Source organism: Leptinotarsa decemlineata, unplaced genomic scaffold (assembly GCF_025532065.1).
Source record: "Leptinotarsa decemlineata unplaced genomic scaffold, Ldec_3_MD MMD2_tig00000010_RagTag_RagTag, whole genome shotgun sequence".
Lineage (NCBI taxonomy): Eukaryota > Metazoa > Arthropoda > Insecta > Coleoptera > Chrysomelidae > Leptinotarsa > Leptinotarsa decemlineata.
The window spans coordinates 7,276,635-7,347,511 of NW_027412538.1; the positions used below are offsets into that span (position 1 = coordinate 7,276,635).

Here is a 70,877-nt window from a genome sequence, read left to right on the forward strand (position 1 = left end):
GCACTGGAGTACTGTAGACCCTTTCTTTTAAAACACCCCATAAATAAAAAGTCAAGTGACGTGAGATCGGGTGATCTCGGTGGCCAATCCCACGGCCCTAAACGCCTAAACCAACGATCGTCGAAGAGTTCGTCAAGTTTCCTGGAAACTTCCTGGGTGGAATGAGCTGGCGCTCCGTCCAGTTGAAACCACGAATTCCTATATTCTTCTAAAGGCAAATTTTCAAGAAAATCGGTTACAGTCGTCCTTAATATTTGGAGATACCTCTCTGTATTCAGTGTGTCTTCATAAATAAAAAAAGCTAATTTTATTGTTATTTAGAATACAGAAAACATTCAGGTCAAATTTTTTCTTGAAAACCCATTTCTTTTGTAACATGAGGATTATGATCAGCCCAAAAATGTTTATTCCTACTATTGAAAATACCGTCCATCGTAAATTTTGATTCGTCGCTCCAAATTATTTTTGACAAAAATTCCCGATCTTCCTGTGTATGAATCAAAAGGGATTCAGAAAATGCATTCTACGTTCGAAGTCTTCTGCTTTTAGAGCTTGAACTTTGATAAATTTATACGGATGCATTCCGTGATTTTTCAAAATTCGTTGTACTGAAGCATGTGATACACCTACATCTTTTTCTGCACTGCACTGGTAAAAATTTTTCCACCGGTACCGGTGGCAATTTAATTACCGCCCATATTAGCGAGAAATTACTTTCGTGTGTGATCTCACATTCCATGCGGAATATTATTTTGTAATTCTACCCCGAAGAAAAGTGTGGAATTTTTCAGTGTAATTTTCCATTTTGAGTGTACTTTTGTGTTGAAATAAAACTTTATAGGGTAAATTTGCGATATAAATTTATATCGAGATATTACACTCTTCACAGAATTTTACAGTACAATTTTACACTTTTATATAATTTCACAGTGGAATTCTATAGTCTGATAAAATTTTACATTGTAATTTTTCATTTACGGGTTATATTACCTTGGGATATTCCGTTGTAAGAAGGTCCGTATTCAGAGTAGTTTTGAATACACTATATATACCTATATATACCTCAATCGGATGTTGACTCTTGACTCTTAAGTGACCATTTTTCCTCATGATTTAGATAATTGAATGCACAAGACATATTACACATTGATATATTAAAAAAAATATGCATATACAAAATAAGCTCATATACATTCTTGAAATGAAATTCTACAAAACATTTTTTTTCATTTTCAAAAAAGTCAAATAACAGTACAAAATTAAAACCCTTCTTCAAATTAACACATTTTCTTTCTTGCTCATGGTGGTATTATCCTAAAAGAGAAATAAAATATCATCAAATGAATAGGTTTAGAAATCTAAAAACACAGTAAGTTGACGAATACACATTCCTAGAGAAAAACTACTACTAGTTTGAATTCAATATTAATATTTCTCAAAAATTTTTGATACATATTCAACCGTTTAAATAAAAAATTTGATTTTTCCAAATGTTTTCCAACATTTTCTGAAATATAGCAAATATAGCAAATATAGCTATAATGATATGGTATGAAGTGGTGATGAAGTGTTTTGTTCACCTCTTCAACAGAAACAAAAAGGTCCTAAAGTGTTTCTCGATTCCTTCAATTTCAACTTGCCTTCCATCGCAAAAATGTTTTCAAGTTCAATAATAAGAATCACAAATCCTCAAATTTTTCCAAAATTATGAGAGATGCGAATAAAACGTTCAGATATTTTTTAGGTGAATGAAATTACGATTCAACATTGTTCGATATTTGCAACCACCAATACGAAACTTTATTTCTCATCGAAATTCATTTTTAAAATCTATAGTGCATACGGCGTCACTGATAATTCACGCCACTGCTATCGAGTATTTCTCTTTTTCTCAATACCATTCAGTAATTATCACAAACATTTTCAAATATATGTTCTGTAATTATTTGAAAATCAGTTAAAATATGTTGTACTATTCCATACAGTATGAAATAATTCGCGATGTGAGGTTAGGATATACTTGTAATAAAAAAACACTCTATAATGCATAACGAGAAAACTCAATGAATTCATCTGTTTATTGGACTAGTTATTGAAATTTTACAAGAAATGTACTCACCTTCTTTACTTATTTTCACCAACAACAATAATATTCTAATGCACACGTCAGACAAACCGATGCGCTTCTGTAGACAAGAATGAACAATACAATAATCACTCACAAATACAAGCGTAATTTTACATTCGATAAAGAGATGGCGAAAATTTACATTTCACTAAGGGGGAATACCCATCGTCCAGTTAGTTCTTCTCTTCACATGAAATAATACGTTATGATTTCACACATATATTAGATGAATATTTAATTCTCAATGAAAAGTACATTGCCTACTGAAATTACGCTCGGGGATGTGAATTATTCAATAGAGAAAGTATATTTTCAATAAAACTGAAGTAATTTTCTTCGTTCGAAATGAAAATTCCGAGTTAAATTTCAATCATTTTTCCCGGTGTGCGAATGGAAGCTTCTGGATATTCATAAATATATGCCAAAACGTTAACAGTATTGTCCTCATTTGAAGTAACAGGTTTTGGTAATGTTGAAGGCGCTTTTAACATGGAGCCATAGTTAAGGAAATTATTTTGTAATCTTACAAACTTCCTCTCGTTCATTGGTGTTAATTCAGGATACATTTGGTTGAATTTTCTACAAGTTCTGACAATGATTTGATCACACTGTCCGTGTATAATAAATAATTTCATAAGAACTTCGTTTGAATAATCAATATTTGCATTCATTTTTGGCGATTTTTTGAAACACCGTCAATAACCATTTATCAATTACTTATAAAAGTCACCAAACTGTCATAAGCTTGATATTTCCACGGCTACCAAGAAATCAAATCATTTAAAAATTATTTTTTCTACACCCGTACTCTAACAATACACTTATATGACCATAATCCGTTTCATAATGATATCCATTATGATACAGATTTTTCATAACGATACAGATTATCAACCAATAGAAACCCATAATTTTTCAATCAAGAATCCTGTTCCTTTGTTTGTCCTAGATTCTAACCTAAGTAACTAATTGCTTTATTTGTCAAAATCAGTTTTCATATTACCTACCTATATTATCAAAATGTCTGAAAACAGCGATATAGAAGGAATACCATCGACTCCAATATTTTTAAAAGGTCAGATTAATTACAGTTGTTATATTCAATATAAATATAATTAGAATCTTTATAGTTTTCATATATCCATGATAATACCATTAAGTTTGTGTTTTTAAAAAAAATATGAGTTAATTACTGTAAATGTGTTCAATACAAATATAATATTTATAGTTTTTCATTATTCATCGGGTTTAGAAAAAATAGCGTATGCAACTCTCATGTAATGGTTATTAATACACTCGCATATACCATACAAAACTCGCCTTCGGCTCGTTTCGTATCCCGGTTAATGCTCGTGTCTTAATAACCATCATTACATGATCGTTGCATAATATACTATTTTGTACAACTGTTATTGAAAATCTCTTTGATAGAAACACTTCAATCAGAACACCTACCAAAAAATCAGTTGACGTATGTAGTTGTAAAATATGCCTTGTAATCCAAAGATCGTGTGTTCAAATCCCATAGACCCTATAATTTTTTTTATTATCAGTAATAACGTTATACAAAAAAATGTGTATGATATATTTGTTAAAAATGATTTTATTTTGCTCGTGAGTTTGCTCCACTTGCTGACGCTCGTTTTGCAATAATCCCCACTCACAAAATAAAATGCCACTTTCAACACTTGTAGGTAAAACGTGAATAACTATTTTTCCACAAAAACGGCTTTATTAGGAAAACTTGACGATTTAGGTATAGCGACATGTATATCATCTTGAAGCATTTTTCACCATCTTTCAATTTATCGACTAATAGAAAAAATGATCTTTAGACTACTTTTATGCACAATGGAAATAATAGTAATTTTAGCATGCCATGTATGATATGGAGTCGATTTCTTGGCGTTATTTGAATATTTCTAGTTTGTCCAAACTATTATCAAAATATCAACTTTTCATGAATTGAGAGTACTGATGTACTTAATTTCAATTAAGGCTATGTTGTGGACCATATATAGCACAATTTATTTTTTATCTCGAAAACAGATAGAGATTGGTATAGGACATTATTAACAAAAAAGTATTAAAATACTTGAGCGATTCCAACAATGTATTAATATACGAGGTGTTCCATTAAAAAAAATATAATTGCTAGGACTTTTTGATGAAAGTGGCAACGCCGCAATGCTGAAAATATTTTAGATCTATAGAACAGGTAAGGAAATGTGAGAAGTGAAATTTTCAGAAAAATCATGCTTTGCGTTCTCCAGAAACGTCTAACCTACCATCGACCGTGAGTCACGCCTTAGGGGAAGGCCGGGCAAAGTGGATACCTTAAGATATTTAAGGTTATAGCAGAAAAGGTATAAGGTATAAAAACAAAATAACTAGTTCCAATCGGTCTTTATTAATTGCTCTTACAAATACTGTCATCAGTTAACCTAAATAATTAAACATATATTAACTGGAAATAGAATTAAAAAAAGTACGAAAGTATTCGCTTTGCCCGGACTCCTGGGTAAAGCGGATACTCGGGCAAAGTGAATACTCATGTTAATAACTCTGAAAACGAGAGTAACAAACTAAATAAACTTTTTTTTATTAAACTGAAAAAAACATAACTTGAACTTAAATAATTAAAAAATTAAGATTGGCAGTTATCACAAATATATCCTTCCGTGTCATCGAATGCGGAACATTATTCGTGACACCATTGTTGACAAATGTCACATCGAATTCAATTTTCAATAGGATTATCATCTTCTTCAATGTAAATTTCTCCGCAAAAAAAAGCATAAAATATCCTTAAATTCTTTAATTTTCTTTGGCTGTTTAGCTTTTTTCTTATTATTGTCAGTCATAGTTTTCTTAGTAACAGTCTTAACAGTAACTTTTGTTGATTTATCATCCAGTCTTTTAGTAACCTCCTTAACTTAATTTTTCTCAAATTTCTGCTTTTGGTCTTCCTTGATCGGCGTACTCGTTAATATTTCAGATTTTTGTAGTTTCCGTTTACGAGTGGTGATTGTTTTGGCAGGATTTGGTATAGGTCTCAAAACCAAAGGGCTATAGTGGGAGGGCGAGCATCCAGGTTCCGGATCTGGTGATTTGTCACGGCTTATATTTCGTTGAGTATTTTCTTCGATCTCTGGCAGCATTGTGTCAATTGTCTGAGCATTTATTGCTACATGCGGCTCAACAGCGGAGACAATTTGGGAACATCCAGGTTCTGGCTGAGGTGTACATCCAACCTCGCTACTAATCTTTTCAGGTGTTTTAAAGAGTCTGTAATTGGCGCAACAAGGGCTTCAAGCTCAAAAGGGGTAGCTCTGTTTAGAGATGGAAGTATTTCTACTAGAGGATCCACTGGATTTGGTGGAATAAATTCTTGCAAATGCGAAGGCGAAGGGGTTGAAGAAGTTTCTGCAAAAGATCCTGGAATATAAATTCTTTCTGGCGAGTTTGTGCTTTCTGTACCAATATTCATGTTAGATGTTCCTGCAATTACAGCTGCTGGTTCGTAATCTTCGTCACCAAAAGCATATTTGTTCACTGGCCGAATACCAGGTCTTTCAAAACCATGAACGGCATTTACAGCTACTGCACATTTCAGGAAAGCCGGCCACATCATATTGATTTATAATGCGTCCAGGGTGAGATTTTTGGAAAGCATTTACCTCCCTTTCAAAATATGTTTTCAATGGGCCATAAACGGCTACATCCATGGGCTGCATCTCATGCCTTGTATGTGGAGCCAAGGATAAGATTACGATGTTGTTTTTGCTAGCGTAATCCAAAGCTGGGTAATACTTATGGCTCTCATGGTTGTCCAATAGTAGAAGTATCTTTTTCTCAGGTGTAGGTCGAACATGTTCCACGAAGAAACGCATCCAATCAAGAAATACCTCCCCTGAAGTCCAACCATTTGGAGTACAGGTTCCTTGAGTGCCGGGTGGCGCATCAAGTAGTCTGGGTTGCATCTTTTTCCTGGCAAAAATTAAGAATGGTGGGAGAAACGAACCAGCGGCATTACAGCAACCGATGACCGTCGTTAATTGACCACGTTCTGCACTGGCAATTATGCCAACCTGTTTCTTTCCTTTCGTTGATAGCACTTTAGGTGGCTTATTGGTGGTTGTCGATATACCTGTCTCATCCATATTGTACAATCTAGATGCATCAATGTCATGTGTTGCAGTCAAAGCTTCAAGGTTTTCATAAAAACGTCCAACTTCACGTCTGTTAAATCCTTTAGCCCTTGCAACCGATGTTGCTTCTGGAGTCCTCAGGGAAATTTGATTGTGGCGAGACAAAAATGACGATAACCAGTCATCTCCTGCTTTTTCGTACTTGTCCCAGTTTTTCGGATAGTTCAAATTATTTTTCTTAGCGTATATGAACGCCAAATTTTTGAACTCGTCTCGAGTTAGTCCAAAAAAAACAGAATCCATATCCTTCAGATATGTTAACAACTCTGTCTCCGACCCAATTTTGGAGCAGTGGTGCATAGGCCAACCCATACTTTTTAGCTGTGCTTTTTATGGATTCGCCAGCTTTGCACAAATTAATAGCTGTTTTCATGACATTCTCATCCCACGACCATCTGAAACAAATAAACAACATGATGAAATTACAAGTCAATAATAATGAATAGCGGGCAAAGTGGATACCATATTCACTTTGCCCGACTAGGTAACTTTTGAGGTTAACAACTTTTGTACAAAAACGAATTATTCTAAACTTCTGTGAAAGATACAATGAAAACCTACTTTGACATGGTACTGAATTAAAATATTTCTAAAGATCAAGAACTAATAACACTGGAAATAAAATCAATATACTTACCTCGTAAAATCAATATTTTTTTCACAAAAACACAAATCTCCACTCTGCGGCCGGCAAGCGACGCGGCCTCCTGCTTTAGTATTTGCCGCGCACTAAATCAAGATGGCGGAATGCCACTACGGTGGTGTGATGACAGTCGAATGAATAATTTAGAAGTAGTGGGGAGTATTCGCTTTCCTGGGGTGTTCACTTTACCCGGCCTTCCCCTATCCATGTTTTTCACAATAATGTTTATCTGTGTAGTTTGAAAAGACTAAAAAACACGCTATAGCATACGAAACTAAGAAATGGAAAATAAATATAGTTTGAAAAACTAACAAACACGCTTTCAAAAAACATTGAACTAAAAAGATAAAAATATATATTTTTTAATAAGCTTAAAACAATAACGAACGAAAAATATTATTATTGTCGAAATAGCGACGGGCGCTTGATTTACTAAAAAATGGCACGAAGCGCCCATGCTTTTTTCACAATAATACTAGTATTTTTCGTTCCTTATTGTTTTGAGCTTATTTGAAAAAAACATTTTAAACTTTTTAGTTCGATGTTCTTTAAAGGCGTGGTTTTTAGTTTCTTAAACTATATTTATTTCTGTCTATCTTTTTTCTGCAACTATTCCACGACTCCTGTTTTTGTCTGCCTCAATTTCAGTCGATTTATTATTATTTATTTAGTAACTGAGAATACATATGAATTCTACAACTTGATTATTCAATCGTCAACTACTTTTAGGCGAGTCTCCCTATATGAGCTAGTTTTCCAAATAATGATATCATTTTCGTTCCTGCTACTATGTGCGTATTCAATGCCAGGAAAACTGCCCATTTTCATAAACCCGCTAATAAATAATCAACCGGCCAATCGAATAATCGCCTCAATTGACTACGGAACTCGAATAATGACGTGGTAATTCGTTATCGCCATCCCTGAAAAGTCATTCATACGCAAGTTCTAAATGCACCTACTCAAAAGGCGTCTGATTATATAGCGTCGCGGTGCCGCCGTCAACTCTCATTCCTATGTACCTGTTGAACGAGCCCTCTTCAGTCAAGCAACAGGCCTTGAGGGCACTCTGAGCTTCAAACTCGTACTCTTGGCGATTTCAACGATACATCAGTGCAAGTGCCGGGAGTTTGTGAATAAATTCAACCGATTTTTCAGATTAGATATTTCATTCGAGGTGAGTAAATCGACATTTTCATTTTTTATGATTAAAAAGTAGAATTCCAATGGTTCGAATACATTTTTGTATTTTGTTGTGCACTTCAAGTGCATGAAAAAGAAAATATTTTTTTGAGTCAGTCTGAATGTTAAATATCTCAGCCTTCTGAGATATGTCTAAAAGTCAATTTGAAATATTTATAGATATTGAAAAAATTTATTGAGAACTCACTTACATTTTCTCTGATAAAGTTTCGCTGTAATTTTTTTATAACTCTCTTAGAGTTGATTTTATGTATTTTCCAAGTTTGTTTTCTTATTCTGCAGCAAATAATATAGAATTTTTTATTAAATCAACATCTATAATATATGAATATTACTGGAATTTTTTCCCAACACCAAATCGTTATTTTTAACACCTCGACACGTGTTTCGATCACCAAAATCATCTTCAAAGAGGAGTTTTAATCTTCCTCTTTGAAGATGATCACTTGGTGATCGAAACACATGTCGAGGTGTTAAAAATAACGATTTGGTGTTGGGAAAAACTCCAGTAATATTCATTACTACACCAAAGGTTCCAAACAGTGCATCATAAGTATCTATAATATACTCGTGAGTGTAACTAATCGCTGCCTTTTACGAAAGATATTTTGGAAAAACTATTATTGAGCAATGTAACCCAAAACCATGGTATTTGATGGCCGAAACTTGATGAAAATTTATAACGTAGGTAATCAAGTAACATTTTATTGAGAGATTTTGACTGGTTGGGAAACAAAATTATATAAAAATATTGTTCAGTTGATTTGGCTGAAATATTGGTTAGCTACATCTAGTTATTGTTTGTAAGAAGATTTCTCTTAATTAAAAGATAGATGAATACATGAGAAAATGTTAAAAAAAATCTGGAAAAACCCAAAAATCAAGGTCCACACAAAGTAAGTAAAAGTATTGAACTCGTAAAGGACTCAATACAATAAAGTATTTACAATGAAGAAATGAGAATTGAAACTTTCTATGTTTTTTACCACTTTTATAGTGGTAAAGTGGTAAAAAACATAGAAAGTTTTAATTCTCATTTCCTCATTATGATTTCCTACCACGTAGTAATGGCTACATCTCTCAATTTATTTAAAGTCTTTACTTTTACGTCGAAATAAATTACAAAATGTCAATGATATCCCATTTGTCAAAAATTTGGAAATACTTCCATTCGACATATTTTTTATCATTGTAGGTCAATCAAATTCTAATTACAGCACAAATCAATGCATTTGGCAAAACCATTCCAAATTGAAGCCTGTTTGAAAACTTCATCTCTTCACAAATATCTCATACCTTTCTTTGCTCAAGGAAAAAAGTTGTTAGAGAAGTGACTGAAAGTAACAGGTATCCATCAAACATAGTTTAAATCTGTTTAAAATCTGTTTTTCCGTTAACCAGCTGTCGCACCACTACGAACGACAACTCTCAGAAGTCGTAACTTGTGCGAGCTAAGGACTAACGAGGTCTTATCTTTTAACGTATGATTCCTGGCACGGGTTGGACCACCGACCAACACGGCTTCGACTTGAGTGAGTGAACAAAGCACACACGTCGAACCGACCGACTACCGACCGATAAATTAATTAGAAAACAGAAATTCAAGGAGGATCTTCGTAATTCCTCGACGTTTGGATGAGAGAAAGATTCAAAATTCATAGTACTTCCATACGAACCCAATTACACCAATGAGTTGGTCCTAACATTAGAAAAATTCAATGTAAGAATGACTTTCAAAACTGCATGTACACTTCAACAACTGTTGGGTAGTTCGGAAGACAAGTCGTTGGAAAAAAAAGTATGGGATTTACGAAATAAGCTGCGAGGATCGTGATAAGAAATATGTTGGTCAAACTAAACGGACTGTATTATGAAATTTTTCGCATGTTCGGTTTCATAGATCGGAATAAGTGAGAAATATTCAAAATTGTTGAGACCGATATGTCTTAATGATTTATGTGAAATTTTAGAACAAATTTACTTGGAAACGACGGTTATAATTGTAATTGGTGATATTAATATTAATCTCCTGAATCCAAATTCTAACGATACTCAATCGTTCATTAATTTGCTTTCTGTTTTTGATTTGTGTCAAATTGTAGAGAATCCCACTCGTATTACTAATACATCTAAAAGTCTTATAGATGTTATCTGTATAAATAAGGAATTACTGGTAAGAAGTTTCAATACTATTGATATGAATGGTATTACAGACCATCAGATGGTCAGCTGCGTAACCAGCTTTCAAAATGAACAATTACCTACTGATGATTTAATATACTTCAGAAGTCACAAAAACTTCGATTTCACTAATTTTTATAACGACGCTGCGAATATGCCATGGAGTAATATTGTTAATTTACAAAACATGAACTCTAAAGTTTTTAAATGATTGTATAATACATCTATTTAATAAACATGCTCCTATCCGCAGGTTGAATTGTAAAAAAAAAAATTCTGCCTCACGTCACATACAACCTCAAGCTCATGATGCAAACCAAGGATAAGGCTCATAAAACATATTTAACTTTGAGAACACCGGCTTCAAGGAAGTATTATGGAACTCTACGGAATTACGTTAATGACGCTCTGAAACGCGAAAAAACAGCATATATGCAAAATATTCTAAACCAAACTAAAAAAAAATTCTGAAGCAATTTGGAAAAATCTGTCATATTGGGGCGTGAATACAAAGCGTTCTTCACAAATCAACAATCTACCGCAAGAACTGCGTAATCCAGAAGAAATTAATAACTGTTTTCTTAATATTACTGGCAATTCTACAATTAACAGTGATACCTTATTATTTTATAGTAATAACAGATTCAATATCAATGCAAGTTTCTCGTTTATGGAAATATCCAATAAGGATATCTTTGAAGCTATCAATAAAATAAAATCAAATGCTTTCGGTATCGATAATATAAATATTAAAATGATTTCATTTATTATTCCACATTGTATAGATGAAGTAAAACATATTTTTAATGAGTCTCTGAGACAAGGCATTTTCTCTGATCTTTGGAAAATTGCTAATATTTTACCCACTTCCAAAATACCTATACCCACCTGTTTCAACGAGTTACGTCCAATAAGTAATTTACCAGCATTCTCAAAAAAAAAAAAATTATAATAACACAACAAATCAAATTATATTTGCATACAGCTAACATACTTCCAGAAGTGCAATCTGGATTCCGACAGAAACACGGTACCAACACTGCTCTGTTGAAGGTTATCAATGATATCACTACTTCTCGGGACAAATCGATGGTCTCATTTTTGGTTATGCTTGATCAAAGCAAAGTATTCGATCTGGTAAACTTCAAACTATTGCTGAGTAAACTAAAATACATTGGGTTTGAATGCAGTTCTTTAGTTTGGGTGAGAAGCTATCTCACAGGGCTCAACGGGTTATACTGGATGATGATCAATTATGCTCATCTCTTCAGGAAACTTCTTCTGGTGTACCATAAGGTAGCATTCTAGGTCCATTAATGTTCTCTCTTTTCATTTTTGACTTTCCTGCCACATTATCCAAGTGCGACGTACATTTATATGCTGATGATTTTCAATTATATCTGTCTAGTCAATCTAATAATATTTACCATGCTATCACCAGGATGAACTTAGATTTAGAAAATACACTTCTATTTTACAAAAATCATGGCCTTCGAATAAATCCAAATAAAACAGTAGCCCTATGTTTGGGATCTGACCTACAAAGAAATGAAGTTGAAACAAATTTCCATCTTTTTTTTGACAATGAACCAATTGACTGGGTGAATTCAGCAAAAAATTTAGGTGTATATATCGATAACACTTTCTCGTTCAACGAGCACGTTAAATACATTTACAAAACTTGCTTTTTTAACTGAAATCCTTATACAAGTTCTAGTTCCAGCTTTCTCAAAAAACAAAACTGAATTTAGTTCAATCATTGATTTATCCCCATATTGAGTATTGCTGCTTAGTGTATTACAATTTCTTGCCAGACTATAATAAACACAAACTTCAACAAAATGCTTGTATGAGATTTGTGTGCTGCATAAACTACCGTGATCATGTAACTCCATATTTATTGAAATTAGATCAGCTGAATATTGAGTTTAGAATTCGTTATTTCATATCTGTATTCTTATACAAACTATTGGAAAGCGAAACTCCTAATTACTTGTTCAGATCAATTAGCAAGCGATCTGATAATCATTCTGTCAATTCAAGAAAAGATACATTTACCACAAAATTTGAAGGATGTTTTTCTTACTTTGGACCGTATATTCATTTGTCTATATATCAATTCAAAAAAACTTTGAAAATTCATTTCTATAGATGTTCAAAAATGATTGTAATCTTTTATATTATCTCATAGTTTTTTTTTATATTATTTTTGTGTCTATTGTAATTGTTACTTATAGTCTTACTGTATACTTATTTTTTTTCTTAATTATGGGACGGGTGGAAGATAGCCTCTGGCTAACCCTTTTCCCTTTGTACATAATAAACGTTATTATTATTATCATTTTACATGATAACTGGTTTCTGGATGCCTTCGAAAGCTTGGAAATAGAGAAGTGTGGAATGAGTTCCTTGAATAGCGACAAAAGTCCTATTTCGAAAAGCCCTTTATCTGGTTTTATACCTATCTGTAGAGTAGGGAGGGTGAGTGTAAGCCCATAGTACTTAAGCCACGTGTGACCCATTGTACATCCTCCTAAGGAGTTGTCCTCCTAAGTCATCGTCCATTCTGTCCTTTCCAGGAAGGTGGGCAGCTCTCTGGGAAACATCTTTATATCGGCAGGTGTAGGCCAAGACAAGAAAAATTTTGTCATAATGATCTCCTGAAGACGCTAACTTGGTTAGCGAAACGCGTGCGAGAGACCGTAATTTTGTTCTGGAGTTGGAAAAGTGTTTTCAATAGATAATAAAGGGCGTTCAAAGAATGTATGCACAGAAGAAAGCTAGAAGGGTGTAAGGAAACACCTAGAAAGCCCACCAAACAAATTTATGAATGAACGATTTTTTTTACATCTGTGACGCGTATTGGTGAAAATATTTGATACATGAATATGCATACAAGTCAAAATTAATTTGTACATTCCAAGATTTTTCCCGTGGTTCCAGTGTGAAATCAAACGATTACATTATTTTTATAGACATATTTCTAGGACAATCGTTGATGTACTCGAATTACACATCACACGAAAAACAAACAATTTTTGTTGTTTTTCGGGGAAAATTCAAAACATAAATTATTACACAACCAACTATTTACACAAAATTAATTGTCTCTGGTACTTGAAAGTAACAATGATATTTCGAAACACTTACATACATTTTTTCTGTTCTTGAGTGAAAGAATTTCTTCGTCATTTCATGTATCTAACTTCGATAATTTTTCACATGGTTTGCATTTATATTTGACTCCTTACGATTTCATTTTCAGTATTAAATTTGTATCGAATATGAAACGCTTGGTAATTTAATAAGTGAACGATGTGCTTGCTATCTGACGAATCGGAAAATTGGCCGAAATAGATGTGATTTTCCGATGTTTCACTCTGTTGACATTGTTCATCATTTCTGCTGTTGATAAATGCGTTTTATTTGATTTACCTTATATTTGATTCATTGAACACTGTTCATCATAATTAGATTTTGCTATCGAACTTCAGTAATCTAAGAAGAAATCGAAACTTTGTTTTTCCATCCAGCAATAACAAATCAGTGAAAAGTTATTGATTGATAAATAATGATGAAAAGTAAACTGAGATTCTGCCAATGTTCTGAAATAAATATATCATTGGAACACTCTTCACGAAGATGTGTAGTTCATGCCAAGAAGTTTTTTAGATACCCATAAACTTGAAGAAGAAATGAGGAAAAGAGAATTAAAACTTTTTATGTTTTTTACCACTTTTATTTGTAACTTACGTTACTGCAGTTTCGTCCTATAAGGACATTTTCAAACTTATACATTAAAATAACAATGGTTTATTACATAAGCCTTTATATATAGCACCCCTGTAGATAATAATAGAGGTACTTGGCTTGATTGAGTACCTGAATTTACAATGTTCAATGCGGATGTGCTAATTTGAAAACCGGTGAGTAAACTAAATCGATTTGATCATTTAACAGGTTGCACCGGCAATGTTTATGCTTGTCAATTTCCAAGGATTCTAAATAATTGAGTTTGCAACCCTTCCTTGCATAGTCCAAAATTACCGTATCGTTTAGATTCGGGAACTTGTGGTTGCATATCAAGAAATGGTTTGAAAACGTCGAATCATTTTTTCCTAGTCTGAAAGACCTTTCATGTTCAGCATACCGTTTTTGGAAATTTCGACCACATTGTCCCACATAAACACTATTACACTCCGGACACTTAAGCTTATAAACTCCAGATTTCTCCAACTTTTCCACCTTATCTTTGGCATTGAAAAGGAAATCAAATAACCTGGCATGTGATCTGAATGCCACTTCCACATTATTTTTTCTGATGAAACCCAAAATTATCTCTGTTCTTTTTTCAAAATATGTTAGAGTTACCCATGTCTTGATTTCTGGTTGTTTGGCCTAAGGGTATATTGATCTATAAGTGAATTTACGGCTTTGTTTTCTGACTAACTTCTGGATAGTATCTGCGTTGAAACCATTATTATGACCTATCTGTGTAATTATATCAATTTCCCTAGCTAGCTTGTTAGCAGACAAAGGCAGTGAGATTGCTCTGTGCAACATTGAATTGTAGGCTGCTAATTTATGACTGTCTGGATGGACATACTCGCTTGGGATGGTAATGTCTGTATAGCTAGGTTTTCTGAAAACATTGAAATCGAATTTATTCTGATTGTGTGTAATGGCCAGGTCTAAGAAATTTATTTGTTTCTCTATCTCTGTTTCGAGTGTGAACTAAATGCTGCTATTGAGATTGTTCATGAATGTCATAAATTGGTTCAGCTGTCGTGTAGTACCTCTGAAACAGGCAAGAATATCGTCTACATATCTGTACCAAAAATGAACATGTTTTTTTACCCTGGTCGGAGTTTACTATCTTGGTCTCCAAGTTGTTCATAAATATGTCTGCTAAAAGTGGACTAAGGGGTGAGCCCATTGGTGAACCTGAATCCTGTTTATAGAATTTGTTGCTGAACTGTAGGTAACTCTGATTCAGGCACACATCAAAAGCTGTTGAAACCTCAAAGGAAGTGATATGGTCTACTTTGGCTTGATCTAATATGTCTAAAATGAGGGGCTTACACTCGTTGTACGGTATGTTGGAGAACATACTCTTTACATCGAATGAAACTAAAATTGAATTATGTGGCGTGGTTTGGTTTCTTATGTTTTCTACTAAAGTCAGTGAATTTTTAATGTAAGGTGGGACGAAATTGGTAATATTTTTGAACAACTTGTTAAGACGTATTCCTAGTTCTCTTACCGGACTATTTGTATACGAAACTACCGGTCTTATGGGGTTGACCTCTTTATGTGTTTTTATCAGGCCATATGGTTTAAGGCAAGAGGGGTTTATGTTGGTGATTCACCGTTTCTCTGATTCCGTGAAAATAATTTTAGTATCTGAGAGCAATTTCCTTCAGTTCCTTTTGACTATTTTTCGTTGGGTCTTTCTTGATGACACTAAGGTTTTCATTTTGAATGACTGATTCAATTTTCTGAACATATGTTTCTAGTTCAAGGATAATGATGACATTCAATTTATCAGCTTTCGTGAAAACAAGATCATTCTTTCTTATTATTCGAAACCACCTTTTCCTTCAACGAGCATTACAGGAAAACCATTACATCTTTGTCATACTGGGTAGACATTATCGATTCCTCAAATATTCTGCTTTTTTCTTCATATTTTTTTCCTCTATCTCGTTTGGAATTGTGGCTGTAAAACGCCTCTATATTCAAATATATTTTTAATAATTTCTTCATCGCCAAGAATTTTATTGAAATGTCTCTTTTTATTTTGTTATATTTGTGGTAAACACACTGTTAAGATGCCTTGGAAATCTTCAGCGAATTTCATACCTACTTCATGAATAGTTTGTCATTAGTCTAAGAAACCGTAGATGTTTGGATTGCCTATGCAATAGAATAAAAAAAAAATTGATGACCATCATGTAAAGAAGTAGATTTTTCAGAATGCTATCCAAACGAATAACCTATCTTTAGAGATAGGTTCAAATTAAGCCCTTTAAGGAGGAAATTGAATCCAGCAATACATTCGTGGTTTAGCCTAGTACTACTAACGAGTCCTCTTCACTTTACAACTGTCAAGAGAAAATCTGTAGTTTTATATCCAGTTGCTATATATAATAAACAAATAGATTCATCGTGACCATCTTTCACCTTCCAAATCTTTTTGAAGTTCAAAGTTTATGTATTTTCAGGGTCTTGAAGCACATTTCATCGTTTTTTCATTGCCATGACGATAATTGCTTGTTTCTTTATATTTAATCATCAATGTAGGAGGAGAAAATGTGAATTTTATAGTTGTCTATATCATAAAGAGACAAAATGGAAGGCATATTTTCTGGAATATTGATTCCAATATGAAAATGTAATTTTTACATACATACACATAAAGATTTGTTTATTCTCAAGGTGGATACTAAAAAGATAAGGGATGTGCTTCATTTCATGTGTCCTGAAAATAAATAAATTCAAATCGATATGTCAAGTTTCGTAGTATAAAAATATTTGAAGTGCACAATTTACTTTACTTCATTTGGACGAACATTCACTTGCCAACTATGTATACTCTTTAGTGTTATTAAATTTTGCAGACCCATAATAAAATTCCTCCAACCAATTTGGCCTTTTATTGAATTAATTACTTTAAAAACTAATTATTCTCTCATTATCACAAAGTCCTTTTCGCAAAATATGCTGAAGTGGCGAAAATGCGTCCATTTGACTGATTATACGCCAATTGACAAGTTGGAGATATTTCAACCCATTCTTTTATTTCAATCAATTATAAATCTGACAGAATGCTCTATATGAACTTTTAAAAATATTTAATGGATCTTGATGATAATAATTGAGGGTTGGTGTGAATTTACCTTGAAGTAGGATAATGCTGACTGATTATTTTTGATAAATGAACTGCTACACAAATAATATATAGGTATTTTGTTGATTTCAAAAATGGTATAGTCGGTGAAAAGTTATATTCGAGAGACTCACAACGTTTGGTGCATAAGTTGCATGCAATATTTTTCTTTCACCATTTTATATAGGTGCCTTATTCTGGAGGAAATCGAATGGCACATCTTTACCGGTAGCAGGAGGTTGTATATCTTAATGAGGATCTAGGTGTAATTTTGAATTGGGGTGAAAGTAACCAGGTTCAATTCAATGCCACAAAAACCCAGGCATCGGTTTTGTCCAAAAAGATAAATGTCTCCGAACCGGATATAATAATGTCAGGACAGACAATTTCGCTTTCTGCTTCGATAAGTTTGTTAGAGATTAAAACGAATACCAATATGTCTTGGCACAATCATGTAGCTGGAATTGCAAAGGCTGCCTCTCAAAAACTTCAATCACTGTTCCGAAACAAAAAACTATACAAACCACAGCAATTTTTGATACTTGTATATTTTTCCACCAAACATAGCAAATAAACTGTAAATCATTATTCAAGGTTCAGTTCTTGATCATCTAGAACATAATGACAGTATGTGGAGTAGGCAAAACTTGAAAGAGCATTGGATTACTTGATTTAGGAGAAACCTTCACTATAGAGTAAATTCGATATGAAATGTAACTATTTGAAAAAAATCAATAATTCGAAGACAAGGGCTTTGACTGAATCAAATACAAAGCTTCAAATATTTAGGATTGATTTTGGTTCCATAGGTGGATGTGGACAGATAAATATATGCTATCAAAATTGATACATTCATTTGATCTGGTCAGCTCACATCTTTAGAATTGGGCAGCAATTGAAAATCGAACTCAAAACTATATTTCCTCTTTAGAAAAGACCTATGCAGCGATTTTTATCTATGAACTCTCCTTGAAAAGTGGAGAAATCAATACATATTTTATGTGCTGAGTCAACTCATTAACTAATCTCATCGGTAACGCTCAAAATATCCTAGAGCCTCAGTAGTGAACCAATTACTCGCTTGAACAGACTGTTCAACAGTAGTGCTTGTAGAACGTTTGTCAGCAAAGAGTTGCTCTAATCCAAGAAAAGGTTCCTTGTTTCCCAAGGTGTCACAATGGAACCCAAGAAAACCCCGTTTATCCCACATATCGAGCATTAGCACCTTCGGAATTAAAAGTCATATGATATGGTCAGCGGACCAGCGAATGGTCTTGACATGGATGTTATTAAAATGGTTGAGAAAAACAGACCCACTAGTACCCAATCTATTGAAGTTTAAAAGAGTTTCTAGAACTCTCATATCTAAAAAATATCATAATATCTCCGTTCATCTCAAAAGGTGTATCTAGAATTGAAAACATCGAAGAATTCGTGGAGTAAGTATATCTCTCAAGCTCGTTCGATTGAATATGAATGCTTGAAAAACTGTAGAAGTCATGTTCACAATAAACCAAATATGTTAATTTACAAAGTTGAATCTTCCTTCACTCCACGGAGGATAATTATAACTTAAATGTACTATTTCTCCATAGAAGATGCACGTACTTCAGAAAGTTTGAAATTCTAGAATTCAGTTCATGCTCCACGATTTTATTATTTCATACGAAAGATCTAAGACAAGAATCTTTGATATATTCATCTCTCGTCGATCCAATGAATACCTTGATATAAATTGGACCCGAAATTTAAGCGATAACAGTTAGAAATATGATGTCATATTCATGCATAAGCACCATTTGTTTAATTTTCAATCAATTATGACAAAAAATGTGGAATTTCTTAACGCAAATGATTAACAAACGAGAACAATAAGAATCTGACATCTTAGTTTAATAATAAATTAAAACAGCCAATTGAGGGAAAATATTATTGATTGCTGTAAGGAATAATCCAGGAAGGAAGTTGAGCAACCTCCTGAAACGAAAACATAATCACAATTACACACATCATGAGGTCATTAGTGAGTTAATTATATTTATCTAACATCGCTCAACCGATCATGATGAAACTTGACATGTATAAGTAATTTTTCATAGAGAAGGTTTTTAGGCTATCAATTTTTCTGTAACTCGCCACTAGATGGCGCCGTAGAACAATTTTTTGAAAGCACTGTTCTATAACGCTGCGTACGCCTAAGTTAGTTGATTCTGATTCTGTCAAAACATTGGAACAGCAGCGATACAGCAACATAGTACTAGTATATTATATGATTGAAGTGTGCATTCATCTGTGCATTAAGTCCGCGTATATAGTATGTCTCAAGGGTCTGTAATTGTGAAATCTCTCTTGTTGGATTGAAATTTACACAATTTTCATAGTATATAATAATAATAATCGCATGAGCTCATCTTGCATTGGCTCAGATGCCTTGCGTTACCCTACAAAATAGTGAGAAGGGATGTACTTCAGGGTGATTCCCTCAGTCCCCTTCTCTTCTACATCTCACTATTGTTCAGGAGGCACAATGTCACCCATTTATATAATATGGATGATCTTAAACTGTATGCCTCTGGAGAGAAGGATCTCCATCAGTCATCCTACACCATTTGGATGTCGGAGAGACGTATACTTATCTCGGAGTGGAACAACAGCAGTGAAGAACTCTCTCCGCGGCAAGTATCAGCACAAACTTCGACAGATCTGGTCATCGGAACTGTCGGGGAAGAACAAAATTGCTGCAACAAATATGTTTGCCGTTCCAGTCTTACTCTACTCGTTTGGAGTAGTGAAGTGGACTCGGGAAGAGCTGTATCAACTCGACGTAAAGACCCGAAAATGATGCATCTCTATAGGAGTTTGCATCCCAAATCATCCGTTCCACGGTTGTACTTCCCCCGATAACAGGTATGCCGTGGACTTTTAAGTTTGATGTGTCTACATGACAGGTACTGGATACAGCCGGTAAAGTCGTCAGGAGTTCGGATCCCCTTCTCTACATGGTTCGTGACTATGAGAGAGCAGGAATTGGAGCATTTCTCTTTAGGCCAGCTGTACGAGCAGCTGATAAACTCGGAATAGTTTTTGACACTGAACGAGGTGACCACAACTCTGTGACCGAGTTGGAACCCGTTCAGCAAAAAGCTCATATAAAAGCCGCAGAGATAACCTTACTACTGCGGAAACACAAGAATAAGCCAATGCATGGGGTTTTCTTCAATAACATTGGAGACCTTGGCTTCCTCAGGTCGAGTGGGCTGAAGTAGGAAACTGAGGGGTTCATTATGGCTTGCCAGGATGGTGTCTTCAACACCTTAGTCCTGACACAAGGTGCAGTGTCAACTTCCAGTGTCAACCAACGGTGTGTTGCACTGTGCATTAAATTGATTTGTGCAATATATAAACACTTTGTAATTCGCAAAACTACGTAAAGTCACAGATTTTGAATGAACTACGATGTTCATGAGTATAATTTGTTTGGTCTTGACGTGACAACAAAAAAAAGAATGTAACATGCCATACCATTTATTTTTTCGATACTACTCGAAGATATAAACTCTCAGTGCCATTCTATCAGTGAAATAAACATTAAAAAGATTTATAATAGATGATTTTACCGATACTAGCCGCTATCACTTTTCCTATCTACTGTATTCTATTCTGATATCGTGAATAAGGTTTTTTTGGTGCAAACAATTGGCAGTAAAAAAGATTTTTGAATAGTCATCGTAAAAATCAACAAAAACATAACTAGATTAAATTATACATATTTAAAGTTTATATTCTATAAATAGAAAAATGAAACATAACTACTAGGTCGATAGTCGGGCGGTTCGACGTCGATGCTTTGTTCACTCTCTCAATCGACCGATGTGTGAGTCGGTGGTTCAAGCCGCAGGCTGAACGTCCAACCCGTGTCACGAATCACACATTAAAAGGTAAGACCTCGTTAGTCCTCAGCTCGCACAAGTTTCGACTTTTAAGGGTTGTCGTCGCTAGATGTGAGACAGCTGGTTAACGGAAAACATATTTTAAGCATTTTTTTTACTCTACAGTTAATTTAGTTGCAAAAACTTAAGAAAACCGTCTGACTTCAGCAATTCTATTTTTTTAGGTGACACTTTCGTTGAGATTTTGTTATGTAAGACGACGCGCCGTAGACATTCAAATAATAATAGTTGTAAAAATAAATCTAACCCATATTAGGTACGAATAGTTTCACCTACAATTTACAAAAAAAAATAGTGCGATACCGATACTGGTCTGAATCTCAGAGATCCCACATTTTTTCTCATATTGCTTTTATCATATGCAAAAAATCTACTTAAGTACTCCACTTGCACGGTGAAACTCCGTCAATAGAACTATTTATATTTCGCAGCGAAAATTGCTCTATAATTGGAAAATTGGTAGAAGGAAATTTCACTCGTAAAAGAACCTATTTAAAATAACTTCATGAACTGAATTTTGTTCTTGTATAACACTGTCAAAGGTAAGGCGAATAAAAAGTTAATCAACTAACGAAAAATAAAACAGAAAGCACAACAATGATGCGGAAAATTGTGAAACAAGTGGGTCTATCAAAATGGACAAATTTAGCTTCAAAGGAAAATATGTGAGGAACCTGGAATATTAATGAATTTCTAATAGAATACTTGAACGTAATGAAATTTTCCCCTCGAAAATTATTCCAAAATATGGTCCGTAATGTATTTTTTATAAATATACAAAACTACTGACTAGCTTTCAAAGGCTTGAAATTGACAAATTTCAGAAAATCCATATCTTATTTCGCAGCCCTCTTCAGAATGGTTACGGTTAACAATTATTTTCGAAATTACTCCTACTCAGAAATAAGAGACGATGCTTTATTTCTTGATTATCATTTTCTTTCCAATAATTGTTCACTTACTCCGTTTTAGAAATTTTCTCATTACAGAAGCCTCTTCAGGATGGTCTTTGAACATTTATTCAAAAAACAGTACATCTTTGGCGTTCCAAAATTAATCTTTCCGAAAAAAATGTAACTCAAGATAAAGAAAGTAATAAAGAAATGTTCACCAAGCAAGTATTTCCATATCACTTCATTAAAACTAACCCAATTTCACAGCCCGTATAAAAAATAATTTCAATGGGATTCTGGACCACATATTTAAAAACATTAATCTATCAATAACTTGTATACTGGTATGTATATCTATGAAAATAGATATCCCAAATGTCATTCTCTGAAAACTATCTGCGCTATCAAAGATAAGATCAAATTCTATGATTTTGAAGAGTTTGGTTCAAAACCATACTCCGGTCATTACATTTCTGGAACGATTCTTCATGATTCTTGGAGATATTTACATCTCACAACCTAAATTGAAAAGAATCAGTAAGCTTTATTTTCACTAGACTGATTGTACTAATTTAGGATGTTAAGAATCGCATACTTAACTGAAAAACTACACGATTTTTCCTGGTCGTTCGGATGGAAGTTGCTGGAGATTCCTACTTTCATTGCCTTGGAAAACCGAATTCCAAATTTATGAGAAGAAAAAAATATGAATTATCAAAAAATACCTCAACAGAAATATTCGGTCATAGTATTTTTAGCGACAAGAAATTTTCGTGTCTTGCCTCCTCTTGTCTTGTCCCGAACGAAACAGGCAGATATTTTTCTCTTGAAAAATTGTTCCTCCACGAAACAAAAGATTAGGTCGTCTTGGTCCTCTCTCTAAAAGAAAGAAATGGAGAATTTGTTCGGTTTTCATTATAATTAATCCTCCAAAAGTACTTTTGAATTCCAGATATTCCATTTCATATCAACGATTCCACGAGCAAGAGTTATAAAATTTTGAAATTTCTGGATCCTTTCTTGCTTTTCAAATATGCAATTAGGATGTCAATGTCTAACTTCAATTTGAGGTCAATTTTTTCTTCGAAATAATTTCGGTTGAATAATAATTATTATTTTTCGTAAAATAACTTTCGGTAAATTACGTTGATCACATGATGAAGTTTCAAATTTTTGTTCTAAAATTAACACAAAACACCAACATAGGTAGTTTATGTGACGCCGAGAGAGGCTGTTTTTTTGTAAATACAGGTCAAGGATTCTCACAGAGTGAATATTCTAGGAGGGACTAGGAATGATTACCTGACAAGAACAATTCTAGTATACGCGAGTTATAAATATGGTCATTCATAAATATGGTCATTCATGAGATACTAGGAATTTCTCTATTCTGAAAATAGCGAATTTTCAATTCACGACTGAACTCGTGTATCTCCTTAAGGAGTTTAGTAGCCAAGCTGAGTTCATTAATGAATTATGTGTGTTTCTATGTTCTTTCATTCGTGCTTTAGTTGACCTCTCAGTTTAACCTATGTAAAGCATCAGAAATTATCCATATAACTTCCACCTATTCCAGTCTTTTTTTGAAATAGTCTCCTAACCATAAATATATTTTATTCGAACTTTCTTCAGTTATTTGCAAAACACTCAAAAAAGGAATTTTTGGGGATAGGGGGTCTTCCCATACTCTTAGTATGTTGCTCAGGGTATATTCCTCTGCTCCTTCACTATTTATTTCAGTGATTTGGCATCCGTTGATATGGCTATAACTAATAACTAGGTACTATCAAAAAATATAAACACGCTAATTTGCAGCGGATATAGATATTAATTATCACCCATTAGTTTTTCACGAAGTTTTGATTGTTAGTATTGTGAATACTAACAATCAAAACTTCGTGAAGTTTCTAGGTTTGATTTTTTTCTATTAATTTTAAATTTTCTGATTTTTTTTTTATTTTATGCTTCCATTTTATGTCACAATAATTGTTTTCCAAATTATCGTTCTTGCTGCTTGTCAAATGTAGGAAGAGCTTTCTGAATTTCGTTATGATCCCACCCACTAGATGTGAGTTCATTAGATGACCATGAGAGAGAGGGAGAGAGAATTCTCAAGTCTCTTTCTAGATTTGACAAGATGTATGTTTTTGAAGTTCATACTAATTCGTTACTCATTCTCATTTCTTCAATATTATATACTTTTTCAACCAACTCTTCCAAATATTATGAGTATTTTTAGTTTCATTTTCTTCATTATTTCATTCTTGTAAATTTCAAACTTGTTTACACTGTTTTTCAGACAATGGAAGTACGATTCTCTAACATTCATCAAGAAATATTTTCAACCAAATTTAAATTAAAAAATGTCCAAAACTGTTTTTGGTTCATTCTAGGCCAGGTATCCAGTTGTACCTTATAACTTGTTTCCTCATATCAAATTGATTCATCACTGTATGTAATGATACCCACACTCATGGATTCCAATAATTTCTCTTAACATACTGAAAAAATGACGACGTGACGTTAATAAGCTAGGATTGGAGGAACATATATTAAAAATGTAATATTGTATATTCATAAGAAACTAATAAAAACAAACTATTAATTTCACGGCTACAAGCTAACACCGTTGTTTGCGAATAATTCTGAAATAATACCAATAATGATTAAAAAACAGTTTGGCTTCTCTTCACGGGAACATATATACATAAAATTAACGAAGGTACACAGTAACCCTCATAAACCAGGGTTTATTGAAAAATCATTCGTGTTCCCTTCACTTTTCAAGTGATTTAATGATTCCTTTTTTATGCCGGATACGAATTGGTTTTGAAAAGAGCTTCACAAGGAAAGCTTTTTTGGCAGACTAACAAATTCAGTATTGTATAACTATTGATTCGAAAGACAATATAATAATAATAATAATAATAATGTTTATTCATTCATAAGTAGCGAAAAGATACAGAAAGTCAATTGATACAAAATCAAATGATACAAAAAACTTAATAATATGAGACTGATAATGAACAAAAAATCCACGAAAGATGATCAGCTTGTGTGTGGTGACAATTTTAGGGTGCGATGTTGAAGAATCAAATGAATTCAGTCAAAATAATGGAAAAAAACAAGCGAAAAGTGAGATTACAGATTAACCAGTAGAATGTATTTTCAATAAGGTTGAGATTTTCAGACATAGCTCCAAAGTTGGAACAAAAATGTCTCAAGAAAACAGTAAACAATATAACTTTTTTCAAGGTAATAATACAAAGTAAGATAGTAATATAACAATATCCAAAATTTCATAAAAATAAAATTGATTTTCAAGATATTATAACAATAATATTGGGAGTATTCAGGAAGAATATAAGAATTGTAACTACCATTTGTTGTGAAGTAAGGATGAATATTACAAAAAATTCGTTTCAAAACTTTGATATGTCAAATAATCACGAAATATAGGGCAAGCGCAACCACCAGATTTAGGAAAGTATAACTTGTATTGATGTGATGATGATCAGATTTCCATATAAAAAAGTATGGCACGAGTCTAAAAGTAATTACTGTAGTTAGCCTCAACTCAATTAGTATCATAATATGTGAAAACAATTTGTTACCAGAAAATCTTTGACTTTTTTTTTATTTTGAAAACATTTGTTTCACTTCTGATGCTCTGTGGTAATAAGTTGAAATAATTTGGCCTGGCAAAAAGTGGCGAACCTTTGTACTCATTACGGTTTATTTTTTCCTGCTGGAAGGCGTTTCTCCGTCTCGTTTGATAAGAGTGAATTTCCTCCATTCGTGTTAGCAAATGGGAATGTAAATGAACGTAGCTTAATATTTTGTAGAAATAAATACATAGTAATGTGATTTTTTTTGTCTTGGAATGTTTTCTTACAAGATTCTCTGTAGGTATTTGCGATCAAAAATTAGTGTAATGAAACGTTTATGCATTATAAAGATTATATTTATTTCTGATGAGTGTCTCCAAATGATAATATTTATATTAAGCTTAGAATACACTAGACCATAGTATATATCCAAGAGATTATGTTTAAAAAAAATTGATATCATTGTTAGGAAGGCAAAATACGTTTTTTTCAGAGAAGTGCACATGTATTCGATATGATTGTTGGAAGACAATTTATTGTCAAGTTGTGTTCCAAGGAATTTTGTTGTTTCGAAACCTAGATTTCGCGGGCGCTGATACTAACTTGAAAACTGAATTGATGTTGTTTTATCTTTATTATTTATTGAATGATTGTTTCTACACCAACATTTGAACTCAGTGATCACTAATTTCGTTTTATTTTCAATTTCATTTAGATCTGGGGACGTCACAATGATTGTTGTGTCTTCGGCATACACGAAAACTCGACCCTCTTTTATGTTTTGGGGTAGTTCATCAACATAAAGTAGGAATAATAGTGGTCCCCCTCCCTGTGGGGTCCCCAGATTCATATCAAATAGATCCAAATAATTGTCGTTGACTTTAACGACTATTTTCTCACTAACAAACTAAACAGGCTAATAAACAGCTGAAATTATGAAAATATGTTCCAAACGAGTGTATCAACATAAAAAATAAAAAAATCGGTGATCGAAAGTCCGTAGGTCACGAAGTTTGAACATTCACCTTATTTTTTCAACAGCCCACGTATACTCACCTTTTTCAGAACAATTATTAGACAATTATCACTTTACCAGGAGAATCAGGGTTATCTGCTGATCACACTTGCACTATAACTGTTCTTAATTGTTCCATAGTTTCAACATAAAAACACAAATACCTCTTTTTCAAACTGAATCGCATGACAGCTGTCAGTGTCCATTGTTTTGTTGTCTCTCCCTTTGGTCTTCAACCACATGGTTTTTACCGGTATTTTATAGTTTCAAAACTAATAACGAATGTTATTGAGTAAATTCAAAAAATATTCCTTATATTAGTGAGGAGTCAACCTCTTTTAAAGTTGTGACTCGTTTTATTGTATTGACATGTTTCAATTGTTTAAATGTAACACTTTTTTCGACACGGCCAACCTCACTAACAGTAAGTTGAGCCTTTTATAATAATTTTATAAATGTACTATCATCCTAAACATTTTTGTAGCTCTTTCCTGAAAATGATCCAAATAATTGTCGTTGACTTTAACGACTATTTTCTCACTAACAAACTAAAGAGGCTAAACAACTGAAATTATGAAAATATGATCCAAACGAGTGTATCAACATAAAAAATAAAAAAATCAGTGATCGAAGGTCCGTAGACCACGAAGTTTGAACATTCACCTTATTTTTTCAACAGCCCACGTATACTCACCTTTTTCAGAACAATTATCAGACAATTATCACTTTACCAGGAGAATCAGAGTTATCTGCTGATCACACTTGCACTATAACCGTTCTTAATTGTTCCATAGTTTCAACATAAAAAAACAAACACATCTTTTTCAAACTGAATCGCATGACAGCTGTCAGTGTCCATTGTTTTGTTGTCTCTCTCTTTGGTCTTCAACCACATGGTTTCTACCTGTATTTTATAGTTTCAAAACTAATAACGAATGTTATTTAGTAAATTCAAAAAATATTCCTTATATTAGTGGGGAGTCAACCTCTTTTAAAGTAGTGACTTGTTTTATTGTATTGACATGTTTTAATTGTTTAAATGTAACACTTTTTTCGACACGGCCAACCTCACTAACAGTAAGTTGAGGCTTTTATAATAATTTTATAAATGTACTATCATCCTAAACATTTTTGTAGCTCTTCCCTGAAAATGATAACAAATATTATCGAAATATTATATGTTTTGTGTAAAAATTCAGAATTATCATCTATCTATTATAAAGTAAACGAACGACATTTCTATTGAAATTTTCATTTTCTGATTCAATGCCTCCCTCCTATAATTTTGACGAGCAATTTTCACCTAGAAATGAGACATTTTCCTTAATTTTCTGTGACGTCAAATAATATGAATAGAAATGTGAGTCACGTATCTTCAAAATTCGTTTCTCAGCTACGGGAGTTTTCCGCTGAATTATTTCCTTTTGATAGAGCGAATTTTTTTTGTTGTTTAGAAGTAGCTCTTTGATATTTTAATGAATCGAAACAAAGGATTCATTTCCATTTTTCAATAAGCATACTCGAAACAATTTTCTTTCTAGCCTCATTCGCATTCAAAGGAAATTGAAAACGGCTTTTAACAATCACTTGAAGTAGTATGACCAAGAATACTAGGGGACAAATCCTGAATAATGAACTTTTGCAGTGATAATGAGAACGGAAAGGAAGTTTCTCTGTTAATCAGGTCTCAGGAAGAAAATCTAAACCTCAACTCGCTGGGGTATGAATACGGAATATTTTTACCATGGGTAAATCTGTTCTATCGGTCTTATGCCACTTTTCACTTCTGTGAGACTTTTTTGTGCAGTTGAAATAAGTAAAAAAATATAGTTTATTGTATGAGTTTGAGAATGTCCATATAGGACGAAACTGCAGTAACGTCAGTTACAAATAAAAGTGGTAAAAAAAATAGAAATTTTCATTTATCTTTTCATTATGATCTCCTACCACGTAGTAACGGCTACATCCATCTATTTATTTAAACAAAAAGTATTTGTAGTTGTTGAAGAATCCAATTAATAATAAATTGTCTGATGTTTTCGGGTTTATTAGCCGTGCTCTGCATCGTCTACGGTATCGTATGCCGCAATAGCGGCATACGGCATATATAGGATTAAATGCTTAATATAAATGGATTAATACTGAGTAAACATTTTTCTTTTGTGGATGATAGGGCGAGCTATTTTGCCCTTTTCAAAAGTAAGAGGTTTTATCAGTTTTTTATTATTTTCGTGAAGAGTGTAACTCCCTCAAAAATTTTGTAATGAACTTTGTTTTAGATAATAGTATTATTTAAAAAAAAATCTATAACTTTTTGTTCCATCTTTGATAATAAACGCTTGGTAATAAAAACTATATAAGTAATAAATTGTTTATAGGTGTTACAACTTTTTTATTTATCTGACAGAAAATACATGATAAAAACCGTATCATGTATTTTTTATCAAGAAAATGAGAAATTTAGAAAGAATAATTTAGCTCAAACTTTGTTCCATAAATGATGAAATCGATAAATCTAAAATTTAATATAATACAATACTACATTAGAGCAAAAAGGAAGTACTTTATCCACTTAATTTTTTTTTGCATGAATGTAGAAAAGTAAATTCAAAGGACTTATGTATTACTTTATTTAATTTTCGATTTTTTTTTCTATTATCAGAATTGTTTAAATTTTTTCTTTCAAGTGACCTATTTTCGTCGGCTCTTAAGTTATTGTATTTCATTCTGATAATTTCTCAGTTTGCAAAATTCAAAAATAATATTCAAAGGAATATCTTCCCTTTTTGCAATATTTCTTTGAAAGAGTTTTTCAACTCCTGGCTCTTTTCTAAATCCATTCAAATAATGTTTTTCGAAAAGCTTGTTCCACTTTTTATTTTTTTCTAACCAATTATCTGTGGGTTTAATAAGACCTCCCAATTAAAGTTGCTGGACCCAAGAAGATATATTATAATTATGATCTTCTGCTTTTATTTTATAAGTATAATAGCCCAAACCAGGTAGATCATTTTTATGCTTTTTAGCAAAGTATCCAGCAATATATTCTAAAGAGTCCGTGTCTGCGTTAATTTCAATTTCATTTTGACCACGGCTTCTAATTTGAGAAAATCCATTTTTGAGAGTGAATTTATCTCCTCTTTTGCAGCGACGAATAAGATAAGAGTGAAATAATTCATCAGTAACACCACTTTTCTTTATAGTCAACTGATTGCTTTTGCAAGTTGACACTGCACAAATACGACCGGGCATTTTAACTAAAAATTACAAGGTTATTCAATGGTTAGGCAATTATTGCTATTATTTACAAAAATGTGAATATTTCCAATTTTTACCTTAATTTAATTTCAAAATGTTCAAAAAACAAAAAAAAGTTCCACAATGGCAAAAAACAAACCTCAAAACGGAAAAAATAACAGAGTCTTATATGGCGTCTACTCGTTACACCAGTTTAAAAAATATCCAAAAACACAAAAAAATACGACTTTCACAATAACAAAGTCAATGTTTCAGAAACCTTATTGGTATAGTTGAATAAAAATTCAATCAAAATAAACAAAAACAATGTAATACTGTCCGAAAATATTCCTCAAAAAATTTTAAAATAACACACAGTGTTATGGCAGCTACTAAAAGTGTCACCAGTGTTACGTCACATCTGTTAGGCGCTTGTTTAACGTGACGATATATGTAAGTAAGCAATCCTGTATGTCCATAATCGTTGGTGTCGGGCGACGACTGCTCTTGTAGCTGATTGGTCCCACCCTTCTTCAATTAGTGGGAGAATCTTTGTGTACTGAAGTGTCGGTATCTATGCCTTGTTTATATCTGAGATCTCTTCCTTACGGTTGAAATTATTCTTATGTTTATGTATTGTTATGACCTCTCTGAGTAACCTCGGATAGTAACCTCTGGTTTTATCAAGAACTTGCATGCGCTGACGGCAACGTCATGGCTGCCTTCTGAAAGAAAATGTTCTGCAACTGCCGATTCATCTGTAACTAACTTCTTTTATGTTCAGTCAAGCGCCTTTCAACGCTTCTTTTCGTGGTTCCGATGTAGAACGAACCACAACTACTCGTAATTTGGTATACTACTTTTTTCTATTTTTAAAGTCAAAACACAAGCACACTTGGTGCCTGAGGGATCAGATGTCTGTCAACCTCAGCAAAACTGTGATAATCCCCTTCAGTAACAGGAGATTGGACGATCTAACTCCACTTTCCCTCAATGGTGAGGTCATTCCATTTGGAACGGAGGTGAAATATCTTGACATTGTCCTTGATAAAATACTCACCTGGAACGCTCAATAGGAAAAAGTTTTACGCAAAGCCAGACTGTCCTTATGAACATGTCGAAGGATTCGTGGTAAAACTTGGTGTTTAGGTCCCAAACGAATCCATTGGATTTATGTGATGATTGTCAGACCAATGATCACTTATGGTGCATTTGCCTGGCTGTAAAGCCTTCAGCCACCACTCAGCCTGGATCGCTGACCCAGGACAGAGATAACAAACTGCTTAGGAACCTTTGCGACTGTATTTCAAACGGAAATTTACGCTATTGAATTGTGTGCGGAGATATAGGTAGAATCCAACCGCTTACAAGTCAATAGAAATATTATCGGACAGTCAAGCGGCGTTGGAAGCTCTTGGCTCCTACCGAGCAACGTCTAAATTGGAAGCAAATTGCCAAAAACGATTCTCCTCGATAGGAACACTTTACTGATTGTCTCTGGTCTGGATTCCTCGCCATACTAGCCTGGAAGGCAATGAGGCTGCTGACTCAAAGGAGAGCGCTGCAAGCAGCTTCATCGGACCAGAACCTGTCATTGGCATCGCTTTAGGCTTTGCCAAACAAAGATTGAATACCTGGAAGACAAGAAGATATATGGACTTCTGACAGAATCTTCTAGGCGTTTATTTACCCTTCGAAGCTTGATACCAAACAGTTGTTGGACTACATTAAGGATGAACTACGATGTCTAACAGGCTTTCTTACAGGTAACTGTCATTTGAATCATCATATACAGAGACTCGGACTGTCGGAAGACAGCGTGTGTCGTCTCTGTTTGGAAAATGATGAAACAGCAGTGCACATATTTTCTGCCTGCCCCGCTGGGGATCGAATCAGGTTTTGAGAGTTCGGCAGAGCCGTTCTCTTACCATCTGACCTGAAATACCACTCACCATACAAACTTATCGGCTTCGTTAAGAAGCTGGGTTTATTTGGTCGAGTGTGAATAGGTGTGAGCCACAATAAACCCTTGCGGGTTGCGGTAGAGGGTCGAATAGACCCACTCACTTCGGACCTAACCTAACCTAGCAACGTCGAATCATTATTTAACAAGAATATATTTGAAAGCCATAGAAATACACAAACACCAAGAGGACTTCGACAGAAAGGAAGAGAGAACATAACTACCAAAGATTTGGCACACGGCATTGAAAAGCGCCAAAACGTTGCCAAATCGTGCGGGAAGTATGTGCGAACCCGTCATTAGTGAAAATGCGCGAAAAATTGACACTATTGACACGGCAGAAATGAGAGCTTCAGTTTCAGATGATACGTCAAGAAAAGTACTTCGATCACGCCCCTGAAAATGTCTGCCGCAGTTGCAGTTGAAACGTTTAAATAGAACCAACTCTTGGAAAAATTATTCTTCTGTTCTCATTTGGGAACTGGACTAAGTTGAAGATAACAAATAGATACAAGTTTATACGATGGATATTATCTTTTACAGTTTGAAAGTTAAAAGCGGTGCACAGAAATATTCATGAGTGGGTATGAGGGACAGACAATTATGGATTTTGTTTTGAAATTTCTAAACAGACATACGAGTAAACATGTGTGAAAACAGTCCGTCGAGATTTCACTCATACTTACGTTGGAGTTTTGAAGACTGTGAGTTGTAGCATTTATACATTCTTTGCAACATATTCACCTGGAAAGAAATGTTAGACGCGTCACTTGAATCCGTGGAGACGACACATCACATCGCAATTGCCAGGAGTAATCCTCAGGAGCATCGGAGTGTGAACCGCCTAACGATATGATAATATATTAATAGGATATGGAAGTATATTCAGTTTTATCCATTATTATACGTATCGATGAGCACGAAAATTAACTAAAGCTTTAGCCAATTTAATAATATTATTCAATATATAAGATAGGGTATATTGATTGCTATTGCCTTCCAATAATAACATTCTGTTTGAGAAGTGATTTTGTCTAAAAATGGCTTCTTACTTGTGTTCCTGGATTTTGGGATCCATTGAAGATATTTCGCCTGACTTCTTCTCCGATCGCGACAGAGGACGGTTGTATTGATAATCCAAATCCAAAAGTTGTAAGTGTAATCTAAAATGGAGTTGAGTTTGAATAAATATTGAAGTGAAATATGTAAGGAACGACGGCCCCTTACGCCAGTAACCAGGCTGGATGTCGACGGATTCTATAGAATATATGAACATGTGTATTTGTGTTATTTTTATCCGAAGGCCTCCTGGAAAGGAGGCGACCAGTAAAGAAATGAAGAGTTTTTGTTGGAAGAATAAGTGAATGAAAAAACTTGTGGTTGCAGCATTGCCTGAGGCAAGACAGCTGTGCCCCCGACGAAGCTTGTGTTCATTATGAACAGGAGGAGCCTGGCTCTCGAATGAGAAGCAACAGCCATAGATATTAGAGAGAGGGAGAGAGACATTCCGCAGTTGTAGCGATGTCTGCGTTGTGTTTTATCGAATTTTGGAAACATATTTTTACGCCTGATGCTTTGTTTCAATTTTGCCCAAATCAACTCGATGGGAATGAAAACACAAAAATGAGGGGAAAGTATCAGTATGGTGTGTCTATACTTTTCAGCAAGACTCTCGAGGGCATAGCTTCCATGTTCTTATGATAGTCAACATTGCAGTCCTCAAGTTTTTCCACATAGTTTCAAAGTATTCTGAACCCATCCTTTACTGCCTCCGCAATGCACAGTGATTAGTCGCGATCCTTTGTTTGCAGGCATGTTAGGCGTACACATTCTCGAACCATCAGTCCACCTTTTCGTAACTGTATCGTGAGTGTCATACCAAGTTTCGTCCAAATAGAAATTTTGTCGTTGTTCTTGTCTATATTTAGTTATTTGTTATAAGTATTTGTTACACAATTCCACTATTCTTCTGCTTTCCATAACTGCTTGACGTTTGTTTATTGTTTCAAATCTAAATCCTAGCTTCTTTATCCAATTCTGAAGAGTTTTGTCACAGCAGCTCACGTTATGGCCGGAAGTATTCAATTTCTTCCTTATGATTTCAGTTGTAGGAATCTCATTGCTTTTGTAACAGTCGTATATTGTTTTTTCAATGATTTTATTAAATGAACATCTAAAGGTTTTGGTAATCCCGCATCACATCGCGTCTTGCATTCATGAGGTTTGTTTTTGACTATTTTACGTATAGTTGAGAAAGGAATTTCGGTCAAATCTGATGTTGCTTGTAATAGTTTGTTTCCCTCGAAACCAAACTTGAGATGTAGATTCTTGTATACATTGAAACATACTCTCTGTGATTCAATATTCAAATGCATCTGAATCTTATTCACTGGTATCTCTCTTTCGCATTGTTCACCATCGCTATTGGAATCACTACACAGGAAAAAGTCTGAGTTGTTATCACACTCATTATTACTATTAGTACTTGTCCACGGACACCACATTTTAAACAGATAACAAAAATTTTAAGTAATTATAACGGCACCAATATCGAATTGCAACACTCAAATCGCGATCAATTCCTGAACTGAACATTGACGACACAACGACGATACTCATCCCCACATTCTATTCGTCACCATAACATGACTCCTAATTTGATTCCATGACTCTTCAGCCAATCATAAAACTCGGTTAGTAAAAATTATCCAATACGAACCGCCAATTCTTCAGTCCAAGTGGACTAGTTCGCAGCGGCATTATTTCTTTGTATTAGTTTGTTTGGCCTTTGAGATGCCGATAGCTTGAGGTATTCACAATAAAGGTCACTTCGACTATACCAACTTTTTACTTCACACGGATCTATTTCGCTTCCACACCATTTATGAAAAAATTCGAACGCAACAATCAATAGGCAAAGTAATTAAAATAATACCATTTGAAATATTCATATAACAAAGATTATCAGTTGGTATCGCGTTACGAATGGGGATTTGATGTAATTATTCAATTAACAAATTACTTCGCCTTTGTTCGTATCGTATTCGCTCCGCACATTCATTTTTTGGATTATTTACAACTCCAACTGACATGTAATTAGGATATGAGATGAGGGCGCTAACGCCCAAATGGGGGATTTTATTTACATCCAGTTTGAAACGAAGTCTGACGCAGCGGATTCCCCAAAGCGTTCCTTAAAATCTTGACAGTGCTTACAAGAATTATAGATTCAGTAAGGATAGGTATTATCTGAGTCTGCATGGAAGGTTAAGCTGGAGAATCTGTAGTAGAATGAATCCCGCATACCTGAAATGTAACTCTATTCCACAATCAAATAAACGTTATGGAGAAATAGATTACACTATTATTACCTACTCGTTCGATTGATGACCTACTCATTTTGTAGAAATTGAATATAGGACGAAGAAAATAACTTTTGTCTAATTTCTACTAAGTTTGTCATTTTTACGACCGGTTTCGGTTTGTTAATCCATTTTCAAGTAAACTGATACATTTTGTCAAAACAAATTCTTGTATATACAATGATACAGCCCGTAGGTTGTGCTACCTATCTGGTGCTACTCCTGTTCAGTAGCAGAAATAAGTAGGGTGAGGGGAACTGAACCTCCCCAAAAGCCTTTGCAAAACCTGCCACCGTGGACCAGCCTACCCAAGCTAAGGTGTAAGGAATCGAGACGACAGCTGAATGGCCGCAGGGTGATATGCGGTTACGAACGATCCTCTTGGGGAACTGGGCAAAACCTCATTGTATTCAGCCTACCTTCGGTAATGCGGGGCTCTGCCAGAGGTGACCAACTCTTCCCTTGCTACTCGTGGGAACACACATGCATGAAACAACAGAAACAACAAAAACAAAAACCAATCCCGAAGCTGAACAGAAAAGCGGTGGCTGGGGATGAACAGAAATGTCCACCTCAATCTACCGCTTGGAATGAGGCTGGACATAGCAGTTCACCTCCAACAGCAAAGACACTTTCTGCGGCGGGCGCCAAGAGATCCACCTTGAATAAAGGCAAGGGACCGACTGCCCCTGCTGAAAAGCCTCCTCACTTGTGCACCTCCACGGAGGGAACCCCAAGAAGGTTGAAGAAGCCGCGCAACGACAATAATATCGCTGCACCTTCCAAAACCTTCGCAGAGGCTACCGTGACACACCTCAAGGTTGCCAAAGAGAGTGTGTGTTCGGCGAGTCTTGGCTTACACCTGCCAATATAAAGAAGATGTCTCCTAGTGACCTGTTTACCTTCCTGGAAAGGACAGGATAAACGATGACCTAGGAGAACAACTCCTCGGGAAGATGTACAATGGGTCACATGTGGCCTGAGTGCTGTAAGTCTACACTCACCCTTCCTACCAGATATACCAGAGATACAATGATACAGTCAGGTACCAACAATAGGTACCTAAAATGATGAATAAACCTCTGAAGGAGCCAGCCATTCGTGCTGGCGAAACGTTAGAATGCAGTTCCAAACTATGAGGGCCTTCAAATCCGAATGAAGATAGTAACATTGATTACCTGAATTATCAAGACCAATACTAAAACAATAACTAAATATCTTCTATAATATATCAAAATTACTAACTATTGATTCTCAAAAACCTACTTGTGGATTTTTCCAGCAACCTACCAATGGATCCTAAACTAGTTGTCAAAATTCACAAATTCAAAAGAGAAGAGCTGCATAGTTCTAGTTAATAATATCGATAATAATCGATAAAATGATAAATGAGAAATGAATCTTTCCTTGTTTTTTACCACTTTTATTTGTATCTGAATGATATACAATTATTTACAGACTGTGAGTTCATCAACTTATTTGCAGATGATACCTTAATGGCTTGTACTGGAGTAAATTTAGAAGAAACTGTTGGCAGAATGAATAAGGTTTTAGAGAAAGTAGAGAATTATCTGAAAACCAATAAAAAGAAACTTAACGTTGAAAAACTAAAGCAATGATAATCACTACTAAATTCAAATATAATCAAATAAATACAAACAACATAAATATAAAAATTGAAGATGAACGTATAGAAATAGTAAAATCAGTGAAGTATTTGGGATTTCAACTTGATAATTGCTTATATATAGAAAAAAGATTGCAAAAAATGTAATTTTTTTCTCAAGAATCGCCAATAACTCATCAACAGATACAAAAATCATGGTATATAAATTAATAATCCAACCCCATTTTGACTACTGTGCATCTATTTTATTCTCTTTTAATTTGAACAAAGTGCAACAAATAAAAAAACTACAAAATCGGGGAATGAGAATAATTTTAAAATGTAATAGACACCAATTTCTACCATGTTATCTGCCCTACAATGGCTCTCAGTATCCAAAAGATTATTCTATTGTTCCAGGTTTTCATTTATAAAATATTAAATAAAATGACCCCACCATACTTATTATCATTAATAACTTTCAATAAGGACATTCATTACCATTCTACAACAGTAACATTCATATAAATAGAACAACTACAAGGAATAGTATGAGCAGTTTATTCGATTCAATGATTTACCTGATTCTATTAAATCTACTCTGTCATTGAAGATTTTCAAGAGCGAACTGTTATAATATATTCATGATGGAAATTGAAAAATTCCTTTTTGTTTAGTTCAAATAATGTATGTATATAAAGTTGTATTATTTATATTGTTGATTTTGTTGATTGTACTATATTTCAAGTTAGCTAACCTGTATATTAGGGAATCCTAATTCAATAAAATTATTCTTCTACTAACGTTACTGCAGTTTCGTCCTATAAGAACATTTACAAACTAATACAATAAACTAACATTTCATTGTATTATTTTGAAAATATCCTTATAGGACGAAACTGCAGTAACTTTATTTACAAATAAAAGTGGTAAAAAAACAGAAAGTTTGTTGGGAAAGAAAGTTTTTGGCTTTGTACTTTTCCATCTCGACACAAAAAAAGTGGGAATCTTCCAAAGAATGGAAGGAAGCTACCAATTTCAAAAAATTAACTATGTACAAAGGTATGTAGATCATGCAAAGAAGTAACTTTCAGACACAAACTGAAAGAGAAAGCCCCCTCGAAACAGCTACAGGCGGGGGGCCAACCTGGACCCCCCAGTTCCACCAATGTTCTGCTTTCTCAGATACCAAGTAAAACTTTTTATTAAAACATGTTCATCTGTATCTTTCGAACGAAAATTCATATTTAGCGAAAATTTCCTCTTCTAATCCTGAAAAGTTTGTTGATTGATTGCAAAATTTCTACTTATGGAGTGCACTTTCATCAACATAGGCGTAGATAACGGGGTACTTCTACAATACGACAATTATACAGTATTTTCAAACTGCATTATTTCTCTAATGAATCTCTTCGCAAAAGCAGTAAAATCACACAACTTCAATTTTATTCAATATCCAAGAGTTTCTCTGGTTTACCTCCACGAACATGAAATATATTGATATTTGGAAATCCTACGACAGTTCAAAAAATTAATGGGTATTTCAGTAATCACCAGAATTCAAAAGACTTCCAATTACTTATAGCTTCATCTGAGGTCTTCTAGCCCCAACGTTTTAAGCTTTTTGCCATGAAAAATTCAGTTTTACTAGAAACAAAACTATACTTTAAACTCCATCGTTGAAATAGCTCAATTTTTTCGATTATTATATTTTATTTACATCCAGCATTTACGTGCATGTTCCCATGGGAGGTCAGTTGTACACGGGAACATGCGAGACACACTATTAGTGAACAACATTTTACATTATAATATAAAAATAACCGTGAATGGTGAAACGAAATTATCGAGAAACGTTGTACCGAAAAGTAAACTCGAGAATGCGAATGTCAAAACTATCAACAGATAAGGTGATAAGGTTTTTATTGACCTGAAAAAAATAAAAATAAGGGGACTGTGATGTAAAATCGTAGAATTACTATTAGAGAAGTTGCTCTTATGATGCACTGTTTGGAACCTTTAGAGTAGTAATGAATATTAGCGGAGTTTTTCCCATCATCAAACACGTGTTTCGATCACTAAGTGATCATCTTCAAGAGGAAGATTAAACTAGAAACTATCGCGAAGCTAACGCTATTTTTGCTATATAGATATACCCTATATAGATATACCCTACAGGTGCACCACACATGCAGGTATACCACCCTAAATTAATTTTACAATTACCACCCATACAGGTATACTACCCTAAATTAATTTTACAATGTTGCCTTATCTATTATTTTACAATATATGTTTAAATTTTATAGCTGCATATAAAACAATTTTCAGCTATATAAAAATTAATTTCACAATATTGCCTATCTAAATTTATTTCTACAATGTACCTTTATCTAAACCCAACAATATTATTTTAACAAGCTATATAGTATGCTATTTGATATAGGTCCGTCATCGTTATTCGTAATAAACAATAATATTATGAATAACGATGACGGACCTATACCAAATAGCATACTATATAGCTTGTTAAAATAATATTGTTGGGTTTACTGATTACTACATAAGACAATTCACTTTCACTTTACTGGAAAGTTTTGATGGGTTGACCTCAATCATCTGGAATTGTGATAAACTTGCTTTTGGAGATTTATTGAGAAGGATGTAGGTATATGAAAGAGAGCTTCTGAAATATGGAGTCAGAGGATCAGCTCCTAAACTTATTGAATCTCATCTTCAAGATCGGCAACAACTTATTTTGTATAAAAATGAGAAATCTAAAGTGAAAGCTATCAACCGTCGAATACCTCAAGGGTCTATACTGAGCCCCTTCTGTTATGATCTACATAAACGATTTGCGAGACTATATCGACAGTGCTGATGCCCCCAGGAGAATGACAAATCTTATTTCATTTGATGTTCTTGAAATTATTGCATGATTCATTGTCATATGGTACACTGAATTGTTGTGAAAGTTCCTCTCCAAAGAATGTATTCATTGCAGAGTTCAGTTGCAAAGCAACCAAATCAGATATCGCTTTCTATATCACTTAACAGCTTTCAATATGAACATAAAACTAGACGATACCAGAGACAAAGTGTTTGTGGTCTTCATATGTATATTTTTAATTTTATATCTTGTGAATGACATTGTTCTTTTTATTCATAGTCCATATTATTTACCCTTTAGTAATCTTTTCAGATACATTTGTAAGGGTTAGACTATACATTTTTATATCAAAAACATCTCTTACAATGACCATCTGTATCTGTAGAGTAGGGAGAGTGAGTGTAAGCCCACTCACCTAGGCCACATGTGACCCATTGTACATCCTTCCGAGGAATTGTCTCCTAGGTCATCGTCCATCCTGTCCTTTCCAGGAAGGTGGACAGGTCGCTGGGAGACATTTCCTTTATATCGGCAGGTGTAGGCCAAGACTCGCCGAACACACACTCTCTTATTGACGATAACTCCGGGCACTCGCACAGGACATGCCTGACGGTCTCATCTTCCTGTTCACACATCCTGCATAGAGGTGTGTCCACTAGCCCCATATTATGTAGGTGTTTCCTTAGCTGACAGTGGCCAGTCAGAAATCCTACTGTAAGGCGTAGATTTTTCCTGGTCATCGCCAGAGATTTCTTCGGCGCCATCTTCCCAGGGTCGCCTAAGGTGATCCTGGCAAGATTACATCCTTTGATTTCATCCCATCTCTTTAAGGATTGAGCATGGGTGTAACATTTGACTAGTTCCGCAATTGTCGAAGTCATCAGGCCGTGGGTGCCACTGGGTCCTAAAATTCTTAGTCCAGCCGCTTCCTTGGCTAAAGAGTTGGCAATGCGATTACCTTTACTCCTGTCGTGCCCTTTAACCCACCTCAGGATAATGTTATTATCTACCGAGGCTTTGGCTAAATCTTGTGGCACTCTAGTGCTAGCCCTGAAGTGACACGCTGTCTGTTCACGGCTAATAGTGCTTGTCTGCTATCAGTGCAGATTGTTATGTTTTTGCCAGAAATTCTTTTCTTGGTTATTTCTTTTGCGGCGATTGAGATACCAGCTAGTTCTGTTTGGACCACGCTGGTATTTCTTCCCATTCCCCACTTAATCCTTAGGCTTAGTGATCTGGAGTACACTCCACATCCTGAGCCTTCTTTGGTTTTTGAGCCGACTGTATGAATCCGTATTGCATTTGTAGCATCTGACTCTGTGTTCTGCTTAATTTGTATTTTTATTTGTATGTTTATTAAACACAAACCTGGGTTCAATTGCATCACTTGTTGCCTGCAGCAGAGGTTGCGCAGTAAGCGCTTCCCGCCATAGGCCCAGCCTCAATTGACCCATTCCTACTTCGAGGTTTACACCAGCCGTGCGCAATCGTACCATGGCCATTAACGCAACCTCCTTAACGTACAGATCCAGAGGGGTCAGACCCGTGATTAATCCCATTGCCGCGGTTGGTGTTGCTCTCATGGCTCCTGTGATGTTTAAACAAGCCAGTCGCTGTATTTGATATAATTTTGGATGGCCGTTGCTTGTAGAACTTTCGGTCCCCATGCAATGGCTCCATACGTTGTGGATAGATACTGTGTACCTTTCCAGTTCTTCATTGTTGCCAGGAGTCAGGACCTCTGTTTCCCGCAGAGCTCCTCTTAAGAGTCGATTGTAGAGAGCTACATCCGTCCTCTTCGGGTCACGGGATTTTACAGTAGTCCTGAGATCCTGGCTTACCGTATAGGTCAGCCAGCGGTGGTCTGACATAGAGATATGGTCAGAGACTTGCCAGTCTTGGATTTTGTTTGATATTTTGGCTGACGTGAGCGTGATATCTATTAATGTTTGGCTACGCGCATTAATAAATGTTGGCTCGATGCCTCTGTTCAAGATTGTTAGATCTTTCTGTATTATATATTCATATAGTGACTCACCTCGGGCGTTGATATCCTTGCTACCCCAGCTCACGTGGTGAGAGTTTGAGTCGCAACCCAATATGAGCTCCACTCTCTGGTTGAGGCAGTGGTCCACTTGTACCTCCATTTCTCTGGTCGGTGGTAGGGTGGCTGCATCTGAAGGGAGGTACACCGATGCGATTATCAACGCCATATATTTGCCTTTCCCAACTGGGCATTCAACTTTGACCGCAGTGAGATCTGAGGTGCTGAATTGTGCCATCGGAAACGCTCTGTATTTCCTAGGAACATAGACAGCCGTCCTAGGTTGCTGGTTGCTTGGTAAGCAGAATATTTGACCAGTTAAGCTACTGAAACCAGTAATTTTGGTCTTTATTATCCAGGGCTCCTGGATCAAAGCTATTGCCTCCTCCAATACATCAAGTTGGCGACATAGTGTTGCCGTTGCCGCCTTTTTGTGTTGGAGGTTGCATTGTATTATTTTTACTTTTTTTCCAACGTTCTTGCCCATGAGACAGTTGTTGGATTCAAAGTTACCTTTAGAGGTCCATCTGCTCCCCTGCTAAGGGGGAGGTGGCCTCGCTGTTTTTGGGTGCCTCCTCCGTCAGGTCATCGACTGTCATCTGTTCAGATGCTTCGACTTCCTTTTCGGGACCCATGGTGGCCTTGGGACCTAGGGTTTTCAGAGGTACCCTCTGTTTCTTTTTTTGTTACCCTAATAGTCAGTGAGGTAAACGCGTAGCTTAACCTCATCGACTTCTTCTTTAGGACAGCCATATCATCATCTCCGATCCCGAAGACGAAGAGGTATCCGTGTGGGTTCATCTTAACCTCATGATGGAAAGTGCACCATCTTGCTACCTTCAGGTCAGGGTTTCGCGCCTTCAGCCGACCCAGCTGACATCACCGGATGTCGTCTTGTGGACGTCCTCCGGGATCCAGAGTGAGGCTTTGGTAAGCTTTGGGAGCTTATCCACACTGACGACCGCAAGTGATGCCTCCTCCCATGGCTTAATATTCACAATGACCATTACACCAGGAGAGAAATTGTTTGATTAGGGAAAATACATTTCATTCCTTAATGAAATTTTTTTTCGTTTTTATTTTAGTTGAACAGCGACAGGTTATTACGCCAATAAATGAAAGAGATTCGTTGAAATGAAACTCTCAATTATTTTCAATTACACTTCAGTTCGTCGTTCAAATGAAGGTGATTTGACATTTGAATCCAATATATCTTCAGAAACAGGAAGGACAATCAAAATCAATATTACAGTCAACATTCAAATCTGAATTCGAATGGATGAAATTGAAACATGTTATCTGACTCTGTTGACAATATTTTTCGTTTCTTCGAATTTTTAAAGATTCGGATTACTTTGGTTTTCGATATCAGATGAGGTCAATTTGAGGAAACCAAGATATCGAACAGTATTTTGAGATGAAAATGAGTGAAACTGCAGTAGTCATTCAATAATACGATATATAATTGTGATAATTTTATTTTTGTAGAGATGCGAAACTTCCTGGTGCTGCAAATAGACCAAAACAATTACGTTCATAATGAGATGATCATAGTAATAATTTCTGAATTATTTATACCTACTAATATATTGTTATCATCTTAATGATGGTTGTTATGAGATATCATACAATATGTTCAAAATAAGAAGGGTCAGCATTGGAAAATCTAAAACCGGAAAATCCATATTGAAAACCAAAAGTTGAAGAATCTAAAAAAATATAAACTCACTCAGTCATATATTTTAGATTCTATCATGTTCTCATTTGATCTCCATATAATATTTCGTGCTGTGGACACGTTTTTATGTAATTAACCAAAGTTAAGTGTGTTCGTTCCCCATTCTCCAAAGAGCAAGATTTTTCCGCATATGTCTTAAAGTTCTGTGGTAGTCCTTAAGCGTTCGCTTAAAGCTAGGAGGAACACCAGTCAGATTTCTCTCCATGCAAAGAAGAAGCGGTTGAGGCTTATCGACCATGGGTGAAGAGGTCAGGTATACCCCAATCAAGAAGAAATTGATAGCAATAATTAGTGGAGTTTGCGAAAAAATAGAGAAGGCTCCTTAATAAACGTAAGAGTAATCAAAGTGGAAAATGAGCATCCAAATATGGGAATTAGAGAATGAGAATAGATAAGTGGGAATGGAAAGTATGGTTGCAAGAGTGAAATGATATGTAATTACTCAAAGGGAAGATATCTATAGGAAGAATTATCCAAGAGAAGATCCCAAGGGCCTAATTCTTGAGTCATAAGAATCTTTTTCCACTAGGAAGTCGAATATAATATTATTGGGAGTTATGGAATTGGAAGATGTATTGACAGTGAAGAGGAAGAAGTAACGTAGGAAAGATGGTGGTAATAATGGAAAGACACCGTTGCCAGCTGAATATGATATCAACTAAAATCGGTGAAAGAATGGAAGGTAATGAACTGGAAAAACGGATATTTGAGGTCAAGAGAGTACAAACGAGTGAGGCAAGAAAGCGAAGACCGTCTTGGATGAAGTTTTTGGAATTCTGGAGCAGAACATTGTGGAACTAGGTTGAATTGAGGAAGTAGATGGGTAGTTCAAGAGCAGCTGAGGCTGAATTAAATAACAATATTGGGTGAGACGGAGGTAAAAATCTTACTATTGGAAAAAAGATCGAAAAACAATCCCGATTATGTGAACTATAATGATAATTGATCTGAGCAAGGTATTGGACCTCTCGTATTGGTCTGAGCCGTAACAGAATGCATTGGTATCGGTAAGTGAATACGTAGTATTCCAGTAGTGGAATACGTAAAGACAAGCTCGAATGAAATCGCAGACCCAACAAAGCAGGAGCCCAGATCTAAAAAGAGAACAAAGAAGTCAAAATCAAGTGAAATTCTGGAATTATACGAAAGCATAAAGAAGAAAGGAGAAAAAGAGAAGGCACAAACAATTGAAAATCGATTCAAGATGAAAACGAAGGGAGCGAACTGACAACCTCAAGTGTACCACTTTTCTCTTTGGAATGGTTTAGTGCAGCGTTTCCCAAAGTGTGCGCCGCGGCGTCCTGGGGCGCCATGGAATCTTTACTGGGGCGCCGTGGGCCACGGGTGAGTCTCAAGGTACAACGTTTTACAACAAAGATAACTGAGAAAAAGGTAATACGTCGGCACATATTAATAAAAATCCTCTGATAATATGATAATATCGGTAATTGCAAAATGCAATCCGTTCAGACAGCCACCTACCTACTTTTATTAATTATTCTAGTGTAGTCTTTACGTTCGGGGCGCCACGATAACCTTCAAAAACATAAGGGAGCCGTGAATTCAAAAAGTTTGAGAAACACTGGTTTAGTGCAAATACCATACGGACACATCTGTCGTAATACATACTACATTTTACAAAAATATCTAGGGTCATATCAAAGTTATCATGAAATCTTGTTATTTCAGCCCTCTGTAGCTTGAAAGTTAAAAGACCTTCAGAACATATGTTCAAATGAAGTTTTTTCTCAAAGTGATACTTCCCAATAGAGCAACATCCTGTACAACGTAACACTGAATCGAAATAAAAAAAATTGTGAGCAGTCACGGGACGCCTAGCAGATGTAAAACATCAATAATAATATTTTGCGATCCCTGCGATGCAATGAACCCGCAAGTTCAAATCATCCACCATCACACAAAATGGCTGCCTATAACGCATTCATATATAGAATGTTGAGGATACCACTCAGCAATGAAGCCCGAAACAAAGAACGGAAAATCATATACCAAATAGCGAACGAAAACGGATACACCCAAAAGACAATAGATAAACTAGAAAACAGAATCAAACAAAAAATACAGAATAAGGATCAAGCCACCCCAACAGACAAAACAACACAACGCTGGACAGCATTTACGTACGTAGGACACCAAACCAAAAAACTAACAAACATCTTCAAACCACTGAATATCAACATCACATTCAAGCCGAACACGAAGATAACACAAAAAATAAACAGCTATGAAAAAGAAGAAGACAAAGACCAAAACGGGATATACAGTATACAATGCTCGGACTGCAACAAATTCTATATCGGCCAAACCAAGAAAAAACTGATTCAAAGATACAATGAGCACAAAAAGGCATACATAAATCCAACAGTATATAAATCAAACCTTGCAACACACGCCATACAAAACAAACATAATTTCCCCCCACCAGAGAACATAAAAATCATAAAACAAGTCAACAAGGGAAACCGCATGGACATTTGGGAAAACTTGAACATCCATACACTTAACAGTCATAAATCACTTATCGAGGAACAAGTACAAATCAAAACACAACAAGACCTCACATTCAATATATTAAACAAAGCCATACACATTCATAGAGAAGATCTAACACATAGAAGAGTACCTGATGCAGAACAAATACAGGCAAATTTACCTAAAGTACCTGAAATACCTGAATTAAGACGCTCTGACCGTATAAAGAGGCAGACAACAGAATGACCAGTTCAGTTTGAGGAGTGCCTAGAAGATGACAGTACTACCAACTGTCGAAAGCGCTCGCAGATAATTAATAGAAGATATAAAGCTTCAAATCCATTTTGTAGAATTTAATATTGAAATATGACAATTATGTAATTTTTTTTTCTACCAAGAGAGTAGATTTTACATTAACTGACCCTTGAGACAAACAATATATACGCGGTTTTAATGCACAAATAAATGTGGCGTAGTATTTGCTTTCTTTGCAGGAAGCTGCTCACTTCCACTTTCTAAAGTATCACTGTCAGACATATTTTATTTTTAATATTTTAAAAATTATTTATTTATAGTGAACACAACTGTAAACACTCTAGGTATCCGAGCTCAGTGTGGCGAGAGAGATACCGTAATTCCGAACTAGTGGGAAGATAATCGCACAGTCGCTTGCGCATAGCGAACCGTCGCCACGCCAGCAATCGGTTTTACGTGCCGCTATAAATGTTTCACGTCAAAAATCAGTGGATGAAGTTGACATAGTAGTTATTTTTCGTTTGTTTCAGAGATAATGCCCTTGTGCAGTCGACTACTCCTAGTAATGGCAACGCTGACTATCACGTGCCTGGTACTGTCACATCAGCTTCCCGTTGACTGTAACAAACCTCTTGAACACATGCAGGGTGAAATAATAGACATGTACATCCAGTGTGTTAAATCATTGACCAGCGACCAAAGGTAAAACATACATATAGTTCTAGATGATTAACTAAAAAAATTCAACAGTAGGTATTTCAAAACCAAGTTACTATGAAATGAGGATACACTACAAAAACACACTTTTGTCTATTTTCCACGATATTTCTTTATTTTTGACTAGTTTCGGCTATTACACCATTTTCGAAACTAACTGATCTGAGTAATTTATATCTAAGTTGCCTATCCTATCATAAATAATTTGGTACCTACATTTTGTATACCTGTAATATCCATGAACATAACAAAACAAAGCTGGATTATAGATTCAGGAGAAGACTATTATTTAGATCAAGTTGTTCATTGAGGACAATAGAATTGGGATTTTTCTTTGACTTGTTTATTTCCATAGATTCCAAAAAATTCATTTTCCCTTTTTCGCATGTGTGAAGGATCTTTAAATTATCTTTATCTATTTTATGTTTCGAATTTTGAAGATGTTCATACATTAATGATTTTTTTATCCGAAATGACATGTTCATGGTACCTTGTATCAAAATGTCTACCAGTTTCTACCAGTATATATGGCGGGGCATTCACCACATTCTAGTCGATATATACCAGATCTCTTCCCTTTGTCTAATTTAGGTTTGACATTAAATAATCTGTTTCCTAAATTTCCGTTGGATGTGTAAGATTCACAGATTGCACAATACCTATTGACTCTTTTAACTCGCATTCACAGGCCAATGATACATAGGACTTTCACAATACCCCTTTCTGATCAAAACCTCTGAAATGTAATCGCAATCGTTAAACAAATAACATTAAATAAATAACAAACTACCTACCACTCTAGTTAACAACATTATAACGAAATATCAACAAAAATCAATGATGAAAGAACTATATTCAATTTCCACAATGTCTTTGACATATATAGCTTCAACAAGATGGCAGTTATCAATTTCCAACGTTCGGAAGCTCTTGTTGAACGACCCTATATAATCTCTGTCGTGACCCCAACTGTAAGGGTCATTCATCTGTATTTGGAATACACTTTTTCTCCTCCTTTCTTATTCTAGAGGGAGAGGTAATAAGAAAAGGGAAAGAACCGGGAGAAGGTTGGGATTTCCAAACATGCATAACTTGGAGATCCCATACTTTGAAATTCTGAGTTGTTTGAAAACTTCAAGGAAGTTAAATTTCTCCCAAGTAAGGGAACAGTCCACAAATTTTGAAGTAACAATTTTACAAAATTCACAACTTTTTGCTGTTTTTTCGACTTGGAAAAGTTGTGAAATTTCGGGCCGTGAAAATAGAAAAAATAATAGTAGAAAACAATAAGCACAATATTATTCAAGTGTTGTTTCCTTTCATTTGTATTGAATATTCCTATTCATGGTGGATATGGTGGAAGATGAAGGACCTTGGTCCAAAGTAGAATACATCCCATTATTATTTTTATAATTACCAAAATTTATTTTTGTTTGTGCATACCCTAACGGGCATGAGCATTTAGTCAATATTTTGCTGGTGGGGTTGGGAAAATTTGGATTCCCTCCCCCCCCTGGTATTTCTTTTCGCTGTGGCCCTGTACACTACGGTACAATGGTTGAAAATATATATTATACAAATCAAAAATGACTAATTTGGTTTTTAGGCTCAAGACATGCCTATGAGGGAATAATACTTCATTTTCCCAAATGCTCTTTGAATCAATGTTGAAGTATGTTTTTGAATTTGAGTTCATCATCGATGAACGGTAAAACAGTGTCATCAATGTTTATGATCAGATCGCCAAGTTTGAACCTTGTGACTTTCCTTCCAAATACAACTACAGAGCATTTTTTTTGTTCCTTCGATACATTAACGAATTGATTCAAATCCTCACTAAGGATATTTTCGCTTTGCTGTACAGTCAAGGGTAAAAAAAATAATATCACTATGTATCATCGGCATACATATGATATTTGAGTTTTTTCAAAAAGGTTGTCAAATGGGAGATGTGAATTATGTAGAGTAGAGGTCCAAGGATTGAACCCTGTTGGACATTTGAAAAAGTATTCTTGAAATCCCAGACCACGCCTGAGCCTTGTTCATTGATACGAATTTTTACTTACTACGTTTGTTTAGAGAACTAGCTCTGTTTCACTACCTCTGATTTGACGTTGTTTTTTATGGCCATCGTGCTATCTGGACTGATACTAAATATTTCCAACTCCTAGGTTGTATTTATGTGTTGATTTCCTGTGAAGTTTATGGATTTTTTTGGTAGACAATTTTGACTTAAATAGCTGGATGCCAATAATACTAACAATATTCATTCCTGGGTTCCTTTGTAGTTTCATAATGATGTAAAATCACATGAAAATAATGGCATCAATATAAGGGGATAATTGCAATTTATCAGTCTCCTTTTTCTCAGAGTTGAGAGGTCAGCAATAACTTCTAAAAACTTGTTTCGGCAATACTTCGATTTAGCCAATTTTTCATATCATATCTCAATCTAGCTAGAAGCTTATTTATTATAATATATAAGTTTATACTCGTATGTTCAGCAATTTATTAAAAAAAAATAAATAAACATATCAAATAAATGTTTCATGTGTGTGTTTAACAGTATTTATTTTATTTTTCGATAGGTATGGAAAACGATCTTCGCCGAATCACAGTACCTTCCTGAAGAAACTTCATCCTCGGCTTTTCCAGAACTTCGCTTACCAACCCAGCCAGAACCTTCAGAATTTGCAAGATTTCTACCAACTTTTCAAACAGGATAACAACTAATAATATCAAGATAGCCTAAAACTTTTTTTATTTCAATCTTAACCACTCAATAAAATTGTGCAGTATTATTTTATACGGTTGACTGGTGTGTCATTTTCCTTTTGTTATTTTGGTATGGCTTATTTATGGTTGATAGTTCAAGGAAGATGATAAAATAAATGAATTGAATTTTTCGATATTTTTCTGTTCCATTGGTATGGTGTCATGAATTGATATTCACAATTTCTAGGGAGTAAATATTCTGCAATTTTTCGTGAAATGTTCAATTGCAGAATTACAGAAAAACATCAAGTGTAGAAAATATGAAAGATGGACAACACTTGGTTGGTTTTGGCATATCCAAGCAATAAAAAAATTAGGTTAGTCGACTTTATGGGAGCGCCGTATATAGCTTTGGTCATTGACAATATAGTGCGGAAAGTATTTATCTTGAAAGAGAAAATATTGAGAAATGTTATACCCAAAAATTGAATGAGTTAAAATTCTACTCTTGAACCCATCATAAACATCTAAGCGACTAGATAAATGTACTAACTCAGGAAGATATATGAATTACTATTCTTTTCATAAAAAATAAACGATCATTCATTTAATACTTTGTTTGAAAAAAAGAAAAGAAAAATTAGAACACCCTTCTCTCAAGCAAAAAAATCTCATACACATTGTTCGAAAATTCTTGTCCCAGAATACTTCACACTTATATAATTTTCAATACTAGCAGTAAGACAAATTCAATTTTTCTTATAAATCTATACCTACGTAATCATGAAAATGTATCTTCAAATATCATAAAGCTTTTCCATAATGAACAAAATATCAAAATATTTCCAAAAAAAATATTGAAACTATAAAGAATTTGTACACTAAATTGAAAGATAAAACAGATACTACAAAAAAGTCAAATGTAATTTATAACACTCCTTGTAACAATTGTAACTTGGATTATATTGGATCAACGTCTAGAATTCTTAATGAAGGAAAACATCACATAAAAGTGATACAAAATAAGAAATCATGTGTACTAGCACAACACTCTATAGAAACAGGACATAAACTAGATTACCCTAATATCAAAATTTTAAGTACGGAAAAAAATATTTCCAAACCCGTTTTTTGTAATGGTCGAAATCAATATATCTTCTGATTGTATGAATAATGTATTGATAATCTCAGCAACATATATAGTATCTAACTTACTGGAACTACGCCAAAGACATTATAAAAATGAGAATCGTATTAGAGTTAACGATTATCCTATCAAATCATCATGCTCATGAAAAATGACATTTATGTGAAATGCCTACACATGTGTTACTTCTTGTCATCAATTTATATGTTTAATACATTGTTTTGTACTCATTTTTATTGTACGAATAATTTTATAATGTTAGCCAAAAAATCCAGAAGAAAGCTTGGCAAATGATTGTTCGTGCTATAATTAATGACTTCAGTTTGAATATTTCACTCACTCTATCGGCCGATGTATCTGTCGATGCTTCAAGCCGCAGGCTAAACGATCGATATTCACTTGCTATCGTCCAACCCGTGTTATGAATCTCACGTTAAAACGTGAGACCTCGTTAGTCCTAAGCTCCCACAACTTTCGACTTCTGAGGCTCTGCCGAACTCTAAAAACCTGAAGTATGTGCTCTGCTGTTTCATCATTTTTCAAACAGAGGCGACACACACTGTCTTCAAATGATTCTGATTCAAATGACAGTGACCTGTGAGAAGATATGTTAGACATCGTAGTTCATCCCTACTGTAGTCCAATAACTGTTTGATATCAAGCTTCGAAGGGTGAATAAACACCTTGGAGTGAGCCAATCCTGAAAGATTCTGCCGTAAGTCAATAAATCTTCTTATCATCCAGGTGTTCAATCTTTGTTTGGCAAAACCTAAAGCGATGCCAATGACAGATTCTGGTCCGATTAAGCTGCTTGCAGCATCATCCTTTGCAAGGGAGTCAGCAGCCTCATTGCCTTCAAGGCCACTATGGCGAGGAATCAAGACCAGAGACAATCTGTTGAGTCTTCCTATCAAGGAGAGTCGTTTTGGGCAATTTGCTAACAATTTAGACGTTGCTCGGTGGGAGCCAAGAGCATCCAACGCCGCTTGACTGTCCGAAAATATTTTTATTGACTTGTTTATGAGGTTAGATTCTTCCAATCTCTCCGCACATAATTCAATAGCGTAAATTTCCGCTTAAAATACAGTCGCCTAGGTTCCTAGGCAGGTTGATATCTCTGTCCTGGGTCTGCGACTGAAAACACCTGCACCAGAACCGGAAGGTGTTTTTGATCCATCTGTGAATCAACAACTATCTGCTCTTAATATTTCCTTCTCTCAGAGGATCCAGTCCTCTCTACTCGGGAATAGTACTTTATAAGGCAGTTCGTAGTTGACAGTTGGAGGCATAAAATCAGAGGTCATTTCCAGAATGCTGTTGCACTCTGCATTGAATTGATTTGTGCAACTGGCAATGTGCACAAGTCTGTATAAGGATCTATGCATTTAAAGACTATTCAAATAATTTTTTTTCGAAAAATTAAACGTGATTTTGGAGATAGGGTAGTCTAGAACCTCACCAAGCAACATCAGGGTAGATTACAAAGTTGCTTAAAAAACATCACTTGATTAATGGACGACCTCCAATGAGCCTCAGAGCTTCCTGTGTGGAAGAATGCATGCTGCCTCAAATTTCTTGTAGAAACATTGAGTTGAATAATTGAAAGGGGTATAATTTTGTGAAAGATTAATTTTTGGAGAAGAAAGGTTTTGTTTTTCTACTTCCCCATTTTCATACAAAAAAGTAGGATTCATCCATAGAGAAGAGGGAAGCATACATACAAAAGGAATTCAACCAATATGAATAAACTCTTCGCATTTTAAAACTGTAAGAATTCCCATATCCTTTTTCCGAAGCTTTTCAATAACTTAATAATAATAACTACTAATGGAATACTTGCCTTTCCATGGTAGAGTTTCTATTGAACCTATATTGTCGTCTAGTAGAGGAACATTTTCCTGTTAAAAAAATGTCCTCTCAGGTGGTTTAATGACGGACTGAGAAAATTAAGGGACACAGTTCGCGCAGTTAAGATAATATACGACACGACAAATGATCCTGTTCATAAGCAACATTCAAATTGATCAACAGTAAATATCAAAAAGCCATTACCGAGTCGAAAAAAACGGCATACGATAAATTTATTAAGGAATCCGACAATAAAATCAGAGATAGCTGGAGGCTGATCAATTTAGAAAAAGGCAAAGCAGCATCTCAAGTAGCAACTGACGTGATCACACCGCACGAATTCAATTCATATTTTACTACCATTGCCGAAACCATAGTAAGTCAACTACCACACAAAGTTAACGAAAACTCTTTGACATCACTTGATAATGGTCTTAAACCTACCTTATCTGGATCCTTTTTTTTGAACCCATCACTTCATCTGAAATTTTCAATGCTATAAATGAGGTAAAAAACTCCAATTGCCTTGATGTGTTCAATCTTAATAGTAAGATTTAAAGGAAACATGCACATATTTGATGGAACCTCTTACGTTCATTTACAATTCTTGTATTAGCGAAGGATGTTTCCCAGACAAATTCAAAATCAGTAAAGTCATCCCAGTTTTCAAAAAAGGTGATAAAAATCTTACTGAAAACTACCGTCCTATTTCCATCGTTCCCATTTTTGGAAAAATTTTCGAGATAATCCTAAACAAAAGGTTATACCTCTATTTTGAAGGAAACAATCTTCTGAACACTAACCAATACGGTTTCCGCAAGGCCTGCTCGACTGTTCAAGCAGTAGCTCGGGTTGTAAGGGATATAGTTGACGGTTTTGAAAAGGGTCATCACAGTGCTGTGACACTTTGTGATTTGAGTAAAGCATTCGACTGCGTTTCTCATACAAATTTGTTACTTAAACTGGAAGAATATGGAGTCAGAGGGGTAGCACTTTCACTTTTTTCATCGTATTTAATGAATTGAAAACAGCTCGTTGATCTAGGCAATAACAGCCGATTGAGCTCGGAGTTCCTCAAGGGTCTGTGCTGCGGCCTCTTCTATTCATAATTTATATCAACGATCTCTTCTATGAATTATTACCTTACACATGTGTCATTTATGCAGATGACACATCGATCCTGTGCTCTGACAACAACTGTCAGAATCTGCTCGCAGCCATGGAACTTGCAGAAAGACAAGTTGAATCGTGGTTCAATTCAAACCTATTGAAACTTAATAAGAAAAAAACACAAAAAATAATTTTCTCGACTAATAATAATATTTCTGTGAGCAAAACTGTCACCTCATATAGAGGTATTAAACCAGAAGCTCTCGAAATATTTATTTTTACTTCGACAATTGAGAAACTTTGTTAACATAGAGACTCTTATTTCAGCTAATTATGCATTTTTTCATTCTCACGTCAGCTATGAAACTCTACTCTGGGGTACCTCCTCCAATGTCAGAAAAGTTTTTACGCTTCAAAAGCGTGCAATTAGAATTATTTTGAACGTAGGTTTCCGTGATTCATGCAGGCCATTTTTCAGAAGACTAGGCATTATGACGGTACCATTTATCTTTATATATCAGACACTTTTGGAAATACATAAGACCATAGATACATTTTCGACCAACTCCAAATTTCATGGGAGCTAATCTTTTGAGACCTCACCGGTTCGATTTACAAAAATCCTCTAAGAACTCACTCGATGTCAATCTATATAATATTCTGCCATCTAGTATCATAAGTTTACCCTTGCCAAGTTTCAAAAAGCGCGTCAAGGAATATCTAATGAAACAAAGTTTCTATAGTACGGAGGAATATATTGCCACATCAGTGCTTGATGAATTTTTATAATATAATATGTTTATTATTTTATGTTTACTTTCTTTGTGAAATTGTATGTACATTTTATTCAATTACTTTTCTGTATATATTTTATTTGATAATGTTTTTTCTTTATAATTTACTGTTACTGTTTCATGTTCAGTTATGATGTTCATCTACATGCTGTACCACCGACTTGCTACTAATGTACCGTTATACCTATACCGTAGTGAACTAAATATCTATCTATTTATCTACAAAAACGACACTCATTTGTAACTTATGTTGGGTCCCAATTTTGGTTTATGGGCTTGCTGGCCCCTTTCTAGTGGACTGTATACTATTGAATAATGCGACGTAGGTAATTAGGTAACACACTTTATTCTGTCACACCTAGTTTACAGATTTCACAGAATGTCGAATACGACAATTGATTTGATCTGTTTAATTTGATGTGAGAAACACTAAGCTTATACATGAGAACCTTTGATATTCTCCACAATAAACTAACACTTTGTACTTAACTACAAATACATCTAATAGACCTTTCTTACATTATGCTAAAACCGTACTGTCTTGAACGAGATTACTGTTAAGTGAGAGGTAAGGAAAACAGGTCGCACGCTATTGGTTCCCGAAGGTAGGTAGGTATCCCTTGACAACTAGACTTAGACAATTACCACAGTGGCGTAACAGTGTTTAAGGCAACTCATTTTTAAATTTTATTTATATTCCCAACAACTTGTATTTGCCTAGGTTTGGTTTTTCTATACATAAAATCATGAACAAACTCCTTCATCGCTAGTACAAACATTCTTATTAGAATCGAAGAAAGGGCTGTTATCGGGACAGGGCATCACAATGGCGAAGCCCATACTGCAAGTAATGAAGAGTTTGCAATCATCATAATGGCCATTTACGAATACATCGTTAGGTTTCTTCGAACAAATATCATCTGGAGTAATGATAGGTTCATCTGGTTTCATAGAAGTAGTTTCTTGCTTCTGGTTATCATCCTTCTTACCATTTCCATCTTCTGTAGTCTTTACTCTATCCTGAAAAAGAACACTCAAATTAAAAATATGTCTCGATAAACGGAAACGTTTCGTTGCTTCTGCGTTATTGAACTAAATTTCTGGATAATCACAAAAATGGCACTTCTTCATTATTTGGACAAAAATAAGATTTCATCATAAAAATTAGCGGTGTCTCGTCAATACCGTAAGAGTGCCTTAGATGGTAATATAGCACTCTGAGGGCCGCGTTCTGTCGATGGATATAGGACGAGACCGCATATGCTGGACATGTTGATAGCAAGTGCATTAGGGTCTCGGGCGCCTCGCGGCAGGCCCTGCACCTTGTGTCAGGAACCTCTATACTTATTACGCGACTGCGGTAGACTAAGGTGTTGAAGACACCATTCTGAGAAGCCATGATGAACCCCTCAGTTTCCGACTTCAGCCCACAAGACCTGAGAAAAGCGAACGTCAAACGCTCTGATAAGCCAAGGTCTTCAATGTTATTGAAGAAGACCCCATGCATTGAGTGGGTGAAGTGATCTCTGCGCCTTTTATCTGAGCTTTTTGCTGAACGAGTTCCAACTTGGTGATCTCATTCAGTGTCGAAAACTATACCAAGTTCTTCATCTGCTCGGGCAGCTGCCCTAAGGAGAAATGCTCTAATTCCTGCTCTCTCATGGCCACGGACCATGCAGAGAAGGGGATCCGAACTCCTGACGACTTTACAGGTTGTATCCAGTACCATTCTGCCATGTAGACACTCCAAACTCAAAATTCCACGGCCTTCCTGTTGTCGGGGGAAGTACAACCGTGGAACGGACGATTTGGAATGCAAAGTCCTATAGAGATGTATCATTTTTCGGGTCGAGTTGATACAGCTACTCTACTCCAATCGAGTAGAGTAAGATTGGAACGGCAAGCATATTTGTTGCAGCAACTTTGTTCTTCCCCGACAGTTCCGATGACCAGATCTGTCGAAGTTTGTGCTGATACTTGCCGCGGAAAGAGTTCTTCACTGCTGTTACCTCTTGTGAGTAGTGTTGTAAAACCCCGAATTAGGTATACGTTTCTCCTACATCCAAATGGTGTAGGATGCTTCCATCTACGAGCTGCACATCCTTTCGCACAACATTTGTCTATCCCGAATTTCATACCGATAGCATGCGTGTACTCTTCCACCACCCTCAAGGACTGATGGAGATCCTTCTCTCCAGAGGCATAAAGTTCAAGATCATCAATATAAAACAAATAGGTGACCTTGTGCCTCCGGTTTCCGAGGGTGCCACAGTTATACCCTCGAGTATTTCTGAGCGCAATGGATAAGTGAGTTGCAGAAGAGAAGGGGATTGAGGGAATTATTATTATTATTATTATTACTTACCGATCCAGGTGATGTGTTTTCATGAACTGTAGTCTTCGTTAACAAATCTTCTGGTGTTCCAGAGGTATGTGAGGGAATTTCAGTTGATGAATTGAAAGTAGTTTCGGTAGTTGTGATGTCAGATTCTGTTGAATTAGTTAAATTGACAGGTATCGTTGAAGTTATTTTGGAAGCTTCATGTGCTGAATCATTCTGAGTTCCATATTCAGGGTCGAGAGTAGTTGAAAAAAAATTGGGTGATGAGTTGGTAGGAGATAGAGTTTCAGGGGTTGCATAGTCTGAGATAAAAAATGATGTGTCGATCGAAGTAGTAGTTTCAGGAACAGGCGAGGAAGTTGAAAAAACAGTAGTTGAAGTGTACGTTGAAGAACTGTCAGGTTCTAAAGTTTCTGGTCTAGGAGTTTCAGCAGATGGAGGATCACTGGTCAGATTAGAAGTATCGGAATCTGATGTATCTGTTACAATTTCAGAAGGTTCAGATGTTTCAAAATCTGATGTTTCTCTTGCAGAATCAGAGGGTTCAGTTGTTCCAAAATCTGGTGTTTCTGTTGCAGAATCAGACGGTTCAGATGTTCCAAAATCTGGTGTTTCTGTTGCAGAATCAGACGGTTCAGATGCTTCAGAATATGATGTTTCTGTTGCAGAATCAGGTTCGGAGGTTTCAAAATCTGATGTTTCTGTTGCAGAATCAGACGGTTCAGATACTTCAGAATATGATGTTTCTGTTGCAGAATCAGGTTCGGAGGTTTCAAAATCTGATGTTTCTGTTACAATATCAGAAGATTCAGATGTTTCAAAATCTGATGTTTCTGTTGCAGAATCAGAAGGTTCAGATGTTTCAGAATCTAATGTTTCTGTTGCGTTATCAGAAGGTTCAGAGGTTTCAAAATCGGATGTTTCTGTTGAAGAATCAGAAGGTTCAGATGTTTCAGAATCTGATGTTTCTGTTGCAGAATCAGAAGGTTGAGATGTTTCAACATTCAATGTTTCTGTTACAACATCAGAAGGTTCAGGTGTTTCAAAATCTGATGTTTCTGTTACAGAAGTTTGGTTTTCAGAAGTTCCAGTTTCAGGTATTTTCGACTCTGATATTTCTGTTGAGGTTCCATAAGTTCCAGATGTCCGACTTTCAGAAGTTGATATTTCTGTTATTATAATATCAGGCCTCGAAGAACTAATTCTTGAAGTGGTAAGAAATGGGGTAGATTCTATTAGTGTATCATTATCTTCAGGTAGTTCACTAGTTGAAGAAATTCGGTTTGGAGATGTGGTTAAACTCTCAGGAACTGAAGTTGGAAGAGTGGTTAATATGGTAGTCGAAGGAGTATTGACAGAGGTCGTGCTTGGCGTACTTGGAGTACATCCTGCTGCTCGTGGCCAATCGCATACATGAATTTTAGGGTTGAAATGAGTGCCAGGCGCGCAGCTCATGACTTGTTTACCCCATGGTGCACAAACGAAAAATTTCGTGCAATCCGTTGGGTGTGGAAATGGTAGAGTCTGTCTACAAACAGGGTATCTGTAGAAAGCTGTGAAAAAAGTACAGATTAGTTTTTCACTAAGGGTAATTGTAAAGTGGTGTAAGAAACGAAATGCCACTGTTGAAACTTATTTAATGTTTGTTTGAAAGTAGTTGACAATGTTTCACTGTGAATTTTACTTTCAGACTTCCATTGTCTAATATGATTTGAAATCTATGAAAGAATAAATAAAATAAGAATGAATAGCAAAATATCAATTATTTATATATACAGGCTGATTCACGGTGGATGGCACATTATACGTTTCTGGTGAACCAGACATTATTGTTTTACTTTTTTATAATTATTCATATCAATATTTCCAATTTCAAGTTTCTTGGTGCTTTTTTAAAGTTTATCCAAACATATTGAAATTGTTCTGAATTCGTATAAATTTCTTGAGGTTCATTGGCGGTAGATTCGGATACATTTCATTGAACTTTCTACACGTTCTGCTGATAATTTTGTCACACTGTCCAAAAATAATAAACAAATTCATAAGAACTTCGTTTGAATAGTTTTGTTCCATCGTTTTGAAGGTATTTGCAACTTCTGAAGTGACGAAAATGTCGATATTATTAGGAGAATGTCACAACGCTACTGTCAAATAGTAATCATGGCCTGCTTACCAAATACCGAATGGAAATACCATTCTGAAGGGACATTTTCACAAATAAATGTTCATAAGTCCGAAACTTGACTAGTTAGGTATAGGCTAGTTAGGTATAGAAAGAAAGCAAATTTCAGCAGCTTTCCGAATTTTCAATAATATACAGGGTGTTCCATTTAAAATAATCAAATTCCAGCAACTTTTTCAAGCAAACGAAAAAACTGTATTTTTTTACCACCCTGTATTAAAGCAACGGAGATTAGGCTGACGTGTGGGAAGTGTCCAAGTATCACCTAACTCCAAACCAAATTTCGATATCATAGTACTTCTTAACTAAAAGATATCGGCATTTTTAGAAGTCATGATTTTCGAAGAAAAAAATTGAAATTAATTTTCATTTCGAAAACGGTAACAGATAGGTATAGGGAAATATCAAGAAAAGTTGTCGGGCAATTGTTGGAGATTCCAAAAATAATATTATATACAGAGTGTTCCATTTGAAAAATCAAAGTTGCTACTGCTTTCTAATAGAAGCGGCAACACCGCATTGTCGAAAATATTTTAGTTGGCTAGAGAATGTCCGAATATGCCCTCCATTAAATTTTCAAAGTGATCCGTTGTCTGGTTCACCAGAAACGTCTAATGTGCCATCCACCGTGAATCAGCCTGTATAAGCAATGAAACGTGAAATAAAAATACAATAAAGCGAATAAAATAAAGTAATTGGGATAAAAGATAAAAATGACCACAGAGTGAAAAAAAATAATAAATAATAAAAAAAATGAAAATAAATAATCAAAATGGACTAAAAACAAAATAAAAAAATAAAGTTAAGTAACTTGGTTCGAAATATTCTTATTTTTAATTTTTTTTGTTTTATTAGTTTTCTATCTTTATTTATTTATTTTCATTTTGTTTTATTTCTTTTTACTCTGTGATCTTTTTCATCTTGATTATTTCATTTTATTTGATTTATTGTATTTCTATGTCACGTTTTATGGCTTATATATAATTGATAGTTTAGCTATTCATACCAATTTTTTTGTCCTTTCTTCATCATACATTTCGTATCATATTAGACAATGAAAGTACAAACTAGTAGAATCATTTAATGCTATTCCTCCTTACTAGGATTAATGTAGTACGTGTTGATATTTTTTATTCAGTTGTATACATCAATCACTAATTATAAAATATTTTTTCCAAAATTCATTTTCAAAGCACGCAACTATTGAATTATTTTCGTAGCAAGATAATGAATAATAAATATTACGATATACTCAATTTTCTTCTTAGCTTTCAAAATGTTTTCTGAACTCATTTTTTTTATGAAAAATAAATTGAATATTCACGGACACCTGAACAAATTCTAAAAACTATGGAAATCCTTACGTTTGCTGCAGACACCTGCGAAAATTGCTAACAAAACAAAACCAATGTACATTTTATGTGATAAGAAACTAAATGAAGGTATACTACGCCATGAAATTTATATTTATATCCTCATCATATCTCATCACCGAGAGATATGAGCGAAAAATTAACTTTCCATAGAAAAGTTAATCCACAAAGAAAATTATTCGATTACAAGCTTCCTTCTGAGAAAAGTTGAGATGCACAGTGTACAGGTCGATGATAATATCTAGGGAGGCCAATCAAATCAAGAAATAAATATTTTAATCGATAAGATATGTCCTGATAAATAGAATTTGGAACTTCTGACATGAAATTATTCTACCGAAAACACTGTTTTCTTACCAGAACAAAAATACTAACAATCAGTCTTAGTCATCCCCTGATGATAAACTGGTTAGTAAAACGCACGTAAGAGACAGTATTTTTGTTCTGGTTGTTGGAAAACTGTTTAAATTAGAAGATATGTTTCCTTTGATGTTTTCTAGGTTATTAACCTACCTCAATCTGAAAAATAAATAGATATACAACAGCAGAGAATATGCTAACTGAAAAGTTCTCTTCAAAAATATACTTTTTTTCGGGACAAAACACAAGCACTACAGGAAAATCCTTATGGCGCTCTAAGAGCGGTGCCTATGCAAAAGTAGCGATTCACGTTGGATTTGATTCGCTGGAGACTAAATTCATTTGGAAAAACGTTCTCAGGAAGTTTATTCCACATAAATGTAGTTCTCCGAATGAAAGAGTTCTTGAACAGTGAAGTTCGAGGTGTACCTACTGAGGTGAACTTTGAAACGATGAGCAGCCACAGTCCGTCGCGTATTTCTGATATGGCAAATGTGCCAAGAGACTTGAACACCTCCCGTATCAATAAGAGACTCACTGTCATGTAAGTTATCTGCATTTAGGTGGATGGTACACAGAGCTTTCGCAATCCCTTTACCTGAAAAGAATTTCCAAGATGAACTAAAAATAATTAAGCAAATTGCAGTAACAATCAGGTACCAATTTCTCTAATAGAAAAAATAATATCAGGTAAAGCTCAAAAAACACTTTCATAAGTAATAATAATTTAGGCAGAACTCTGTTTAATGCAAAACCCAAACGAGAATTTTGACATAAGGCTGCGTGAATACGTCTGTTTGGACAAAAAATCTACAATGTATGAACATCTTCAAGAATCAAAACACAAAATAAGTAAAGATAATCTCAAAATCCCACAAATATGTAATAAAGGGAAAAATGAATGTGTTGGAAGCCATGGAAATTAACAAATCCTTTAAAAACCCGAAATATATACTCCTAAACGAGCAACTTGAATTATGTAGGTCTCCACTTTTGAATTCATAAGTTTAACAACTCCTATACTCTTCAGTGTTGAATTTTAAAGTTGGCACTCTGGTTCATACAACTACCTGTCGTTCAACTATAGTTTTATACTTGATAAATAATGGGTTAAACCTGAAACCGGTCGTATAATAATAATAATAATATTTATTTGACTACGTTACATAATACAATATGTTTGTAGCAAGTCATGTTTTGCTTTACATTTAAAATTCACAAGTTGAAATATACATAACATTTACAAGTTAAAATTTACACAACAATCATATATGTAAAAACTTTAAAAATCAAAAAGGAGTAGTGACTTGTATGTTACCACAAAAATGTGTTCTGAAGTCATCGACAGAATAGAAGCAATGCATTATCAAATAATTTTTCAACTTTCTCTTGTATGTGTTAAGACTGAGTTCTTTGAAATCTTGGGGCAAAATATTGTTCAGAGAGTAATCTACGGAATTTTTGCGATAAGTGAAGACGAAATCGATTTATTCTATTGTGGTGAGCGTTTCGTGTGTTATGTTTATGGATATGACATTGTTTCGCCAAGGATGGTTTCTTCTTATGGATTTCAATCAAAACGTAATAGAGAAATAAAGTTGGCAATGGCATAATTCTGAATTTTTTGAAATATTCTTGACAGTGATCCAATATTAGCCAGCACTCTCAATGCCTTCTTTTGCATCCTAAATATTCGAATAGAATGGCATGAATTTCCCCAAAGTTGTACACCATAACTAATATGACAGTGAAACAGTGAAAAATATGAGGTTTTTAATATATTTGCACTAGTGAAGTACTTCAATGGGCGAAGAACAAATAGTGAACCCCAGAGTTTCCTCTTTCCTCTTCAGTTGAGAAATATGTGCAGAACAGTTGAGTCTATTATCTAATGTAATGTCCAGTAATTTAACTTTATTAGTTTCACAATTAGAGATAATTTGGTTATTGGCAGAAATCTGAATGTATTGTGTTTTCTGACAATTTAGTTCCAGCTTATTAGATAGAAACCACTGATTAGCACTATTAGATACCTCGTCGAGATGAGACTGTAACATATCATTATTTTTATCCGACAGAATGAAAGTGGTGTCGTCCGCAAAGAGAACCGATTTGAACGGTATCATATGTTTGCACAAGTCATTCACTTAAATGACAAATGAAAGCGGGCTCAAAACAGAGCCTTGCGAAACGCCATGCTTAATAGTTTGAGAGTTTGATAAGGTACCGTTGAGCATCACTGCTTGTTAACGATTTGTAAGATAGGTTCTTATTACGTGAAGCGAAATACCTCTAACTCCGTAATAGTTTAATTTTTCCAATAGAATTTCATGTGAGACGCAGTCGAACGCTTTCGACAAGTCACAAAGTATCAACGCAGTGTGATTGCCCTGCTCAAGTTTCTCAATCACGCCAGACACGACGTCGAACACTGCGCATCTATTGTTGAGCGCGACTTTCTGAAACCATATATTGTGAGTTGCTGAAAAATGTATTATTCTCAACGTAGGCATAGAGCTGAATTTTAATTATAATTTCAACCACTTTACTGAATATTGAAATAATAATTATTCGTCTGTAGTTATCAATGGCTTTTTCATCACCTTTTTTAAAAATGGGCATTACTTTAGAAGACTTGAAGATATCTGGAAATATACCGGTACATAAGATTTAATTGATCAGTATAGTAAGAGGTTGCATTATTATAGACGAGGTTTCTGTTAGTATTCGACTATTGAGTCCATGGGTATCTGAACATTTGGAGTCCTTTAGTGAATTAATCGCTTCCAAAATGTCTATCTCATGCACGGGTCGGAAGAAAAATGACTTACACGGAGCAGGAAATTTTTTAAAAATAAAAAGCTCCTCGTTTGCAACGTACGGGAGAGAATTAATGATATTATCAGCAATGGTACTGAAAAAGTTGTTCATCTCATCAGATGATAGTTCGATTGTTGGTTTCGAATCGTATTTATTTCTCTAGAAATTTATTATTTTCCAGCAAGCTTTAGATTTATTATTGGACGAAGAAATGTATTCATCATACGCCATTTTTTTAGCGGTTCATTACCATATTCTTTCTTGACCTGTTTGTATGCCATGAAACCATTTGGGGTCTTGGTTTTGTCTGCTATTTGTTTGAGGCTGTGCATATTATTTCTTAACAATCTCAGATCATCTGAAAACCATTGAACCAATGATTTGTTCGCTTTTCGTTTACATTTTTTCAGAGGAAAAAGTTTCAATGTGAGAGTGTTATAATTGTTGACTAAGAAATTTGCTAAAAAATTTGGATCAGTTTGGTCGCTAAAAAATATTTGCCAATTAATATCATATAAGTAATTTTTAAGCCTAGTAATTAGTGGTATTTAGACAAAAGTGTTATTATTCATTTCATTAAAGTAACAAAAGAGGGACAAATCTCCAATATTTCTTCGATGTTCCAAACTATCAAGGTTTCAAGTGATGTTCGCGACTCCAATCAGGCGGAGGGCTCTTTTCTGAATGAAATCCAGCAGCTTCAGGGTATGCTTATACGAAGTTAAGAGCTCCATACATGAGAATAATACTCCAAAGAAAGTCTGATCTGTGCTTTATAAAGCATCAAAAGTTGCTGAGGTGTGTACAGTTTTCTGGTTCGGAACAGTGTTCCAAGCTTTTGACATATTGGTGTCCATTTTAACCCCCAATAAACTTAACGAAGCAGAAAGTGGAATTGACATTATAACCGGTTCGAAGACGTTTATTTTTTTTTGAGAAAACCGATTCCTGGGTTTTTGTGACATTGAATTGAACCTGGTTACTTTCACCCCAATTCGAAATCACCTCTAGATCCCCATTAAGATATGCAACCTCCTGCTGCCGGTGAAGATGTGCATCCGCAGTTGATGTCCTGAAATCCAAGTATGCTGTCATCAGCAAAGCTAATATTGAATTCTTGTTTTTTTTTTCATTGAGTCGTTGATATACAATAATATGAGAGTTGGAGACAATATGGCTTCCTGCGTAATACCAGCGTTGATGATAAAAGTATTCGACGGCCATTTGCTGGAAACGTTCTTTCAAGAAGTTGGAGAGCCATACAGAAAAATGATTCAACACGCCAAAGCTTCGAAGTTTGGCCAGCAAACCCTCACGCCACACACGGTCAAAGGCCTTAGAAATATCAAACACATCATCTCTTGTCTCTCCATGTTTCTCGGTTGCGTTATTCCAAATAGGGGTGACATATGATAGAAGGTCGCCTTCTTTGTTTTCTAAAGTCATATTGATGATCGCTGAAGATGTTTAAGCCTCATTTATGGGCGCACTTTTTAAGTACGATGACGGGCACTTCATCAAGACCAGACGCCTTGTTGATATTGAGCTGTTTCAAAATTCCCCTGACTAGATCGACGCAGTCGAAAAGTAATTTCCGGCATGGTGGTTTCCAATTTGGGAATAGTGGGTGATGCCTTTCCCAGAAAATCGACTGTGGAGTGGAACGCAAGTTGTTCAGCTAGTAGATTTGCTTATTACTGCGTAATATCAACCTCTGAAGAGTCCAATTAGTCAATAAATTGTCGCATTTATGAATTTTGTTTATCAATAAAATGCATACCATGGTTGGCGTTAGAGAAAAATTACCCCTCTACTTTTCCAAAAAGTACTTGATAAAAATCCTCTCAATGGGAAATACATAGTTTCTTTGACAGATAAAGTATATTGAAAACATCAAACAGCTACTTTTCCATCCATTCATAGACGAAATTTGTAAATACAAGTTGCTAAATAATTACAGTCATCTTTTCAGTTTGGCCTGTATAATATCTGAGCAAATTCTCTAACGGACTAGATTCATTTATTCTTCTGGTTGTTGAAGGATGAAAACCCAGAAAATATAAAAGAATATTGACTCTTCCGCAAAAGGGTCATTCAAAGATAAGATTTCATTCAATTTCGATTCCATTCAAATATCTCTGGGATACCTCTATTTGTTCTCCTCTCTTGACATCAAAATTGAAATTGTAGGTGTTTTCTTTTTCGGTTTATCAATAGAGGCGGATTTCCACCAAACCGACAAAACCACAACAAAACAACAACTGTGTCGATTTCGACAACACAAAAACTTGAGTTGTCAAAATGAGAAACATTTTGAAGACTTTGTGTCGCAGGCGATTGTTTTTGTCAACAACGAAATGTGCCGTCGGCAGACGGAAAGATCAAAAATGTTCGGTGTTTTGTCTGTGTTTTTGTAAACAGATTTCGCTATGTGAAAACGGTTGGCGACAACAACAAGCAACTATTCAGTTCTCAAATTCGTGATTGTTCATTCTTAGAAAATTACGGAACGGTGATCTTAGTTTCAATCATTCCTATGTCATCATTTATCAAATCTGCCATAATTTTATCCGTCCCATAATCTATTTATCTTCTTGACAATTACCTCATCTAGTATCTTGTTTTTTTTTTCGCTTTCGCTCAAAATATTTAATAAAAAAATCGCAGCCCATTAAAAAACATAGTCTAGTGAATATATGATGAATATATGTATAACTAAAATTGCAAAAAACTTATGACAAAAACCAAACATATTTTGAAAAATTTCAACAATTTATATCTGGAAAACGAATAATTTTTCTATAGGAAAAACTTTTTATTTTGACGATATCAACCACATACTTAGCCCTAGCAGCCAAGTAATATGCATCGATATAGAAAATTGTAAATATCTCGAAAACGATCACCTCCAGGGTTGTTGACGAAGTGTACATTTTTCACTTGGAAGAGGTTTGAAAATTAGATTTTTTCATGAAAAGTACCAAAAGTTTACTGTCAAAAAAGTTAGGGCAATTTGAAGTAAATAATGACAGCGTAAATATAAAATTATGATTTCCCACGTCAAAAAAACCCAGGGTACCAAATTGCAAATAACTAATTTTTTGTGAAAGTTTTTATAACAAACGAACAAAAAAATTCAATTTTAACACCTTGTATTTCCGAAACGTAGCATTTCCGGACACAAGTTTATATATAGACTTTTTTCTTAAAATTGTCTCAGGAATACGTCACTTGAATATTTTAACGTACTCATGTCACACCCTGTATAATGAAATACGAGAACCCTGTATAATGAAATACGAGCATATTTAGCATTTTTGTATTTCACTGAAATATAATCACGAAATTTCTATACGATATTCATTTGTTATACCATTTTTTCCCGTGACAGTTTCCAATGTTGATAATATGACGCAAATAGGTACATCTTATCGGAAATAAATGGATTAGGATTAATTAAGAAATAATAAAATTAATCCATAAATTTTGTTGTCTGGCGGAGTGTCACCAATTACGTCTCAGGGGATTTTTTGTTACCGGATTCTATCAGGGATGAGTAAATAGAATATAAAGAACGTGTGACAGAAATCTAAGACCGTTATTTTATCGAAAACAATCAGATTTTTTATACCTACGTTAGTAAATAGTAATAGTTCTCTCAGTTGAAATTACTTCTCCACACCTGAACACGAATACTGTCTCTGGAGTCGCGTTTCGATGGACCAAGTAAGCATCATCAGAAATTGACTAAAACTCAGTCATCTCCTAATGATATCAGGTTGGTTAGCGAAATGCGCCTCAAGGAAAAATATTTAGGACGAAATTTGAGACGCAAATTTGATCTTTTGTTGCCTTCCACGGAAATGTTGGTGGAATCAGAACCGAAGGTGGATTAATATGGAAAATGCATATCGACCAAATGAAAAGGGATTTGGTTTCTAGAAATTGTTTGCCACAGCAATCGGTGTCACCAAATGACGACCTTTCATTCATTCCACGATCGGTTTTGAGTGAAAATCTGGTAAATGATAAGGAACGTGTAGCAGTAAAAACTTTGTTAGATAACAATGGTTCAGTTACTGGAAATGTAGTTAGTAAGAGTGTGAATGTAAATACGGAAGAAGAAAACATAACATAGTACTGAGGGTAGATTATTGAGGAGGCGTAGACAAATCAAGGCGCCTGATCGACTTATTTTGTAGATGTGTTATGTTATAGGTTAGGTAATAGTCAATGTAAAATATATATATATATATATATATATATATATATATATATATATAGGGATGTCATATATTGGTTTGTTTGTTAACCTTAGCATATAAAAACAGTTTCCTTTTTTGTACCTTTCTGTCGACCTGAGATAAGCAGAACACATCGTCAGTTGATGAATAGAGTGCAATATTAAACAGTTTAAATTAACGTAGCGGAGTTATAATTTCTACACCTTGGTCTTTACTTAAAAACTTCCAGGATATAACAAGCATCTAGCTATTTTCATCAAAATTCTCTATACAAAAAAAGTCACAAACTTCATAGGAAATCAGATGTTGGATGGCAAGTTGATAATTGACCTCATTAAGTATCAGTCCAGATAGCACGATGACCATTTTGAAGAACAACGTCAAATCATAGATAGTTGTGGGTAGGTATAACAGTAGTGTTAACACTAGCCGCTGGCCACCATACAATGGTCTTTTTTGTTAGGTTTTTGCCTGAGTGGCTCATCGGTGCCCAACTACTGACGTGAATGTCTCCTGTTGTTGTAGAGTATCCATATTTCATCACACGTGATGAATAGTTTGGTTGAGATCGTTTTGGTTGAGCAAAATCAAAGAAGAACAAATCTTGAAACGTGTCAATTTTTGTCGATCGTTAAAATCGCGGAGCACCCACTTTTCGAGAATTTATGGCCTTTCCAGTACCTTTTGAACCGTCAAAAAAAGCATAAGAGCTGACGCCCAGTTTTTCCGTCGTCCCATGCACCGTTTGTGATTGGTCAGTCTCCACCAGCGTCCTCAAATCATCGTCGTGGATTACTGTAAGTCGACCACTTTGGGACTCATCTTCGAGGCTTAAATCTCGGAAATGATATTTCGCTAATCAACGTCGAACAGTGCTTTCTTTCATTTACACTATCATTGCCAAATGACTGTTTAAGTTTTCGGGTTCAATTTGAATTCGTAGTGAAAAATTTTCGCTTCACGCTCAGCAGCATCAATGTATAGAACACAAAATTCTCTATCGATCAGAATATACCATGACACAGTAGGATAAATATTTATTGAGATATGGATAGGAACATAAAATGCATTTGAAGCAGTAACCGTGGAAAAACCACTTCGGAATCCATGCTGATTATAAGAAATTATCATGTGCTTCCGAAAAATAAATCGAGACCACTCAAAAAGTAATATTCAAAAATTTCAACCATACTAGAGGGAATGGTGACGGGTCTATAGTTTTTCAAGAGTGTTGGATCTTTCTTTTTTCATGACGGAACCACCTTTCCCACCTTAAGACGATGTGGAAAACAGCCTGACTAATGATAAATTTACTAGATGGGTTATCGGTTTCCCAAAAATTAAAACTTTTTTTTATAATAAAGGGTAGAATATCATCAAAACCTAATGGTTTCTTATTTTTTAATTTATTGTTGGTGAGCATCAGTAACTCGATTCGATAAAATGCGATGAAAACAAAGTATTTTTATTCTACTATTTAGCAAATGCTGGCCCACAGTGGATCTATGACTAAAAATGAAACTTTACCTTGTTAGATATAAACAGGCGAATTTAAAAATAGTGTAGTTAATTTTCTTATGACGGCGAAACCCGCGTCGAAATTAGTGTTGTAGTTCTGGAGTGTGTTTGTTTTTAAAATTATCAGAAATGTTTTTTGAACTTCGAATTTCAAAAAATGCTGTTTTGGGATTTGCTCGAACTTTTCAAAGTTCAATATGAAATAAAAGGCCAGTAAGTTATTCGGCTAACTGAAATTTCATCAACAGATAACGAATAGTACCTACTGGATCAATATTATTAATTTTAGATGAACATCCTTTTCCAAAGTCTCAGTGCAACAAATCTTTGTCACTTTTGAACCTTATGAATTATACTGGATTGATATCATTTATAAATTTTAGATAAACATCCTTTTTCACATTCTCAGTGTAACAAATCCTTGTCACTTGAGTCGTATAAATTCAACTTTGATTTATTAGAACTCTTAAATCTTCATTCGGGTTTATACTTGAATCATGAGTAGTTAACATACATTGCTATAAAGTAAATAAGAAAAAATATATTAAACGGTTCAATTAACATCACCTATCTCATCAGTATTTACAATATTCATGAAAAAACTAATGAAATTGAGCGATACGGAGTTTGATAGAAAACATCTGAAAATCTTACACTCCCTTTTTGCCTGAATCAGTATATGGTTTTGAAGATTTTTTTCGTTTTCTCCAAACTGTAGTTACGGTATATTATTGTTTGTTATAATTTTCAATAGCCCATTTATTAAGGAGGTCAGGCTATGATGGAGGTTAAGGGGTATCTGGACTTCATCAGGTTGCCAAGGGAGCCTCTGGGATACCAGGCGACCTCCAAGAGCTTCGCTTTGAATCAATACGGAGTCCTACGTATTTGAGCAACTCCCCATTCAAGAACTCTAGGACTACAGCATGAACTTTGCAACGATCCAATTAACTATCCTTTACCTTAGCGGAACTATAACTCTTCGAAACTTTATGGCAGCCATCTTTTTTTTAACATTTTGAATTGTATTCCGTTTCAACTTTTCAATTTCATATCTAATACATGTAATAATAAAAGAACATAGTCTTCCATTTTTGGGAGTCCACCATATTGAATTTAGAATGACGTCATTTCATATTACTTATTCCTTTCAACAAACCATAGGCATTTTCTGGCGCTCATGTATTCAAAACGTATTGATATGTGATTCAAATACATTCGTTCTTGCGTTGAAACGATGACGTCACATTAACTATGAATTGAAACGTATTCATGATGATTCAAAACCACTAAAACTAGCAAAATGTGGGTATTGAATTTTGAACACCGACATAACCTATAAGGTTATGTCACAGTATTTCTGTAATACTGTGGTTATGTGGATGGTTTTGAAACGGAA

The 70,877-nt window shown here is 34.9% G+C and overlaps 2 protein-coding genes across 2 annotated transcripts; one reads left to right on the forward strand and one right to left on the reverse strand.

The window, feature by feature from the left end:
• Positions 1 to 7,971: 7,971 nt before the first annotated feature.
• On the forward strand, positions 7,972 to 49,932 carry LOC111512744 (uncharacterized). Its single transcript, XM_074171566.1, has 3 exons — positions 7,972 to 8,159; positions 46,840 to 47,011; positions 49,615 to 49,932. Exons 2-3 carry the CDS (start codon positions 46,845 to 46,847, stop codon positions 49,757 to 49,759), a joined length of 312 nt encoding a protein of 103 aa, XP_074027667.1. The 5' UTR covers positions 7,972 to 8,159; positions 46,840 to 46,844; the 3' UTR covers positions 49,760 to 49,932.
• Positions 49,933 to 54,967: 5,035 nt separating this feature from the next.
• LOC111512746 (uncharacterized) lies at positions 54,968 to 60,675 on the reverse strand. The gene is made up of 3 exons (XM_074171304.1): positions 60,528 to 60,675; positions 57,006 to 58,534; positions 54,968 to 55,660 (listed from the first exon to the last, which is right to left on the reverse strand). The coding sequence occupies exons 1-3, from the start codon at positions 60,577 to 60,579 to the stop codon at positions 55,385 to 55,387; spliced, it is 1,857 nt and encodes a 618-aa protein (XP_074027405.1). The 5' UTR covers positions 60,580 to 60,675; the 3' UTR covers positions 54,968 to 55,384.
• Between the last annotated feature and the right edge of the window lie 10,202 nt (positions 60,676 to 70,877).

Bases quoted from the DNA above. Each gene is read 5' to 3' on its own strand.
- LOC111512744 (XM_074171566.1), top strand. From the start codon at position 46,845: ATGCCCTTGTGCAGTCGACTACTCCTAGTAATGGCAACGCTGACTATC. The intron at 47,012-49,614 runs GTAAAACATACA...ATTTTTCGATAG, and splicing joins TCATTGACCAGCGACCAAAG to GTATGGAAAACGATCTTCGC.
- LOC111512746 (XM_074171304.1), bottom strand. From the start codon at position 60,579: ATGTACATTGGTTTTGTTTTGTTAGCAATTTTCGCAGGTGTCTGCAGC. The intron at 58,535-60,527 runs GTAAGGATTTCC...CTTTTTTCACAG, and splicing joins CGCAGGTGTCTGCAGCAAAC to CTTTCTACAGATACCCTGTT. The intron at 55,661-57,005 runs GTAAGTAATAAT...GTTCTTTTTCAG, and splicing joins AAAACACATCACCTGGATCG to GATAGAGTAAAGACTACAGA.